The 72089-nt window shown below is 42.9% G+C and overlaps 1 pseudogene; it reads left to right on the top strand.

Annotated features, from left to right (window-relative positions):
- Positions 1-6448: 6448 nt before the first annotated feature.
- Positions 6449-38736, top strand: LOC117975753 (ribosome biogenesis protein BMS1 homolog; annotated as a pseudogene).
- Positions 38737-72089: the final 33353 nt, after the last annotated feature.

Consider the following 72089-nt stretch of genomic DNA (forward strand, 5'->3'; position numbering starts at 1 on the left):
AACGCAGCTCCACCCTCGCAAAGGCACACAGCGCCGGCGCCGGCGTGGCGGAGAGGCGGACAGCGGCGGAGAGGCGGACAGCGGCGGCGCGGCGGAGAGGCGGACAGCGGCGGAGGGGCGGACAGCGGCGGAGAGGCGGACAGCGGCGGCGCGGCGGAGGGGCGGACAGCGGCGGCGCGGCGGAGGGGCGGAGAGAGGCGGAGAGGCGGTCAGCGGCGGCGAAGCGGTCAGCGGCGGAGAGGCGGACAGCGGCGGCGCGGCGGAGGGGCGGACAGCGGCGGAGAGGCGGACAGCGGCGGCGCGGCGGAGAGGCGGACAGCGGCGGAGAGGCGGTCAGCGGCGGCGCGGCGGAGGGGCGGACAGCGGCGGCGCGGCGGAGGGGCGGAGAGCGGCGGAGGGGCGGAGAGCGGCGGAGAGGCGGACAGCGGCGGAGAGGCGGACAGCGGCGGAGAGGCGGACAGCGGCGGCGCGGCGGAGGGGCGGACAGCGGCGGAGAGGCGCACAGCGGCGGAGAGGCGCACAGCGGCGGAGAGGCGCACAGCGGCGGAGAGGCGCACAGCGGCGGAGAGGCGCACAGCGGCGGAGAGGCGCTGGCACGGAGAGGCGCAGGCCCAGGCTCCACTCCCCAGCTGTGAAAAGGTAAGAACTGAGGGTGGCTGAGACTCGGGGTTGTTCAGGGCGGGGTGGGCTCTGGACCCAGCAGGCCCGGCACCCAGGTCAGGGCTCCAGGGGAGGCCAGGTGGGCGAAGGCCAAGAAGGGGCCGGGGCTGGTCAGGAAGGGCTCCTGGTGACCAGAGCACTTTGCATGAGCCAGCGTGGGAGGAAGGTGGGCCGGATGAGCCAGGGAGGCGCCGGGAGGGGCCTTGGCAGAGGCGACCCCCTCCGTCAGCCCCCAGGCCACTGAACCCTGGGTAGCGAGAACCGACAGGGGAGACTGCAGACAGAGGAGTGGAGGCTCCCCGGCTTTGGGGGCTGTGAGTGGAAGCATCTAGGGGGTCCCTCAAGAGGCCCCCAAACGCTTCCCCATGGTGAAAAAAGGCGGCGCAGAGAGGGGCACGGCGCCGGCGCCGACGCAGAGGGGCGCACAGCGAGATTTCCTGTGATTTCTTTTATTGCCCCAAATGTACTTCATCTTGGTAGATTTCTATTGGCTTTAAAAATGTGTGTGTTTTGCTGTTGGGGAGTGGGGTGTTATACGGATGTCAGATTTTGCTGGTTGACTGTTCAGATCTTTTGTAAATCCTTGCTCCTTTTCTGCCTAGTTTCACTCTGTCACTTACACTAGAGTGCGGTGGCACGAACATGACTCACTGCAGCCTTGACTTCCTAGGGTCAAGTACTTCCCCTGGCTTAACCTCCTGAGTAGCTGGTACTATAGGTGTGTGCCGCCACACCTGGCTAAATTTAAAATTTTTCGGAGAGATGAGGCCTTGCTATGTTGCCCAGGCTCGAACTCCTGGCCTCAAGCTATCCTTTGTCTTTGCCTCCCAGAGTTCTGGGATTACAGGCATGAGCCACTGTGCCCGGCCTCCGCCTAGTTTTAACAGTTGCTGAGAGGAGGATGTTGAAGTAGATGTCTTCTTGGTGGGTCAATCCTTTTGTCATTAAGCAGTTGTTATGGTCACTTCCTTTTCACCCCATTGGTGAAGGAGGGGTCCCTGCCCTAAAGTGTAGGAGATGGCTGAACACGACACCTGGCGTGGATGGATGAGATTGACAGCAGTGTTTTAGTCACATATACCCACAGCTCAGAGGAGGACACTGCATGCCACACAGGGTCAGATAGGCACCGCACTCTGTAGTGGAGTGAGGGCTGCGGGCTGAGGAAGCAGGCAGGCTTGGTAGTAACAAGAGCACACAATGACCAATGGTTCCCGAGGGGGAATGCAATTGGCTTGTTTGAATAAATTCATGGGCTGGCAGACAGGTGAAGTGAAACTTCTTAGGCTGAGGTGCAACTGTTCTGGCTGATAAAAGAACTAGCCAGGTGGGGAGCCTTTCCTGTTGGGTGGCGGGGTAGGGGGTGTCTGGTAGAAACAGGAAAACCCACGGTTAGGCCTTTGGGGCCCTGTGAGGCTCAGAGATGTCAAGGCAGCATAGGAAATTTTAGATCTTAAAATTCAGCGAAGACCCTCTCCAGCTCTGGTAAATTATTTTGCTTGAAGTCTACTTCATGAGATATTAATATATTCACTCCTGCTTCATTAAAAAATTAATGATTTCACAGGATATCTTTCTCCATTCTTTTACTTTCAACCTACTTAGGTCCTTAAGTGAGTTTGAAGTTTCTTGTGAAAAGTATTTAGTTGGGCCATGTGTTTATTATAGGCTCTCCATCAATCTGTCTTTTGGTTTATTTAGACCATTTACATTTAAGGTGCTTATTGTTACATAATTGCTTATGTCTGATGTTTTTATTATTTGCTTTTTTGTTTCCTTTTTCTTTCCCTCCATCTTGATCTATTTCTGTATAATGTTGTTGCGTGTATCTCTTTGTATAGTCTTAAAGTGTTTGCTCTGGATGTTACAATATGTGTATTGTAATATAGTAGTCTACTGGTACCAGCATTTACCACTCCAAAGTGTGGAAACCTACCTTGCATTTATGTCTCTTTACCTTTTCCACTTGTATAAATCACTGGCTTGAGTATTGGGTGGTGGTATAGTTTTTGTTTCAGTCGTCAAATGTGATTTTAAGAACTGTGGTTTGTCTCGCGTATGTATCCACATTTCTGGTCTTTCCTTTGTCCCTCCTCCCGTAGTCCCATATTATCCCTTCTGCATAAGAACTTTCTATAGCCATTTTTTATTTTGATTTTTTTGTTTTAATTTTTTGTATTGTGGAAATGACAGAATATATTTCTGTAGCCACTTTTTAGCATGTCTAAATTGACCAGTGACAAATTCCTATATTCTCTTCCTCTGAGAATGTCTTTATTTCTCTCTTCATTTCTGAAGGGTAGTTTCATGGGATATAGAATTTGCAGCGAACAGTTTTTTTGTTTGGTTGGTTTTTTTGTTTGGTTGGTTTTTTTTAAGCACTTGAAAATGTTGTGCCACTTCCTTCTGGCCTCCATGGCATTTGAATTGGCGTGTCCCTACAGGCATTCTGCCATTTTTGGTCTTTGTTTTTAGTTTTGAAAGTTTAATCAGTGTTGCTTTCTTTTGGTATACTTTGAGGTTTGCTCAGCTTCTTGAATCTGTGAGTTTATATCTTTCACCAAATGTGGGAAGCCTCAGGAATTAGTTATTTGCATGCTTTCACAGCTCTGGTCTCCTGTGGGACTCAGATAACATAAATGCGTGGTCTTTTGTTATCGTCCCACAGGTCCGTGCAACTCTGTTCATTTGTTTTCAGGTTATTTTCTCTCTATTGTTTAGACTGGGTGAATTCTGTTGATCAGGTTTCAGCTTCTCTGATTCTCTCCTCTGTTGTCTCCACTTTTACTCAATGGAGCCCATCCAGTTAGATTTTTTTAAAATTTCTTTTACTGTATTTTATATTTCTGTAATTTCCATTTGATTCTTCTTCAGTTTCTTTGCTGACGTTTTCAGTTCTTTGATTGTTGCCATAGGATTTGTAGTTGCTTGTTGAAGCATTTTTATACTGACTGTTATAAGTGATGAGTCAGATGGTTCCAACATCTGCCTATGTAATTTTTTTTTATTTTTGCAGGCAGTCCTCCTGTTTAGGTTTAGTCTGTAGGTCTTGGTCTACTTTGTGGGCTGTGATTCCAATGGCAATTTAATTTCAGAGCCTTCATGGTGTTATTTTGGTCTGTTTGGCTTATATGTATCACTGGGATTCTCCCACCAGTCCCTTCTGTTGCCCACCTGAGCGAACAGGGGAGCTGCCCCAGGCTGGGCCACATGCTGCAGCTAGGTGGGTGGGGAATGGTGGTTGTCTTGGTGTGTGGAGCTGGTTTTCTTGTTGTGGGGAAGATCTCCTTTGATCTGCAGGGACTGAGTCTGCCTGGGTTGCCTTCTATTGCTACGTTGGGAGTTGGGAAACTCTGGGCCTGGGTCACCGTCCTATTGGATGAGGTCCAGGGAGACACCTGGCCACTATGCATTCCCTAGTCCTAGAGTCCCTCAGCAGCCTTTTTCTGTCCACCTTTCGGAATTCTCCATTGATCATCTCCTGTCTATTATTTCTACAATTTGGGTTACATTTCTTATAATGTGTTATCTTCTCTAGACCAGAAATCCTTAGTGGTGGTTTTGGGTTGTAACTGTGCTAAAGGGAGAATTGGCATATTTGTGATGTCGAATCTTTCTTTTCAGATGAGGACGTATCATTATTCAGTATATAATATTTACAACACCTACTTCCTTGGGTTGAAGAATGTGGTTAAGGCAAGGAAAGTACTTAACGCAGTGCCTGGTGTGGAGAGCACTTACGAGTGTTGGTAGTGATGCTATTCCTTTTGTCCTTTGGTAGCCTATTAAAGCTTTTCTTCTTTTTTAAAAAAATTAAGTTCCGGTGCACTTCTTGTTAGGTTTATTCCTATTTTATCCTTTTTTGCTTTTATTACAAATAGGAGCTTCCTATCTTTTATAATGTCTACCTGGTTCTTTGGCCCTTATGTGAAAATGTTTTAATAGCCTTCTAAATATTGCTCTCCCAAATGAGTTTTAACTTGCCTCTTTCTTTTGTTTTCCTTTTTTCGAGACAGGGTCTCACTCTGTCACCCAGGCTGGAGTTCAGTGATGCAATTATGGCTCACTGCAACCTCTGCCTCCCGGGCCCCCAAAGTGCTGGGTTTACAGGTGTGAGCCACTGCACCCAGCCTTACTTGTCTATTTCTTTTAAGAGTGGGAACTATAATTGAGCCCAGAGCTCCAAAAACAAATGAAGGAATGAATGAGTGAATAAGCTCTTCCCATGGGTTTGGTGTGGTTTGGAGCTCTACTCTTAATCTAAATGCTATGTTTTATATATTCTAAAATTTCCCCTAGGTGTGTTACATGATTGTGTTGTGTTGAACTTACACTGAGACTCCTTTTCACATGTACTGGTTATCAGCGTGGGACTTTTCCATTCACTCTTTGAATTATTCGTTTGGGGGACACAGATAGACCTCTGTGTCTTTCATAAAGAGTGTCCATTGGCCGGTTGCAGTGGCTCATGCCTGTAATCCCAGCACTTTGGGAGGCTGAGGAGGGCAGATCACGAGGTCAGGAGTTCGAGACCAGCCTGGCCAATATGGTGAAATCCCATCTCTACTAAAAATACAAAAATGAGCCAGGCCTGGTGGCAGGTGCCTATAATCCCAGCTACTCGGGAGACTGAGGCAGTAGAATTGCTTGAACCTGGGAGGCAGAGGTTGCAGTGAGCTGAGATCGTGCCACTGCACTCCAGCTTGAGTGACATAGTGAGACTCCATCTCCAAAAAAAAAAAAAAAAAAAACAAACAAAAAAAAAGAGTGTCCATTATCTATACTGGAAAAATTGAGATTGGGATTTTGACATGAAGTGCGGAAATGTGGATTGGGTCCATTTAGTTTACCTAAACAGATGATGAAATACTAACTGTTTTACGAAGCATTCCCTAGTGCAAAGTTTTGCCTGTGTGTCTAGTGACGGGAGCAGTGAGAATGAGGCTTGGAACACGGAGCGCACTGTGGGCCTGTCATGGGTGGGGCCAGCAGCACATGCATGCCTGGCTCACAGAGCAGCCTTTGGGTGTTCTTTTCCCAGAGGAGCTCTACGGTGACTTTGGAGACTTGGAAACAGGGGACGTGCACAAGGGAAAATCGGGCCCCGATACTCAGGTATGTCTTTGTCGTAGCTGGCTGTTCTTGGTCATTGTGTTCTGAGAGAGGCCCATATTGAGAAATGCAAATCTTACTTGTGATGTGTGAAGATTGCAGATGGGATGGATAGATTCCTTCCTAAAGGGTGGGGATGTGGAGACCAAAGAGAAGCTTTCTTGTTTACTTGTTAAGTTTTGGACGACAGTTACTACCGTTTCTTGCCATAGTCATTTGCTAAGTCCACTGTGATTTTTCACTCACAGAAGTCTTAGCTTCTCAGACTTACATTCAACCATTGCCATCATTCTCCTCTCTTTAAATTTAAGTGTCATTTAAAAGAATGAAGTCCCTGTTCTCCCTAATATTTCTTTAGAACAGGGTCTGGGAGCATCTGGGTGAGGGACATATCTGTTATTTTTATTCTAGTTTGTGTTCCCAGCCAGCTTAAGGAATAGCAGCTAATTGTAAGGCAGATGTAACAATTTCTTGTAGCAGTACCATGTTATTCAGAGACCAAGGTTATGTTGTGTTTTGTTTTGTTTTATTGATAATGATAACAGATTTTTGCTAAGATTTTTGTTTAAATAGAACTTTAAAAAATCTAATGTTTAAAGAAAAGACCTTCATAAACATACACAAAATTTTTTCTTCTGGAAATTTAAGAATGAAAATATAGAGAAACAAGGAAGAAATTGACCCTGATGAAGAAGAAAGTGCCAAGAAAAAGCATTTGGATAAGAAGAGAAAATTGAAGGAGATGTTTGATGTGGAATATGATGAAGGAGAAAGCACATATTTTGATGATCTTAAAGGAGAAATGCAGAAACAAGCACAGGTGAGAAACCTCAGTTCCTCTTAGCCCCTTGTCAAGACTATCACATAGCGCAGGAATCCCTGACTTTCTTTGGGTCCCTGCTTCCTATCCTGCTTCTGTGCCTTTCATTTGGACTCCTGGGTAGATGCATGTGAGTGTGTTTATTCATGCAGTGAGCTCATTGTTTCTACAGTCAGAAGGTCACCAGAAAAAGATCCATACCTATTTTGTAACAAGAATTTAGGAAACCGAAATGACTGAGACATGGTCTCTACTTTTGAGACTTTTACAATGTAGTGATCTAAGACAGTGTGTTCATTTCAGTGCAAGCCAATGCTGCCTATTCTGATCGCTGCTCCCTGATTTGAATGGCAGGTGATCAGTGGCCTGTGTGGCTTATGGACACACAAGAGCTCCCAGGGGAAGTGCTCTGAAAACATCCTGGTCAGAGTTCAGAAGGACATGTGGAGTATAAGGTCAGATGCGGAGATAAGGGAGATGGTGTGGCCCTCCTGCCTGGGGGTGCTGAGCAGGTTGCTGGAGGCAGTGATCTCACTCTGAAGGAGACAGACACAGAAACGTGTGTACAGTTGATGGTGAGCATCTGAGTTGCGTCTTGTTAGTGAGGCCAGGAGTGCTTGTGTAAGCTGGAACAGATTAGGTGTATGATTTGTGAAACGGAGTTTCATCCTAGGTCTTCATCTAGTCAAAGGACTGTTTCCTGATTAGGCATTAGCTTAGTGGTTGCTAGTCTGTGTTGACCTTTGAAAGGCATGACTAGGCTAACTCTGAAGTTTTTGCTTCACACCATTTACAATTTAAAATTACCTAGAGCCTTGTGTGCCATTGGAAAAGACTGAATGTTTCACTCTGAAATGGGAGTCCTTGGAGGGTTTTGAGCAGAGGAGAGACATTCAGGTAATCAGATCACTCTGCCAAGAGATCAGTCTGGTAGAGATCAGTCCGGTGGCACAAACCAGAGGGCTGGCAGTGGAGATGAGACAAAGAGTCAAACCCGGATAGAGTTTATTTGGAAGCTGGGTCAATAGGATTTCCTGGTGGACTGAATGTGGGGTGTGTGAGAGGAAATGAGGATGGCGGCTGGAAATTCCTGGAAGGATGGGTTGTTGCAGGTTAGATAGGAAACTGTCTGCAGATGCAGTTTTGGGAAGATGATGTTTGGTTCGGCTGGGTATCATGCAGACAAGCGGAGCGTCAAGTCTGGAGAGACAGGTCTGGCCAGGGACTTAGATGTACAGCCGTCAGCATGTAGATGCCACTTAACTCTGTGAGGTGGCCGGGGAGTGAGTGCAGAGTGACTGGGAGGAGCAAGACTGGCATGGGTGAGATGGGGCGATTGCGGCTGTGAGGCCTGAGCAGTGCCTAGGAGGGAGAGGGAGAAGCAGTGTGAGCATGCAGGCACGCAGGAGTCCAGTTGTACATGGAGGTGAAGCACTGTTCAGATCCCGCTGCAGTGTTAACTACGGTAAAGGCAGAGTTGACCACTGGAGGAGTCCTTCAGCGTGGAGGCCTTCAGCAATCTTGGCAAGCACCAATTTTCATGGATGTAGGAGAATGGGAGCAGAGGAACTGGAGGCTGCAACTGTGGAAAACTTTTATGGGGTTTTGCTGCAGAGAGAAGCAGAGAAATGAAGCAGTTTTTGGTGGAAGAAGTGGAATCAAAAGGTTTTGAGATAAGAGAGAGAACAGAGGGAAGAGCTGTTGGAATAAAATCCAGGAAGAGTGGATGGTGTCTAGTGAGCAAGTGATGTGTGGCCCGGAGTAAAGGCATGGACAAATCATCTGTGCCTGAGCTGCCCGTAGAACTTTCTGTGATCATGGAGATGCACGTCTGTGCTTCCCAGTATTGTAACACTGGCCGCAGGTTGATATGGACCACTTCCAGTGTGACTAGTGTGATTGAGGAACTGCATTTTTAATATTATGTAATTGTAATTAATTTTAATTTAAATAGCCACACATAGCTCCTCTATGGGCCCGGTCAGAGCTCTGATAAGGCTGGATATGGGAGGAAACCCTGGTAGAGGGTTGACCGTAGAGGTTCTTTTGGTTTTGGAGTGAATCAGGAAACAGCCATCAGCTGAATGAAGGTGAGGGTGGTGGTGGGTGTTTGAAGACAAGAGAAAAGTGTGAAAGAATTGTTTGGAGAGGAAGGAAAGAAGGTGTGGACTGGGGATGTTTCCAATGTTCGAGCACGCAGGGCTCCACAGTTATCTACATTTGCTGTCCCTTGGAGCAGGAGAGAAGAAAACAGTTGGGACATATTCTGAGCAGACTGTAGAGGTAAAATGTGTAGGTTTTTTTTGTTTTTTTGTTTTTTGAGATGGAATCTCGCTCTATTGCCCAGGCTGGAGTGCAGTGGCACGATCTTGACTCACTGCAACCTCCGTCTCCCAGGTTCAAGCGATTCTCTCACCTCTGCCTCCTGAGTAGTTGGGACTACAGGCACGCACCACCACGCCCAGCTGATTTTGGTATTTTTAGTAGAGACGGGGTTTCACCATGTTGGCGAGGCTGGTTTCAAACTCCTGACCTCATGTGATCTGCCCGCCTCGGCCTCCCAAAGTGCTGGGATTACAGGCATGAGCCACTGTACCCAGCCAAATGTGTAGTATTTTTAATAGGATAAAGCCTACATAATTTTGTCCACAGTTCCTTTACTTAGAAATTGCTCATTTGTTCATGTTAATCCTATGTTTATTACAGATAACAGCATACAGGTTCCCCACCCCCCACCCCATCATGTATAGCTGAATCGTGCAGAATTTGAAGATCAAGATGATGAAGCCAGAGTTCAGTATGAGGGTTTTCGACCTGGGATGTACGTCCGCATTGAGATTGAAAATGTTCCCTGTGAATTTGTGCAGAACATTGACCCCCATTACCCCATTATCCTGGGTGGCTTGGGCAACAGCGAGGGAAATGTTGGATACGTGCAGATGGGTCCCTTTGCTGCATATTTGGTGCCTGAGGCTCTGTGGATTTCCCCTCCATCAATCATCTTACCCTCTCATCCCCCTCAGATGCGTCTGAAGAAACATCGCTGGTATAAGAAAATCCTCAAGTCTCGAGATCCAATCATATTTTCTGTAGGGTGGAGGAGGTTTCAGACCATCCCACTGTATTATATCGAAGACCACAATGGAAGACAAAGACTTCTAAAGTATACCCCACAGCACATGCATTGCGGAGCAGCCTTTTGGGGTAAAATATGATTACAATAACTTGCCTATTGCCGAGATTAAACCTTACAGGCTGCGTTATTTTAGCTTTGTGCTTTTCCTTTCATAAAATTCCACTCCTAAGATTTTTCTCTTTTCTGGGAGCGGGGAGGTGGTTTGGAGTATATATGTAAATCTATATCCAAATCTAAATGTCCATATCCAGTATGTTAAACTAGAATCTAAAATTTGTGGTTTGCTATATTTCTTTTTTTTCCTTTAAGACCCTATCACTCCACAGGGAACTGGTTTCTTGGCAATACAGTCTGTCAGTGGCATAATGGTAACTATCTTGGATGATTTCTTTTACAGATTGGTTTGAGAAATATATCCTGAATGTGGGTTATTATGTACATGAGACTTTAAGTTGAAAATTACTCATTTTTATTAATATAAAGTAAATTTCCCTTTGCTTTTAATCTTCGTACATCCTTTTCAGTAGGGTGTGGGATTAGAGCAGGGGAGGTGGAAGAATTATAATGGTACATTTCCTATTTTTGTGCATCGTTTGCATTTATTTATCTAAGCAAGTATTTAGGCCGTGCTCACCATGTGCTAAGCACTATATGAGGTTATGAGGAGCCATCAGAGACCACCCAGACACAAGACTCCCTGCAGCTGTGCTGGGGTAGCAGTCTGTTCACTCCATTTTCATTTGACCAGTCAGGCAGGGCAGGGTTTACTGGTCCCATTTAACAGAGGAGAAAGCAGAATAATGAGCAGATGGAATCTTCCCTGGAGGTCCAAATTTTAATTTCCTAAACATTGCAACTGTATTTTTCTTTTCCATTTCGTTCCAAATAAATCATTATAGTAAAATTACATTCCTCTGAAATCACTCTCAGGAAAGTACTCAAGTAGCCTTTTTTTTTTTTTTCTTTTTCTTTTTTTTTTTTTTTTGAGACAGAGTCACACTCTGTCATCCAGGCTGGAGTGCAGTGGCACGATCTTGGCTCACTGCAACCTCTGCCTCCTGGGTTTAAGCGGTTCTCCTGACTCAGCCTCCTGAGTAGCTGGGATTACAGGCGTGCACCATCATGCCAAGCTAATTTTTGTATTTTTAGTAGAGACGGGATTTCGCCATGTTGGCCAGACTGGTTTCAAACTTCTGACCTCAGGTGATCCACCTGCCTTGGCCTCCCAAAGTGCTGGGATTACAGGTATGAGCCACTGTGCCCAGCCTCAAGTCACCCTTGTTAGTTTGGCTTACCAACTTTAAAGTTTTGGATTGCTTTTGTCAAACCACTGGGTTGCAAGTTCAGATGGTCTCTCTTGTTTTTCTTAGCTAATTGTAAGTAAAATTCACTTTGGTAATTTATTGTGTCACATAGAATTGAAGTTTTTCTCTTGCTAATATTATTCCTATTTTCAAATTTTGGGGCTCCTGTTAGCCTGATTTTCGGATAGCTGCCACAGGAGTTGTCCTTGATCTGGATAAATCCATAAAAATTGTGAAGAAATTAAAGCTAACTGGTTTTCCATATAAAATTTTCAAGAACGCTTCATTTATTAAGGTCTGTATATCTATATATTCTCATATTTATAAATCTCCATATTGTTTGAGAAAAGGAATGAAATACCTCTAAAATATGGGCCTCATTTTTAGAAAAGTGTTTGAAATCTTTTATAAACTTCATGTTTTGTTTGCTCCTTTATATTCTGTATTACTTAAATATGCTGAAAAAAGCAGTGGTAAACAGCTATTTAGGAATTGAGGATGTTACTCCTGACTTCCATGTGAGACTGCCACAGAAGTCATATTGAAAATATGTCATTTTATCCACTAGGTTTTGTTTCCTACTTTTTAAATTCGTGTTAAGAAAGGGAGAAAAATCACTAGTTTGTCTAACTCAGTAGAAAAATCGACAAAGCATTTGCAGACATCTTGGCAAGGGTACAGAGAAATGGATGTACTGTTTTTCAGTATTTGGGGAGGGTGGTTTGAGCAGCATTTATTGACAATTTCATTAGTGGGGATGTTTCTATTGAAAACACAGAGTTAGGAAGTCATAAAATGTTCTTGCAATATAAGGTAATAATACCACCAGCATTTATCTTACTGTTTTCATGTTCTAAGTGCATGCACCTGAGTAAAAGCATCTGGGCTGCAGTCCAGTCTGAGAGATGCCAGCAAAGGCTGCCTAGGCCAATTCAGTCCAGTAAATCACTCTTCGATCTTCTCTTCTACACAGACAGCAGTGATGAGCATGCCCATGAACTCACATGATTATTTTGGGGAAAATGAAAGAGTTGTATTCTTTTTGAGGTAGTAATTCCACTTTCAGGGGCAAATACATTTTGATTATTTTATCACCCTTCAGTGAGTTGTTTTTGTTCTTTAATCAAGGATGTATGTTCGAAGTAAGAAGTAAAGCATGAAGTATATGATTTTGTGTGTGTGTGTGTGTGTTTTATCTTGCTATACCTGTAGGGAATGTTTAATTCTGCCTTGGAAGTGGCCAAATTTGAAGGTGCTGTGATTCGAACTGTCAGTGGGATAAGGGGGCAGATCAAGAAAGCACTCTGAGCTCCAGAAGGAGCTTTCCGGGCCAGCTTTGAGGCTAAGCCGCTGATGAGCGGTGAGTGTCTTAAGTAGTGTTCAGGGCAGGGTGTTACCATTCATGCTTGACTTCTAGCCAGTGTGACGAGAGGCTGGAGTCAGGTCTCCAGAGAGTTGAGCAACTCCAGCCTTAGATCTCCCAGTCTTATGCGGTGTGCCCATTCGCTTGTGTCTGCAGCCCCCTGGCCACACCCAGTAACAGTTCTGTGATCTATGAGAATAGTTCCCTTAGCGACCTTTCCCTTCAAATACTTTGCAGCCAGGTAGAGAAGTTTGGAGTGAAGGTTTTGTTCTTTGTTTCTTCGCAATATGGATATGAATCTTCTTTTGAAAATGTTAAAGTAAATTACCTCTTTTCAGATATTGTCTTCATGTGAACTTGGTATCCTGTTTCCATCCCAGCCTTCTATAACCCAGTAACATCTTTGTTGAAACCAGTGGGTGAGAAAGACACCTGGTCAGGAATGCGGACCACGGGCCAACTCAGGCTCGCCCATGGTGTCAGACTAAAGGCAAACAAGGACTCTCTGTATAAGGTACTGGTCGTGTGTGTGTTAGTGGAGATGAAGCCTGTGCTCTACAGACAGGGAGTCACACAGACACTTTTCTATAATTTCTTATGTACTTTGAATGTTCAAGTATAAAGTCTAACGTTAAATTTGATTGAACAATTGTATATTTGTGGGATATTTTGGAATGGAACACCAAAAAATGGTAATAGTGGTTCTTTCTGGATTGAAGACAAACTTTTCCTTTTTAAAATAAATTTTATTTTATATATTTGAGGTTGACAACATGATCTTAAAGGATACATATAGATAGTAAACTGGTTACTATAGTGAAGCAAATTAACATAGCTACCATCTCACATAGTTAGATTTTTGTTTGTGTGACAGGAACAGCTAAAATCTACTTATTTAACAAAAATCCCAAAGACAATATATTTTTATTAACTATAGCCCTCATGATGTACACTAGATCTCTAACTTGTTCATCCTACATGTCTGCTACTTTGTATTATTTTAATGTACATCTCCCCATTTCCTATTGGTCATTTCCTATTTGGTCCATTTTTCAACTGGGTTGTTTTTCTGCTATTAAGTTGTAAGAGTTCTTTACTGATTTTTGGATATTAACACTTTATCAGATATGTGGTTTGCAAATATTTCTTCAAGTCTGTAGGTTCTCCTTTCATTTTGTTGGTTGTTCCTTTGCTGTGCAGAAGCTTTTTAGTTTGATGCAGTCCTCCTTGTTTATGTTTACATTTGTAGCCTGGCTTGTGGTGCGATTATTGCTAAGGCCAATGTCAAGAGGCTTTCCCCCTATGTTTTCTTCTAGGAGTTTTATGGTTTCAGGTCTTATTTGGGTCTTTGGTCTTGTATCTGTTTTGAGTTGATCTTTGTGTATGGTGTATGATCAGGGTCCAATTTTATTCTTTTGCATGTGAAAATCCTATTATTGAAGAGACTATCTTTTTTACCATTGTGTTGTCTTGTTTGCCCTTGTCAAAAATTAGTTGACAGTGTATGTTTGGATTTATTTCAAAGGTCTCTGTTCTGTTCCATTGGTCTATTTTTTTGTTTTTATGCCAGCACCATACTGTTTTGATTACTATAGCTTTGTAATACAATTTTAAATCAAGAGGTGTGATGCCTCCAACTTTTTCTTTCACAGTAATCTGTTGGCTGTTTGGGGTTTTTTGTGGTTCCATATGAGTTTCAGGATTGTTTTTTCTTTTCTTTTCTTTTCTTTTTTTTTTTTTGAGGTGAAGTCTCACTCTGTCGCCCAAGCTGGAGTGCAGTGGCATAATCTCAGCTCACTGAAACCTCTGCCTCCTGGATTCAAGCAATTCTTCTGCCTCAGCCTCCCAGGTAGCTGGGACTACAGGCACATGCCACTATGCCTGGCCAATTTTTGTAGTTTTAGTAGAGACAGGGTTTCACTATGTTGGCCGAGCTGGTCTCCAACTCCTGACCTCATGATCCGCCTGCTGCAGTCTCCCAAAGTGCTGGAATTACAGGCATGAGCCACTGTGCCTGGCCAGGATTGTTTTATTCTGTTCTGTGAAGAATGCCATCAGAACTTTGATGAGGATTGTGTTAAATCTGTATATTTGCTTTGGGTAGTGTGAACATTTTAACAATATTAATTCTTCTGATCCATAAACATAGGATGTCTTTTCATTTGTTCATGTCTAAATTTCTTTCATCAATGTTTTATGGTTTTCAAGTGTACACATCTCTCACCTTCTTGGTTAAATTTATTCCTAAGTTTTTGTTTTTCTTTGATGCTATCGTAAATGAGATTATTTTCTTGATTGCTTCGTCAGCTAGGTTATTTGTATATAGAAATGCAACTGATTTTTATATGTTGAGTTTATACCTTGCAGCTTAACTGAATTGATTTTGTAGTTCTCACAGTTTTTTTGTGGAATCTTTGGAGTTTTTACGTAAAGGATCTTCTCATCTGCAAATAGAGATAATTTTACTTCTTTAATTTAGTTGCCTTTTTTTCTCATCTGATTGCTCTTGCAAGTACTCTATTGAATAAAAGTGATGAGGCTGGCCATCCCTGTCTTGTACTCAATCTTAGTGGAAAAGCTTTAGTTGTGCCCCACTAACTATGATTAGACTGTGGGTTTTTCATAAATGGTCTTTATTATGTTGAGGAACTTTTCTTCTATACATAAACTATTAAGAGGTTTTATCAAGAAAGGTTGCTAAACTTTGTTAAATGCTTTTACTGCATCAATTGAGGTGACCATGTCATTTTATCTTTCATTTTGTTAATGTGATATATCACATTGATTGATTTACATATTTTAAACCAGACTTGCATGCCAGGGATAAATCCCACTTAAACACGATGTATAATGTTTTTGATGTGTTGTTGAATTCTATTTGCTAAAATTTTTTTAGGATATTTGCATCAGTGTTTAATTTATTGGAGAAGTTGACCTGTAGTTTTTGTTTGTTTGGGGTGTGTGTGTGTGTGTGTGTGTGTGTGTGTGTGTGTTTTGGTTTGGCTTAGGTATTAAGGTGATACTGGCCTGGTAAAATGTGTTTGGAATTATTTCCTCTCACTCTGTTTTTGCGAAGAGTTTAAGAAGTAAACTCCCAGGGGATGGGAGTGACTCTGGACATGGGAGTGACATGATAGTGACTCTGGACCCTGCCGTGGTGGGACACAGCAGCATCTCAGTCTCTGTGAGGCCAGGCGCAGCATCAGCAAGGACCCCAGAATGGTGGAGCACTACTGTGGCTTGGGCCCTCAGGGGCAGGGACCAGTGCAGCAACTACTTCTCTCCCTGGGGAGGCAGGTGCCTGGGCAACTCAGATTCTCCAGGGCTAGTCCAGTTCCAAGGAAGCAGGGTTCTACAGTTGTTTGTCCTGAAGGGCAAGGTACCCCAGTTCAGCCAATGCCATTTTCCTAGGATATGGGGGTGCCATGTTAGCTCATCCCTGGCAGGTGTGGCTGCTCAGTTCAGCCAAGACACTGATTCGCTGTGAAGCAGGGCAGTGCTTCAGCTCTCGTGCAGTGGGGGGTATGACTGCTCAGACTGGCCAAGGCACTGATTCCCTGGAAAGCAGGGCACCAAGTCAGCTCAGGCTCCAAGGGGCAGGGCGCAATGGCAGCTGGGAGGGGAGGGGCACAGCAGCATGGCCCCGCAGGTGGGGTGTATGCTGTGATGTGGACATCATTTGTTCCCACCAGCCATTTGAAATTTCATCCATTTGAAATTTGATTCCAAATGTGGTGGTGTGGGAGGTGGGGCCTAGTGGGAGGTATTTGGGTCACAGGGCAGATCGTTTATGAATAGATTAATGCCTTTTCATGGGACTGGATTAGTTACCAGGAGTGAATTGTTATCAGAGTGAGTTCCGCTTCCTAGACTCTCCTGTTTCCTCTCTTGCCATGTGAGCCCCTTGCGTACACCTGTTTCGCCTTCCACTTTCCCTATGAGATGAAGCAGCCCAAGACCCTCGCCACTTGTGCTGCCCGATCTCGGACTTTTCAGACACAAGCAGGGTGAGCCAAATAAACCTTTTTTATAAAATAAGTTACCCCGAGTCTCAAGTATTCTGTTACAGCCACACTAAATGGCCTAAGACAGTGTAACAGCGGCTCGGAGGTGGTGGGCCACTAGGTGGGTGTGATATACAGCAACAGAGCCTGAGGTTGGAAGAAGGGTGCGGTGGCTGCTCACCCTGGGTGGGACATGCTCCGGAAGTGGTCCAGGTCCAGGAGGGCACGTTGCAGCAGCAGCTGGTCCATGGGGGTGGGGCACAATGTCAGTTCCTTCTCTGAGGGGAGTGCTGGGGCTACTGGGCCCCTCTTGCTTCCTTATCCCTGCAGGGAGACATCCCCTCTGCTTCAGGCTGATCCCTCTGGGGGAGTGGGTGGTGGGGGGCCAGATGTTTCCTTCCCTCCTTTATGTGACCGTCCTGGTTTTCTGTGCTCTACTGGATTTCTGCTACTCCTTGATGCACTCTGGGGCTCTCTTTTAGTGACTTTCATCAAAATATAGTTGTTTGCTGCTTTGGCTGTCTTTGTCAGGGGATGAGTGCAAGGGGCTATTGATCAGCCCCTTGCTGGCATCACTCCCTCTTAAACTTTTCACTGGGTACTCTTTTGAACTATTTTTTCCCCCACCATATACATGTATTTTTTAAACGTTAATGTGCTAATTTCTACTGAAGCAATGTGGATTTTTCTGAAAGTTTTAATGTTTTAATAAGCTTTTTATTGAAATGTTAATGTACACATAGAAGAGTGCCCAAATCATAAGTGTGCATCTAGATGAACTGTAGCACACCAGGCTGCCACGCCCTGGACCAAGCAGTAGCCTTGACCTGTGGCCTCTCCCAGGCACTGCTGCCCCAACCCACAAAATAGCTACTTTCCCAGTTCCTGATGTAGATTTGTTCTGCCTGGTTTTGATTTCTCTAAAATACAGCACATTCTATTTAGCTTGGCTTCTTTGGTTCAGTATTACAGAACACATCCATGTTCTTGTCTATGGCAGAAATTGATTTATCGTCATTGTTGAGTTCCATTATATGACTGTGTCACCATTTTTCCATTGAAGAGTAAAATGATTTCCTATTTTTGGCTGTTATCCCACGGCCCTGAACACTAGGTCTGGATATGGGACTTGCAGGTATGCAGGGGCACACACACTTCTGCTGGAGGATCCCTGGGTGGGGTGGAGACTCCAGGGCACCTGTGCTCTGCTTCAGTGTGGAGGCGTCTGTGTCGTGTTCTGGGAGCACAGTGGCTTGGCCTCCACCACCAGCAGCAGCTTAAAGAGTTCCTGCTGTTCCACATGCTTGCCAACAATTGGCCTCTTCAGTTTTGTTTTTGTTTTTTTTTTTTTTTAGGTTTTTAGTGCCTGCCTGGACTTGTGTTTTCATTTAGATTTTGGTTTCTTAGAACTTTCGTTATTCTCTTCACAGCTTAACAATGCATTTGAAAAGATTTGTTTTCATGTGGAGTATTCAGTTTTGTAATAAGAGGGTTGTTCAAGGCATCAGTCTGCCACTCTGCTAGAAATAGAAGTCTCCCAGGCATTTCTTTTTAAAGTAGTTAATGAAATTTTGAACCATCTTACATGAATTTTTATTAAAATACACTTCAGGGTGTGGTGCCCATTATCCATTCTACTCTTTTGTAACAAGTAGATTTCTCTGCATTCTTGAATTTGAAAACAATTGGGGTTCCTAAACAGAGAATATGGAATATTATTGGGGATGATGTCTTTAATAATACATTTCAAGATAGGAGAAACTTTTTCTATATAGTTGACTTTAATAAAAGCCTAGGGCAAAACTTTCAATATATTAACAGTATTTATGAGGCAGTTAAGAATTTGGGTCATCTCTGTCTCCACTAAAAATACAAAAAATTAGCCAGGTGTGGTGGTGGGTGCCTGGGCTACTTGGGAGGCTGAGGCAGGAGAATGGTATGAACCCGGGAGGCAGAGGTTGCAGTGAGCCGAGATCATGCCACTGCACTTTAGCCTGGGTGACAGAGCGAGACTCCGTATCAAAAAAAAAAAAAAAAAAAAAAAAAATTTTGGGTCATCTCAATTAAACATAGAATTTAAGATTACGTTGAAAAATCAGTACAGAGTATTTTGCCTTCATCTGTTGTTTGAGTCTCCCTTCTTTTAGCCATCCTTCCATCAGAAATAGAATACCAAGTTAAACTTCTTAATTAGAATCAGGAATCAGGACTCTTTGGCTGCTGATTGAAGGAAGAACTGTCCTTAAATCCAGAGTGGGCCGGGCATGGTGGCTCATGCCTGTAATCCTAGCACTTTGGGAGGCCAAGGCAGGTGGATCACCTGAGGTCAGGAGTTCAAGACCAGCATGACCAACATGGTGAAACCCCATCTCTACTGAAAATACAAAAATTAGCCGGGCGTGGTGGTGTGTGCCTGTAGTCCCAGATACATGGGAGGCTAAGACAGGAGAATTGCTTGAACCTGGGAGGTGGAGGTTGTGTGAGCCAAGATCGCGCCACTGCACTCTAGCCTGGGTGACAGGATGAGACTCCATCTCAAAAAAAAAAAAAAAATCCAGAGTGTTTGGTAGTCAAGACAAAAAGCTAGATTATTTTTGTTAGTCTGGGAAATAAGCACCTTAGTGGCCCAAAGACAAGGCCTGAAATTTCCATGAATAGAAACTGGGATCTATTCATCTGTTCTGTTGAGACCTCATAGTTCCATACCATAGAAATAGGCACAGTGGGTTTCGGGGGGAGAGTTGTAAGTATAAGCTCTCTGTTCCTCTATATTGCCCATCTATAGACCTTCTTTGGAGAAATGTCTTTTCAAGTCCTTTGAATCAGATTTTTTGTTGTTGTTGAATTGTAGAAGTTCTTTTTATATTCTGGATATTAAATCCTTATCAGATAAACCATTCACAAATATTTTCTCTCATTCTTTGGGGTGTCTTTTCACTCTGATAGTGTCCTTTGATGCGCAAAGGTTTTTTAATTTTGATGAAGTCCAATTTATTTTTTCTTTTGTTGCCTGTGCTTTTAGTGTCATAGCCAAGAAATTACCAAATTATTGTTTAGTTTTTTAAAAGTATTTATGTGGTTATTTGGCTGATACCTGTCTCTACTGATTGACGGCACTTCTTGAGCGTGGCTTTTAAACATGCAAATTTGATGTCACTTTCCGAGGCTCCTTCCATGGCTTCCCTTTGCTTCTAGGCCGCAGCCCTTGTCTGGCCTCGCTGCTGCTCTGGCCCCTGCCCTCCTCTTGGGCCTCTCTTCTGCTGCCTCCAGCTCTGGCCACAGTGGCCTTTCATTCCTCAGTGCACTTGCCTGGGGTCCTCAACACTTGCAGTTCCCTCTGCCGGGAATGCGGCAGCTCCTACGTCCCCTTCCCGGCCTCCACCTCCTCGCTGCTCCTTCTGACGCTGGTCCTGAGACCACTGGTCGGTGCGGCCTTCCCTGGACCCTCTCCAAACTCCCCAGTACAGCTCCACACTTTTCTCCAAAAAACCAGTGGCACTCAATTGTGCCGTCCAGGGACCCCTGGGATTTTCACGACCCTGTCAGCGGCTGAGTGAGGTTGAGTCAAGAATGTTTCTTGACAATAAGGAGATGTTATTGATCTCTTTTCACTGGAAGTGGGAGCGTCTTGCGGGGGGATAGCAGGCTGAGGATGCAGCTGTGTTAGGACGTGACAGCTCGCACAACTGAAGCACCGCCACTTTCCCACAGGTTTTTTTTTTTTTTTTTTTTTGCTTTGGAAAACATTTCTCACAAAATATGCGACTTATGTTACCATGTAATGGGCTTGCTTCTGTTATTTTAAAACAAACTAATAAATCTCTTAAATGTTTCTCGGCTTTATTTTTTGTTGTTATGGTTCGTTTTCTTCTGTTTCCCCCAGCTTTATGAAAGTTTAATTGACAAACTTGCCTATCTTTACTGCTCACAGCGTGCTGCTTTGCTGTATGTGTGCCCTGTGGAATGCTTTGTGGTGCTGCTGCACACCTCCATCACCTACTGCGGTGAGGGCCCCTGGGATCTGCGCTCCCGGCTGTGCACCCTCGCCCCCCACCGCTGTGCCTGAGCCCCCCCCGCCCCCCGCCACCTCCCGCCCCGGGACCCGCGCCCGCTCCTGGAACCGCACCCATGGCCAGCGCCCTGTCCCCAACCCCGCTTTAGTTTCCACCCACGCGAAGAAACTCAGCCTCGGTCCTGTTTAGGCACGGAAAGGGCTGGAGAACCGCGTCCTTCCGAGGCGCCCCCAGCGCGGCTCCCCACAGCGTGCAGGACCCCGGACTGTCGCGCCGCGCCCGGGGACGCACAGGAGGTGGGACCCAGGAGCGAAGCCCCTGCAGCGTCCCAGACTGGACGTGGCCCTGCATCCCCAGCTGCTGGGCTGGCCGGGACATGCATGAGATCGCGCGCTTTACAAACTGTTGTTCTTTCTGGGAAAGTTAAAGAACGCGCTGCAGCCGCTTCACCTGCTGCTGAAAGGAGCCAGGCAGGGCTGGTCACTCCGCGCCACGCCCCGCGCGCCAACACCGGAAGGTGAATGTTCAGAACATTTTTATCATTTAAAGCCAGTATACCGGCTGGGCGCGGTGGCTCACACCTGTAATCCCAGCTACTTGGGAGGCCCAGGCAGGAAGATCCGATTGAGCCCAGGAGTTCCAGAGCACCCTGGGCAACATGGCAAGACCCTATCAATAAAAAAAAAAAAAAAAAAAAAAAAGCCGGGCGTGGTGGTGCGCACCTGTGGTCCCAGCAACTCGGGAGGCTGAGGCGGGAGGATGACCTGAATTCAGTAGGTCTCCAGCCTGGGCGACAGAGCGAGACCCTGTTTACTAATAAATAAAGCCAGTGTACCTAAAATACCATCATAACATGGAATCAGTATAAAAATGATTATTGAACTACCTGACATTCCTGTTTTGTGCTAAGTCTTTGAAATTTGGTGTAGTGTTTTGTTTTCTTTTCTTTTCTCTTTTGAGACAGAGTTTCGCTCTTGTTGCCCGGGCTGGAGTGCAATGGCACGATCTCAGCTCACTGAAACCTCAGCCTCCCAGGTTCAAGCGATTCTCCTGCCTCAGCCTCTGGAGTAGCTGGGATTACAGGCGCCCGCCACCACGCCCGGCTAATTTTTTTGTATTTTTAGTAGAGACAGGGTTTCGTCATGTTGGCCAGGCTGGTCTCGAACTCCTGACCTCAGGTGTTCTGCCTACCTCAACCTCCCAAAGTGCTAGGACCACAGGCATGAGCCACTGTGCCCGGCCCGGTGTGTACTCTTATAACACCTCTCAATTCAGGTCTAAATTTTGTGGGAAATAATCTATATTTAGATTTCACAGTATTCACAGTTGAAAAAATAGATGTATATCCCCTTGTTTCAAATGTAACTGAACCTAGTCACTTGTTTGAAATTCAAATTAATTAAAATTAAAAATTTTCAGTTCTCGGCAGCAATTGCACATTTCAAGGGCTCAATGGCCCCATGTGGCAGTGGTCCCGTAGAGGACGGCACAGCTCTAGACATGGTGTAGGAAGTTGGAGAAGCCTTCCTTAGGGTAGCAAGTGACGGTTGAGCCATGACCAGAAGTTGGTTAACTTGGCAAAGGCTGGGAGTTGGGGAAGCAGTAGAGTGTGTCAAGCACAGGAATGTTATGTGGAAAGGCCTGTGACACAGGGCAGCATGACGCCTGCAAGCCAGCGTAGCTGGAGCCAGGACAGCGGCAGAGTCCTAGGAGCTGGGGAGGAAAATAGGCAGGGGATGAGGCCGCCTTAAGATGCTGTCTTCATCCCAAGACACCAGGAAGCCTTGGGAGAACATTTAACCGGGACAGCATGGTCAGATTTTCATTTTTCAAAAAGCCCCTTTGCTACTGGGTGGAGATAGTTTGCAGGGAGTTCAGGGGGAGGAGGCACAGAGAGGGAGAAGTGGTGGGTGCTAGAGCTCTGAGAGGTAACATTGGAGGGGTAGTGGGTCTGGGGGTTGTGAGGAACAAGGGGTTTTCGGGGAGTACCCCAGGGCCCCCAGGTGTCTGGCTGGGATGCCAGGTGGAGTGATGGGCACCTGTGGGACAGCCAGGTAGAGACATCTGAGGCAGGCGGCAGCTGGGGAACTGTCTGGAACTCCGGTTGATGTGCTACCTGGGCTTAAGACGTACTCCCAAGAGTTACCAACACCTATACTTGGGAGTGGGTACATTATCCAGGGAGGAGCCAAGATTGAACACAGGTGGGTTTTTGTTCAGCATTTTAAAAATTTTTAATTTTTTTTTTTTTTTGTAGAGACAAGGTCTCACTATGTTGCCCAGGCTGGCCTCAAGAGATCCTCCTGCCTTGGCCTCCCAAAGGGCTGGGATTACAGGCGTGAGCCTCCGGTCCCAGTCTGTTCAGCACTTTTTCCACTAGCTTAGTATCTCCACACACCTCAAAGAGATCACCTCCACCACCTCAAAGAGATCACCAAGTCCAACTCATACATGCAAACCAGTGCTCAGGAAGTCCACATGATCCTGCTGTGGTTCATTTGACCAAAACCGAGTGGTGGAGCTAAGCAAGGCTGTTTCACAGAAGCCAGATATATAAGTGGCCTCAATACGGAGGGCAGTCGCCATCTCCCAGTGTCTCTGACTGCTGCACGCACACTTGGCAACCTGTGCTCAGGTCAGGGATGGTCTGGGTGGGGGCTCCAGTTTCTGCCACTCACCCGTGATGTGACTCTGGGCAATGTACAAAATCTCTTGGGTTTTAAGTTTCTTATCTGTAAGATGGGGATAATAAACCAATCTTGCAGCATGTGAGGATTTAATGAGACTACAGTTCCCATGAAGGGGATGGGGTGCCAACCTTCCCACACAGTCAAAAATCCACATGTAGGCCAGGTGTGGTGGCTCACGCTTGTAATCCCAGCACTTGGGGAAGCTGAGGTGGGTAGATCATGAGGTCAGGAGTTTGAGACCAGCCTGATCAACATGGTGAAACCCTGGCTCTACTAAAAATACAATAATTAGGCGTGGTGGTGCGCACCTGTAATCCCAGCTACTCAGGAGGCTGAGGCAGGAGAATTGCTTGGACCCAGGAGGTGGAGGTTGCAGTGAGCTGAGATCTCACCACTGCACTCCAGCCTGCAGGACAGAGCAAGACTCTGTCTCAAAAAAAAAAAAAAAAAATCCACATATAACTTTCAACTCACCACAACTTTTGTTAATAGCCTACTATTGGCCAGAAGCCTTACCAATAACATAAACACTCAACACATATTTTGTATCTGATTTGTATTGTATACTGTATTCTTACAATGAAGTAAGCTACAGAAAAGAAAAAGTACTAATAAAATCATAAGGAAGAGAATGTATTCACTATCACTAAATGAAAGTGGATCATCATAAAGGTTTTCATCCATATCGTCTTCACATTGAGTAGGCTGAAGAAGAGAAGAGGTTGGTCCTGTCATCTCAGGGATGGCAGAGGCAGAAAAGGTCGGGGAGATGGGAAGGAAGTCAGGAGATGCACACACACTGAGAAATTCATTGTTATTTCTGTCTGACATTTTTGTTTTTTCATTTCTCTAAATATATTTCTTTATGTTACCAATCCTTCTTCCACCATTTGCTTTAGTTTTGGTGTCCGTACCATAGAAAGGTCCATGTGGTAGAAGAAGTCACAAGTAGTCTTGAATAATCAGAACCCCTCTGCCAGATTGTCGAATGTCAACTTATTTTCTGGCACTGCATCTACATCCTCTTCCTCATCATCTGGCACTGATTCGAAAACACTCATCTCCATCAAGTGGTCTTCTGTTAATTCCTCTGGTGTGATGTCTGTTCACTCTTGAATTTCTCCAAGATCCATATCCTGAAAGCCTACATTCCCCACCTTTTTTGCCACAGGCACACTCTCTTTCATGATTTCCTTGATTGGCCCTGTTGTAAATCTGGACCAGTTTTCTCCAGTAGGAAGGCTGGGCACTGAGAGCCTTCGAACCTTCTGCTTCACCTTTTGACATATAGGACCCAATTTTAATGCATTTAAATGTTGCCTCCACTCCAAAATGAACATGGGACGTATGTAATGTGTGAAATAGGTGTGTCTCACCCCCTTCATGAATATTAATAGAGCCTTCTATAATCTGTTGAATATGTACATTTAGCCAACCCTTTCAGCATAACTTCCTGTCTCATCTTTCCCTGGAAGCACCTGCTTTTGGTCTTTGCTGGAGGCTACACTTCCCAGCCTGTCAAGATGGCCAGCCTGCAGGCTGCAACCTTTCTAAGAAATAAAGCTTTTGGGCTGGCCCAATGGCTCACGCCTGTAATCCCAGCACTTTGAGAGGCTGAGTTGGGTGGATCACTTGAGACCAGGAGTTTGAGCCCAGCCTGGCCAACATGGCGAAACCCCATCTCTACCTAGAAAAAAATACAAAAATTAACCAGATGTAGTGGCATGTGCCTGTCTTCCCAGCTAATCGGGTGGCTGAGGCAGAAGAATTGCTTGAACCTGAGAGGCAAAGGTTGCAGTGAACTGAGATAGCACCACTGCACTCCAGCCTGGATGATAGAGCTAGACTCTGTCAGACAAAAAAAAAAAAAAAAAAAAGAAAGAAAGAAAATAAGGCTCTTGGCCTGGCACAGCAGCTCATGCCTGTAATCTCAGCACTTTAGAAGGTTGAGGTGGGAGGATTGCTTGAGTTCAAGAGTTCGAGACCAGCTGGGCAAGATAGTGGGACCCCTGTCTCTACAAAAACAAGTTTGAAAATTAGCCAGGCATGGTGGCACACACCTGTAGTTCCAGCTACTTGGGAGGCTGAGGTGGGAGATTGCCTGAGCCCAGGAGGTTGAGGCTGCAGTTAGTCATGATTGTGCCACTGTACTTTAGCCTCTCCAAATTTGTAGATCTCATAATTTTAAGTCACCATCCTCCACCAGTCTCATTTTAGGTTGTCATATAATGACATCAGTTTTTCTTGAATCATATTAGAGTCTATAGATATGCTTTTCTTGTAGATATCCTTCACCCACATAAAAGCTGCGTTTTCTCTATTTCTCTGTCCTTCCTTCCTTCATCTTCTTTTTTTTTTCACCCTGACAGAGCCTCGCTTCCAGGCTGGAGTGCAGTTGTGTGATCTTGGCTTACTGCAGCCTCCACCTCCTGGGCTCAAGTGATCCTCCTGCCTCGGTCTCCCAAAGTGCTGGGATTAAAGGCATGAGCTACTACATCCAGCCAAAAGCTACATTTTCAAGACTAGATAAAAAGGTATTTGGCAAAAAGAGCAAAGTTTCATGTCTGCTAGCATGGCTGCAGTGATGACAATGCGAATTTCCTTTTCTTATTTTACAATGGTTCTTAGGCTGGATTAATTTATCTTGAAATGGTGGGCAACCACAGCTGCACACCTCAGTCTACAGTACATATCAATCAATCCATCTTTTTCTTGTACTGTCAAGACTTTTCTCTGCTTCTTGGCAGCACTTCCAGCATCACTAGTGGCATTTTGTACATGTCTCGTTGTCTTCTTCAGGTTTATGGTATTGCACTAAACATGAAAAATACATGAGAACCACAAGAGATTACTTTTCACTGTGATACACAATCTACAGGAGAGACAAGTGCTCACATGGAGATGGCTAGTGTCACATGGCATTTTAAGTGGACACTGGACACCTGAGCTCACTGCAATAGTAGCGGGAGGGGTGACAGAATTATTACAGTAGTACAGTGGGCTCCCATTAATTTATGCAATTATGACTTAATACTGCATCTTTACATTTGTTTACATTTCTCTTGACTGGCACCATGTACTGTGTTTGTGTGCATAACTTTTGATAAATTTTAACTTTATAATTGATATATGTATGTTTTATGGTGGTAAATGATAAAAATATGCTAGTATTTTATGCATTCATGACATACCTTTTTCTTAACTTTTTCAATATTTCTAGGCTACAAGGTTCATCTGCAAGTTTCTTCAAATGGTTGCAATGCTTACTGCAACCTCCATCTCCTAGGCTCCAGTGATCCTCCTGCCTCAGCCTCCCAAAGTGCTGGGATTACAAGCATGAGCAGTAGCTCATTTTTGTCCAAAAGCTGCATTTCCAAGACCAGGTAAAAAGGTATTTGGCCAAAAGAGCAAGGTTTCACATCTGCTGGCATGGCTGATGTGAAATTTTCCAATACATTTTTCCAATATATTTATTGAAAAAAAAAGTGGACCAGGTGTGGTGGTTCATGCCTGTGATCCCAGCAATTTGGGAGGCCAAGGTTGGGAGGGTTACTTGAGTCCTGGAGTTCAAGACCAGTCTGAGCAACATAGCAAGACCCCGTGTGTTTTTTTTTTTTTTTTTTTTTTTTTTTTTTGAGACGGAGTTTCGCTCTTGTTGCTCAGACTGGAGTACAGTGACATGATCTCGGCTCACTGCAACCTCCACCTCCCGGGTTCAAGTGATTCTCCTGCCTCAGCCTTCTGAGTAGCTGGGACCACAGGTGCGTGCCACCACACCCAGATTATTTTTTTTTTTTGTATTTTTAGTAGAGATGAGGTTTCACTATGTTGGCCAAGATGTTCTCAATCTCCTGACCTCGTGATCTGCCCATCTTGGCCTCCCAAAGTGCTGGGATTACAGGCATGAGCCATTACGCCTGGCCAACCCCATGTCTATTTAAGAAGATTTAATTTTAAAAAAAAAATTTTAAGAAAAAATCTGTATGTAGGTGGACCCATGTAGTTCAGACTTGTGTTGTTCAAGGGTCACAACTGTACCTGTGGTGACTGATATGAAACAGATGACCAAAAAATGAAAGTTTTATTTCCCCATCTGGTCCCATTTAAAAGAGGTGTTTAGGTCTGAGAATTTTCACACGTACAAGGTTCCACAGTCAGGATGCCGCGGAACGGCACCCCTCTTGCTGGAGTCCAGCCCTCCCCACCCAACCCTGCTGACTGCTGATTTGCCTGCTATCCCTGTCACACCGTTGTCTTGGGAAGGTCGTGTGAGTGGAGATATGCAGCATGGGCTCTTTGTAACTGGCTGCTTTCACTAAGCATCATGTTTTTGAGATCCACCCCAATGCTCTGTGTGTCAGTGACGTGTTCCTTTCAATTGTGGAATGGTGTTAGCCTACACAGGGAGACACAGGTAGTTACCTCTTCAGCCATGGGAGGACGTGTGGTTGTGTCCAGATTTAGGCGATTATGCATAGAGTTGCCATAAACATTTCTGCAGAGGTTTTCATGTGAACACAAATTTTCCTTACTCCAGGAAAAATCGTTATGGGACTGCTGGGCCGTGTGGTTTAACAGAACTGTCAAACTGCTTTCCAGTGGCACCTCACTATGGTTTTGATTTGCATTTCCCTAATGATTAGTGTTGATGGTCTCTCATAGGCTTTCTGTCTTCCACATAGAGCGTCCTCTTCAGTGAGGGTCCAAGTCTTTTACCCACTTTTGTTTGGATGGTTTTCTAACTGTTGATTTTAAGAGTTCTTTATATATGTCGGACTACTTTCTTTGTTGGATATGTGGTTTGTAGATATTCTCTCCCAGCCTATAGCTGTCTTTTCAGTGTCTTTTAATAGTGTCTTTTGCAAAGCTATCTTTTTTTATTTTGATCAAATCTAATTGATGGATTTTTGCTTTTACATGCATTTGGCATCATGTCTAAGAACAATTTCCCTAACCTCAATTAATGAAGATTTCTTCCTATGTTTTCTTCCAAAACTTTAAACATTCTCTCTCTCTATCTCTCTCAGCAAATAAGGAGGAAAGATTCATGACAATTGCAGTCCTGGTTTCTGTAGCTGGTCACATGGTCCTATAACTACCTTCTTGCACTCCCCAGTCTGTATTCCCTTTGCCTTCAGGAAGCCTCCGCTGGTTGTGGTTTTTAACCTGGTGGGGGAACCTTCATTCCTGAAGGTTCTGGACCATTATTAATCCTGCCTAGATTGGGCTGTTGTGCTTTTCCATTGATCTTAATCACAGCGCATGCCACGAGGGCCCTCCTGTACCCCAGACATGCTCTTCCTCAGTCCATTGTGAAGCAGCAGGGCAGTTTCTCCTTGGTGATCTGGACCAGCCACCCCCACCCAGCGTAGTTAACTCCTTCTTTACCTGTTGATCCGGAGGCATGAGGAGCTTGGTGCCACCAGATGGCAGCCTAAACTTCCAGCGCAATGGATCATCCCTCTGTCTCTTGGTGGCAGCATTCCTCCCTCTGGAACTAAGACCTCTAGGCCAGCAGAGCATAAGGTGGTGGGGACAAGGAGCAAAACTTTTGCTAGTGGGTCACTAGGGGTGATGGGGTTTCACCCTGTTGGCCATGCTGGTCTCAAACTCCTGATCTCAAATGATCCACTCGCCTCGGCCTCCCAAAATTCTGGGATTACGAGCGTGAGCTACTGCACCCAGCCTAGTGCTAATCACTTTTTAAAAAGCCATTCTAATATGTAGTGATGTCTCATTGTGGTTTTAATTTCAACTTTCCTAATGGCTAATGTTGCTGACCATCCTTTCATGTACAAAGAATATTTGCTTTGGTCAAATATCTGTTCGTGTCATTTGCGCATTTTTAATTTGATTACTTATTTATTTTATGTTGAGTTCTGAGAGTTCTTTATTCTTGACACAAGTTCTTTGTCAGATATGTGATTTGCAAATATTTTCTCTCATTCTGTAACTTATCTTTCCATCATCCCAAATGCGTCTTTTGCAGAGCAAAAAAAAATTTAATTTTGATGAGGTCCAATTTATCCATTTTTTCTTTTATAAATTGTATTTTGATGTCAAGTCTAAGGGCTCTGCCTAGTCCCTGGTCCTGAAGATTTTCTTCTATTTTTTTTTCCTGAAAGTATTACAGTTTGACATTTAAGCCCATGATCCTTGTGTTATGTTTTGTATAAAATGTGAAGGTCAGGCCAAGCCTCATCTCCTTGCCTATGGATGTCTGATTGTTCCTGCAGCACTCATTGAAAGGGCTATCACTCCTCTACTAAACTGCTGTTGCATCTTTCTCAAAAATTAATTAAGCATATTTCTGGGGTGGGATCTCTGTCTTGCACCAGTAATTAATGTGTCTCTCCCTCCACCAGCACCATACTGAGTTGATTACTTTGTAGAGTAAGCTTTAATAATTGGTACAGTGATTTCTTCTATTTAATTATTCTTTTTCAGAATTGTTTCAGCTAAACTAGGTCCACTTCCTTTTAATATAAAGTTTACAATAAGTTTGCATATGTATACAAAAAACAATGCCAAGATTTAGAATTGTATTAAACCTGCAATTTGAAGGAAGCTGACATCTATGTTGAGACTTCCCATCCCTGAATATGGCATGACTCTCCATTTATGTACATATTTGATTTCTTTCAGCAGAATTTTGTAATTTGCACTATATTCTCCTGTATATGTTTTATTAGATTTATTCCTACATATTAATACTTCAAGTATTTTGAGCAGTTGTAAATGGTATTGCAGTTTTTATTTTGGTTTCCACTCGTTTATTGTTACCATAGAGAGATGCAATTTGTGTATGTGTGTTATTCTTGTGTATTGCAGCCTTGATATTCTCAATCTTTATATCAAGGATTTTTTTTTTATTCCATGGGACTGTTTATGTAGATGATTATGCCACGTGCAAGTAGTAATAGTTTTCTTTCTTTCTTTTAAATCTGCATACTTTTTATTTCTTTTTCTGGTCTTATTACACTGGTTAGAACTTCTAGTACTATCTTGAATTAAAATGGTGAAAGGGAACATTCTTGCCTTCTTCCTGCTCTTAAGGGGAAAGCATTCATTCTTTCACCATTAAGTGTGATGTTAACTGTAGATTTTTGTAAATGCTCTTTATGAAGTTGGAGGAAATTACCCTCTATTCCAAGTTTGCTAAGAGTTTATATCATGAATGGGTTTTGAATTTTGTCAAAACCTTTTCCTATGTCAATTGATAAGATCATTATGATTTTTCTTCTTCAGTTTAAAAGACAGAATATGTGGATTGGCTTTTCAAATATTTAAGCAGTCTTGCATAACTTGAGTGAAATTCCTCTTGATTGTGGTCTACTACTCTTTTTATGCATTACTAAATTTGATTTGCTAACACTGTCTTGAGGATTTTTCCATCTAAGCTTATGAGCAAAATCAGCCTGCAAGGTTCTTTCCTCTGTCCCTGCCTCCTTCCTCCCTCCCTTCCTTCCTTTGTGCTGTCTTTGTTTTGTTTTGATATCAAAATAATGATATCATAGTCCTTTCCCTTCTATTTTCTGGAAGAGACTGTGTAAAACTGGTGTTGATTCTTCTTTAAATATTTGGTAAATTCTCCAGTGAAACAACTGGGTCTGGATATATTGTGTTCAGGAGCTTTTTAGTTACAAATCCAATTTATATAATGATTATAGGACTATTCAGGCTTTTATATATTTCATCTTTTCTGAGTTGTGGTAATTTGTGGTTTTCAAGGAATTGATCCATTTTTTCCTAGGCTGTCAAATGTACGAGCATAAAATTTTTATAGCGTTTTTCATAGATGCAGCCTCTTTTGTGATATTTCTTGTTTCATTCCTGATATTGCTGATTTGTGTGTTATCTCCTTTTATCTTTGTTGATCATGCTAGAGGATTATCAGTTTTATTAATTTTTTGAAGAACCTGTTTTTTATTTCCTTAATGTTCTGCATTGCTTTCCTGTTTTTAATTTCATCAATTTCTGCTCTTCGCTTTCCATCCTATTTGCCTTAACTTTATTTTACTATTCCTCTTTTAGTTTTTTGACTACTGGTTTGAGAACTTTCCATATTACTAATATAAGGATTTAGTGCTATAAATTTCTCTCTCAGCTCTGCTATAGCTGAATCCCTCAATTGTTTTTTAAGACAGGGTCTCATTCTGTCACCGAAGCTGGAGTGCAGTAGCACAATCTCCACTTGCTGCAGCCTCAACCTTCTGGGCTCAAGCAATCCTCCCTATCTCAGCCTCCCAAGTAACTGGGACTACAGGTGCATGCCACCACACCTGGCTAATTTTTTGCAGAGATAGGGATTTCACCGTGTTGCCCAGGCTAGTCTTGAACTCCTGGGCTCAAAAAGCGATCCACCTGCCACAGCCTCCCAAAGTGCTGGGATTACAGGAGTAAGCCATTGCACCCAGCCGCATCCACAAATTTTGATATGCCATATTTTCATTGTTACTTGCTTTTTAAAAATTCCCTTTGAGACGTCTTCTTGTCCACATTGTATATAAATGTTTACTGCTTAATTTCCAGGTGTTTGCAGATTTTTCTCTTGTCTTTCTGCAATTTATTTCCAGTTTGATTCCATTGTGGTCAGAGGACACTCTGTATGATTTCAGTTTTTAAAAATTTGTTAAGGTTTGTTTTAAGATCTAGAGTCTGTTCTATAAGAGCTTGAAAATAATGCATAGTTTGCTGTTGATGGATAGAGTTTTCCATAAATGTTAATTTTACCCTATTGGCTAATAATATTGTTTAGTTATCCTATATTCTTGCTGATTTTTTTTTCTGGTAATTTTACAAATTCTGAAAGTGAGATGTCGACATATCCCAACAATAATTATGGATTTTTCTATTTCTTTTTTAAGCTCTATCAGGTTTTGCTTCATGTGTTTTGAAGCTGTGTTGTTTGGTGCACATATATTTAGGATCAAGATATACTCTTGCTCTTTTGTTATTATGTAATATTCCTCTTTTGTCCTAGAAATTCTTTTTGCCATGAACTCTATCTGATATTATTATAGCAACTCCTGCTTTTTTAAAAGTTCCTGTTTGTTTGCATGAAATTTTTTTTCTGTTCTTTCACTTCGAATCTATTAAATACCTATGCCATGGTATTAGAACTGAATATCTTATGGACATCATATAATGGGTCATATTTTTGCATTTACTCTGCTATTTCTGTGTTTTTCCCAGATTTAACCAAACTGCAAAGTCTGAGGGCATGGTTCCTAAAATTTCCCTCATTCCTGACACCAACAGCAAGTTTTAGAGGTTTCCAAAGCACCCCAAGTTTCAATCATTTGCTGGAAGAACTCATAGAAGTCATTGAAAACTGCTATATACACATGGTTACTGTTTACTGCAGGGAAAGGATACAAATCAGAACCAGCACAGAGGGCAGGGCTAGGAGGGTCTGTGAAGCCTCTGTTGTCCTCAGGTGCATTACTCTCCCAGCATCCACGTGTGACAATACCATGAAGCACTGCCAACCTAGGAACCTCACCCAAGCCTTGGTGTCCAGAGTGTTTCCTGGAACTGCATTGTGCAGCCATAATTGACTGATCTGTTGGAGACTGGTTGGAACTCTGTCTTCACCTCTCCCTTTCCCAGAATCTGGGGCTGACAGCACATTCCTGGGAGGGCCCACCATGAGCCAGCTGGTAGCATAAACTTCAGGTATAGTCTGAGGGGCCCACCATGAATAGCAAAGACCCTCCTGTCACATGGTCTTCAGGACTACTTGCCAGGAGCCAGGACAAAGGCTAGACCTCTTCTTTGGGCTAGGCCAAATTCTTTACCACACAGAAATCATATTTAGGATTCAAATGTGCCATTTTTATTTGCTTTCTGCATGTTTCTTATGTTTCCTTTATCCTGTTTCATTTCACTTGTCATGGATTACTTAAACAGTTTTTAGCATTTCATTTTGAATTATTTATACTTTTGGGTGCTTTGCTTTGTATCGTTTTCTAAGTGGCTGCTCTAGGATTGATTATAATATACACATGTAACTTATCACAGCCTGCTGGCATCAATGTTTCACCACTTCATGAGAAATATCAAAAGCTTACTTTTATTTACTTCCCCTTTTCCTCCCCCACTTAAACATGTAATTATCATAAATATTTCCTGTTCAGATGTAGAGCACCGCAGCAGATGATGTTAATATTTTTTGCTTCAACCATAAAATACGATTTAAGAAACTCATCATAGTCTATTATACTTACCAGATGATTACCCCTTCTGTTGTTGCTATTTCTGATTTCCTTATTTCCTTTTTATTAGTAGAGCTTCCTTCAGCCATTTATTAAGGGTAGGTTTTCTGGTAACAAATTATCCTAGTTGTCCTTCCTCTTAGGATATCTTTATTTCCCCCTCATCCCTGAAGGATACATTCACTGAATAGGGTTCTGGGCAGAGAGTTTTTCTCAGCACCTGGCGATGGTGTGTCGCCCCCTCTGCCTCATGGTTTTAGAGAAGCCCACCATCCTCAGAACCAGTGTCCCTTAATGCATCGTTTTTCTCTGGTGGTTTAAAAGATTTTTTTCTTCATCTTTCCTTTCCTGAAGTTCCATTATGATGTGTTTATCCTATTTGGGGTTTGCTCAGATTCTTGAATCTGCAGGTTTACTTCTTTCACCAAATTTGGGACGTCTTCAACCACTGTGCCTTTGAATACTTTTTCACCACACATTCCTTCCTCTCCTCCTGGGACTCTGGTGACAGGAACGCTGGGCCTTTTGTCACTGTCCCACCCATCCCCGAGGAGGCGTTCATTTCTCAGCCTCCTATCTCTCCATCGTTCCTATGGGCCAGCTCTATTAATTTTCCTTGAATCAACAGACTCTGTTCTCTGTCGTCTCCACTCTGCTATTGTACCCAACTGCACATTTTTTCATTTAGTTATTGTATTTTTCAGTTGTATGATTTTCATTTTGTTCTTGTTTCAAGAAAATTCGCCGTTGTTTTCTGAAGCACTTTTATGATGGCTGCTTTAAAGTTCTAACATCTGATTTATCTTGGTTAATCTTATTTTGCTATTTAAGTTGTTTTTTGTTTTGCTCTGTTATGTTTTTGAGACAGAGTCTTACTCTGATGCTCAGACTGGTGTGCAGTAGCATGATCTTGGCTCACTGCAGCCTCAAACTGCCGGGCTCAAGCGGTCTTCCTGCTTCAGCTTCCTAAGTAGCTGGCACCACACGTGTGTGCCACCACAGGTGTGTGCCACCACAGCTGGCTAATTTTTAAATTGTTTGTAGAGACAGGGTCATGCTGTGTTGCCCAGGCAGATCTCAAACTCCTGGGCTCAAGCCATCCTCCTGATTGACCTTCCAAAGTGCTGGGATTACAGGTGGGAGCCCCCTCACCAGGCTTCAAGTTGCTTTTTATGTTTCCTGATATGACAAATAATTTCAAATATGTTCTGGAGATTTCGGTTATTATGTAAGGAAACTTTTTATCCTATTTGAACATTCCAGTTCAGTCCATGGTACCCTTATTTGGTTTACCATATAGGCCCCAGCCTGCTTTAGGGGAAATGTAGAGTCAATGACAATTTAGTTTTCAAAGCCCTCCCAGTGCTATTCTGGTCTCATTTGTTCTTCTGGATCTGCTGGGGTTCTGGTTCAATCCCTGCGCATGTTGCTGGGGTTGCCCTGTGCGGTGGGGGTAGGTTAAGGAAACGCCGGGTTCTGGGTGTGCTCTCTGCGCTGTGGTCAGCAGAGCCTTTGTGGCCTGGGTGTGATGCTGAGGGCCAGGCCTGAGCGGAGCTGCTATGACATGGATCAGTAGGAATCTCCTCACTGGGTCTTCAGTGAGATGCCCTTCTCAGTCCTTTCACCAGAGAAAATAGGCTTGTTTTCTTTTCTTTTTTCCCCCTGCAGGTTTTGGCAGTTACAGGTTGCAGGGTTCTCTGGGCCCATCCAGGAGATGAGAGAGAAAAAGAAAACTCAGGGCCTGGTACAGCATCACCCCCAAAGTCCCAAGGTTCCTGGACAGCCTTTCTTCCTCTCCACTTCCTAGAGTCCTCTTATGTCTGTTAAATTTTTTCCAGGGTGTCTAGTTGTATTTAGAGGGCAGATGCTACCTCCTCATAGAATGCCGGGGTCCACTCTCCAGGCATTTGGAATGAGTTGCCACGAGGTCCTCGGGAGGGTGTGACAGTTCACATGCCCACCAGCAGCGTTTCCACGTCTCCATTTCCTCTGCCCCTGACAGCATCTAATGTTATGATTTTTGTTTGTAAATTTGGCTTTTGGTTCCTTTATGAGGGGATTAATTAATACAGGCTGCTGGCTCCTTCCCACGAATCCAAACCTTGGAGATGCCATCAAAGGGATGACAGTTGATGGAGCCCAGAACCTAAGAGGACCCCTGAGAGCCTTGCGGAGGCTGGGCAAACGTGGTGGAGTCTGGGACAGGAGGGGAACCACAGTCTGAGTGGAGGAGGCCACACAGCACAACCTGGGCCAGACTGCAGCTCTCTGCTCCGGGGCCCACCTGGGGCTGTCATCTGTCGGCCCTGCTTTCCTGTAGAAGATCCCATCTGTACCAGCCCCAGGAATCTAGGCAAGGCCAGAGCACCTCAGGAGCCTCCTGGTCTGAAGGCCACAACACCTGGGCAGGCTGGCTGGTCGCCCCTGGGCAGCCTTCCTCCCCAGCCCAAGGACAGCCAATTACAGCACAGGGCAGCCCTGGACAGACAGCACCAGCTAGGAGGACAGGGGCATTCCCTGCAGACCAGAGCAGCCCCCGGGGATGAGCAAAGAGGGCCCCAGTCATCCTGCCAGAGGCTCTGCCCCGAGGAGCCCCTGCCTGCCTCCCTGAAACCCACCAGGAAGGTGTCAACTGGGGCCTAAGACGAAGGCAGCTGACCATACCCACGGAACAGAGAGCGGCCTGAGGAAATGAGACAGCGAGGGGAGTGAACTCCGGGAGGGAAAAACCCCAAGGTTTTTCCTTGGAGGAGGGAGCAGATGAGCGGATAAGACCGGTAAATCCGTCACATACCCTCAGGACGCAGGGAGAGCGCGGCTGGAATCGGCAGTTATGCAGAAGATGCAGCCGGGAATACTGGACTGGAACACGCGGGCGCTTAAGTGATGAACTTGGTGGGAAGGTTGGAGACCAGAAAATGAACGAGTGAGACAGGTCAGGCTCTGAGCTCTTCTAGAAGGATCTGAAGGTGTTGAGGAGGCAGAGGTGAGGGAGGAAAAATATTCAGTGCTTGGAAGAGGAAAAATGAATAGATAAGAGGAAATATCTGAAAAATGATTAGGAAATTTCCCCAATTAAGAAAAGATGCACATCCTCAAACTGAAAGGGCCTGCAGAGCGTTAATTACATTTTAAAGTTAAAATCTTATGTGTAATTTCAAAGAAAAGCATCTACATTTTGAGTCAAAATTGCTAAAAACTTCCAAAGAGAAAAAGCAGGTAACCCGCACAGGAACGGGAGTGGTGCTGACATTAGAATCGCGGCACAGACAACGGATGCAAGAAGAAAGGGAGTGACAGCTTCAGACGCGAGAGGAAAGGACCCTGGAACCCAGGGCTGCGTCCTGCTCACCGCCATGAAATATGGGCACGCAGGAAGCCATCCTCAGTCCTATCAGCCCCCTTGAGAGTCAACCCCAAAAACACTCTTGGAGAAATATTTCAGCAAGAAAAAGGAACCGGGGAGGATGCTGCCAGGTCTAGGGAGGAGTTGTGCTTCCCCAGCGTGGATGGTTCACAGCCATCTAAGTAAGCAATGACCTCCGCGTGTGCCGCACAGTCCAGCTTCCTCAGAGGCGGTGGTGGCCTGGTGGAGGAATGTGGGCTGGCTGGGCGGCCACAGAGAATTACTGTTTCCATTAAAAGGAAATGTCTTCTGGCCGGGAGCCCTGGCTCACACTGTAATCCCAGCATTTTGAGAGGCTCAGGCGGGTGGATCGCTTGAGGTCAGGAGTCTGAGACCAGCCTGGCCAACCTGGTAAAACCCTGTCTCTGCTAAAAATACAAAACTTAGCTGGGCGTGGTGGTGGGCACCTGTAATCTCAGCACTTTGGAAGGCTGAGGCGGGCGGATCACTTGAGGCTAGGAGTTCGAGACCAGACTGACCAACATGGGGAAACCCCATGTCTACTAAAAATACAAAAATTAGCCTGGCATGGGGGCACATGCCTGTAGTCCCAGCTACTCGGGAGGCTGAGGCAGGAGAATCGCTTGAACCCGGGAGGTGGATGTTGCAGTGAGCCAAGATCACACCACTGCACTCCAGCCTGGGCAACAGAGCAAGACCCTGCCTAAAAAAAAAAAAAAGTGTCACATGGAGATGTGTGTCCATTTGGGACTGTTTTCCAGCCTTTCCACACTCTCCCCCTCCCCATCTGTCCCTCCATCTCCACCAAGCTGTGTTTTGATGTTGTGTTTGCATGATTTGGTGTATCTGGCATTTTAACATTTCATCCTTGCCACTATTTATTATTTTCTGTTTCTTCATAGTAGCCACTAAATTGATTTCAGGTGATATCTCATTGTGGTTTTGATTTGCATTTATCTAATAATTAGTGATATTTAGTGTCTTTTCATATGCTCATTGGCCATCAGTACATCATCTTTGGGAAAATGTCTGTTCAAGTCATTTGCCTGTTTTTAAATCAGGTAATTTGTTGATTTGTTGTTGAACCATGGAGACATAATTTTAAACCACAACACCTATCTTGCAGATTGCGGTGAGAACTAAAAGATTTATGTATGCAGATCATATTACCTGTCACGTAGTAGGCACTCAAAAATTATTACTTGTCTTCCTAGGGTTGTTATGTTAAATAATGTTATGTTAATAACATATGTAAAACTGCTTCTTAAATTATAAAGTGCTATGCAAATGTGAGTTAATACTACAAAGCTGTATGCAAAATATTTTAATATTTTTCTGAGGTTCTCCATACTTAAATATATAAATCTTTCCATCTCTAGACTTTATTCTGTTTTTTAGCTGTAATCCTTTTTTTCCATTTTACTTCAAGTTTTATCAAAAAAAAAAATAGCAGCCAAAATAGAACAAGTAAAGATGGAGAAACAATAAATAATTTCACTAAAGCAAAGTCAGAGTAAGATCTATTTAAAAATAAAACGTGAAGAAAAGTTGCAATGGATTACACTATTGAAAAATCCTAAGACAACCAGAACTGCCGTTCCTTCAGAGAATGTGAGTGATGTTGAAAGATTAATAACATTTGGATAACATTAATTACAGTGATGTTATAAACTCTGGTATTCCAGTTGCCATAACAACCCGCTATATGTTGGTTTTCTAATGACATTTCGAACAAGTGCTGAGGCGAACTGCATCACTTCAGAACTTTGATTGCTGTCACTCAGTGATTTTAAAATTGAATTGTTTTGTTCTTAAAGAGTCAGAATATGTCACTGTCTTCAGAAATATTCTCAAAATTATGGGGAGGAAGTGATACACATTCCTATACAATTATAGAGCACTCAAAAAAAAGAAATGTATTTTGTTTTTAATACAAAATTAACAGGTTTTTTTAATAGGGAATAGAAAAAAACAGGAGAAAGATTATGCTTCATGCTTCTCAGAAGACTTTGTTCCCTTGCAGAATTATTTGACAATAAAATTCTTTCTAGAAAAACTCACTTTTCTTGCTTATATTTCTCTCGTCTCCATTCTCTCCTTTCTTTTCACCTCCCTGTTTCTTTCTTCCAATGAATTCTTTTAGAAGCCATGGATTCTGGTCAAGGTAGATGCAACACTTTGGAGTTAGTGAGAAGAGGTCATTCCTCCATCCAGCTTTCTGCTTTCTGATCTCTCTTCCCTCTGCTGACCAACCCGTTGCCCAATGGATATAATAAAAGAAAGACTACTTGCCACTGGCTTATATTATATTGGATTTTAATATTCCCAAGAGAATGTGTTAAATATATATATTGTGCCACTGACCAGAAGTAAAGCATGATTGTAACAGACATGCTTCTAAGTATTTGCTCAGCCCACAGCCTACTCTGCTCCTGCTGCCCAAGGGACATCCCACCCACCCATCCACAAATATGAATCGTTTGATTAAATAGGAGCACCAGAACCAACTCATCCATATGCAATGAGCTGGACAAATACATTCTCTCTTTTTCTCCTCTTTTCCCTCTTTCCTCTCCCTCTCTACAAATTCAGCTAAGGTGAATGCTAACCATTTGCAATGGTGTTTAAAGCAGAACAGTGGTGTTCTGTGGCAGAACTCTGTGCTACAGGACTCTGAAGGGAGATTATGCCCACTGCCTCCCCACCCACCCCTCTTGCCCACCCCCACCACAGTTCCAGCAGCATCTCAGTCTATACAGTGCATCTCAGGTATTGGAGGTGGCATCATTCCAGGTAAAACATATTCTATGCTCTATAAACCCTGAGCCCAATGCAATGCCATCTTAAGTAGGCCCAGGTCTGTCCCTTGTCCAGATGTGCCATCAGCACCCTTTCAACACTCTCTCTCCTCCCCCTTTCTCTATACTTAAAGCTCCCTCTACCCCACCCAGATATCCAAAGGCATTGATCCTACCCTCCCAAAGCTCCCACTGTGGCCAGCTCCTCCGAGGCCTCTCAGGGAAGAGTGAAGTGAGCTAATCAACCCAGCCTAGACTTCTGTTGACCCAGAACCAATTCAAGATGAAGGCCATGCCTTAGACAGCAGCTGCCAGGGAAATACATGACTTATACAATGACATCAGCTGAAATTCACAAAGGTCACTGCATTTAACTCATTCCTCACCCAAGGTGATGCAAGCATGCTAACCCTTTTCCTCCCAGTCTTCTCTGGATGATCTTCTCCACTTGATTTTACTGGGATGTACATGAACAAGCTAGAGGAACAGCCTGTGCCTGTTATCCTCTCCTCCCCACTGCTGAGGTCACTCTCCACCCTTCTCATCCTACTCTCTTGCTGGGGACACTGAACTGTATGAGTTTCATCAATGGACTCCCTTGCCCTTTGACCTCCAGTTGGGTTCTGCCAAGTAGAGGTCCTTAATAGGAGATAAGAGGGAGGGAGAAGGAGTGGAGGCTGGGGTATTTATGCCTCTGGCTTGATCCCTGAAGTATTGTCTTGCAGTCATCTCTATGTGATTCTCTCCACCCAGGTTCCAGTAACTGATCCCTCCTCATATCATTTCTGGTGAGGAGTCATAACTGAACTCAGTGGTGCTACACTGTCCTTTATGGACTCCATAAACACTGCTCATCGTTTGTAAACAGTCCCTTCACTAAACCTCCCTCCAATTGTTCTAGTGCAAATGGCCCAACACATTCCTCCTGGGATCCTGAAATGATTCCTTAAATGATGTGGTCTATCCTATCTCCCCTTCCTGCCTACAATGGCCTTGGGCTCTGTCCTAACTCTGCTGCCTTTAAGATTGGTCTACCCTAAACTATATCCACATAACCCCACGATTGTCCCTTCATGCCTAACCCACAAAGAGAGGTGATAGGAGTTAGGCTGAGGAGTGGGGATAGGGAAAGACAAGGCTTAGCATGGTCCCTGATGACCTCGTAGCTTCCAGGCAGATGAAGGCAGGGTGGAGGCAGGCTGCTCTGAGCCCAGCTGGTCGGTGCTCAATCAGAAAGGATATGGGTTGAGCTCAGAAAGCCTGAGAGCAGTGGCACTCTGGAGCAGATCAGAAGCCAAGACTCTAAGAACAACATGCAAATCTGTGTAGGGAATATCAGAGGCTCCTACCCAGGTCTCAGCAAGTGCAGACAGGCTGGTTGTCAGGAGGATTAGGGTTAGGGTTAGGGTTAGGGAGGAGTGAATCAAATATGAAGCAAAGCAATGATCAATTAGCTCAATCTGCAGATAGGAATAGATTCCTACAGATAGAAATTTAAGTCAGAGTTGCAAGGGGATTTAGAAATCACACACTTCAATCACTTCACTTTTAGATGAGGACTATCAGACTGTAGAAACAGGGGTGATGAGTGCAGAACAAAGACAAACACCCAAAACTTCTCACTTCTAGATTAAGGATTTACCTGTGAAACCCATGCCTCTAAAAAGGTCGATTCTACTTTTTAAATATTTTTAAACAGAGTAGCTTTGGATGAAAACATGATGTTATGGCCTTGAAATTTTTATATCAAGCATATTTTCAACTGGTCACTAGAAAAAAAATAGATGTAGTAAAAAGAATCTACACAGGATCAAACTGATAATAACTAAAATTATATATGTTAACTTTGATATTGACAAAAAACTGACTGAAGAATCTCATTGTGTTGGTAAGTCTCAAAACTACAAAAGTGAACTCTTAAAATTGCACTTTATACAAATAACACAAAATAAAACTGACAAAGGTGAAAGCTTTACACAGAAAAATTTGTAATTGACTTTAAAAATTGACAAAAGAATCGAATCTTCTTGTCAAAAATTATACCTGCGAAATCTAGCCCAGGAAAGTTAGGTTTGGTAGAAAATGACTACAAAAGAAACCTCAAAATTGCTGATTGGAAAAGTTGGAAAGATTTAATACGGACATAAAATGGGATCACTGAATAAAGTCTAAATTATTTCAGTAAAATAAAAATACTGAAAATTATTTAATGGCACAGGAAGAAATTTGATCAAAGAATTACATTAATTCAAGACAGTTGCTTCTAGAAAATAATTTATTGATAATATTTCCGGAAATGTTGGAATAATTCTGATGAAAATGTTTGTTTTCATTCAATAAAAAATGTCCTCAGGGTCAAAACAACTGAGAGAGAAGTACCTGATATGGGACTTCTCAGGTAGCCCCCACTCTTGGGGCTTCCAGTTTTACATTTACCAAGTTTAAAGAAATCTAAGATCTCTTTCCAGGATCCTAATAACTTGCCTAGATCAAAATAACATGTACTTCAGTGAATGATTTCAGCTGGTTGATAAAATCAAAGTTTACCAGAAGGCATGAAAGTTCAGAGATCCCCTTACCATTTCAAAGGGGGTTTGTACTTTAAAATCAATCTACACGTCACCTCACACCCATTATGATGGCCACTATTTAAAAAGAAAACAGAAAATAGCAAGGGTTAGCACCAATGTGGAGAAATTAGAGCCCTTGTGCACTGTTGGTGGAATGTAAAATGATCCTGCCATTATGGAAAACAATATGGAGGTTCCTCAAAAAATTAAAGCTAGGATTACTGTATAATCTAGTGATATGGTTTGCCTCTGTGTCCCCACCCAAATCTCATGTGGAATTGTAATCCCCACGTGTTGAAGGTGGGGCCTGGCAGGAGGTGATTGGATCACGGGGGTGGTTTCTAATGGTTTTGCATCATCCCTCTAGTATTGTCTCATGACAGAGTTCTCATGAGATCTGGTTTTTAAAAGTGTGTAGCACATCCTCCTTCACTCTGTCTCTCTCTCCTGCCACCATGTGAAGATATGCCTGCTTCCCCTTCACCTTCTGCTGTGATTGTAAGTTTCCTGAGGCCTCCCAGTCATGTTTCCTGTACAGCCTGCAGAAACTGTGAGTCGATTAACACTTTTCTTCATAAATTACCCAGTCTCAGGTAGTTCTTTATAGGATTGTGAGAATGGACTAATACATCCAGCAATCCCATTTCTGGGCATATATCCAAAAAAGAATTGAAAGCAGTATCTTGAAGAGATATTTGTACATGTGTGTTCATAGCAGCACTATTCACAATAGCCAAGAGCTGAAACCAACCCAAATGCTCATTAAAAGATGAATGGATAAACAAAAGAGTGTGTTTCTTTAAATGTGATTTTATGCTGGGATCATAGAGAACCCTGGATTTTATGCAAATGAGTGGGAAAAAAATTAACCCAACACAAAAAAGTAGGTTTATACTGATCATACAGGACAACACCTTTCAAGATTGTAAAAAGTTAACTTTTCTCTCTTCACATCACCTGTAATGATGACACCCCATAAAGATTTTTCTCTATGTATCCTTAGTTTTGCACAATCCCCTGGCCCCAGTGCTGCATCCCCATATCCCAGTTGAGAAGAATATGCCAATATTTAAGGACACACAATAGGGTCAGCACATCAAGCTTCAGGACTTACACCCTCCATAAAAGAGAAAATTCTCCTTTCTCATGCCATTCTTTCAAAGCCAGGGTTCCCGAAGAAAGGATTTCTGGTGTCATTACACAAAGGAGATCCTGGAAATTAAGGTTTGCCATGGGTTATGTCCAGTACTGGAATAAACATAGAATTATTGAGGTACCTTCCTCTGTCTTCTTTGCAAACTCCTCGTTGCAGCTCCTTCCTTGCAAACCCCTCTGTCTTCCTTGCGAACCCCTCATTGTAGCTCAGAACTCTGCTTTGGCATTGCCTCCTGGTAAAGCCCCTGCTGCGTCCACCCTTCCAACCACACTTCCTCACTCTCCTCCGCACCACTTTGGTGCTGCAGGAGTTACACTTCCTGTTGCAAAGATCAAGTATTCTCGGGTGACCTCTGGTGTTGTGGGTGATTGTAAAGATACTTAAGGCAATAAGAAAGCACAGGTATGACACTAGGCAGGTTGTAGTCCAGCCTCCCAGAGCCCTGGGATGTCAGTAAGTGCTCCCCTTTGAGTCAGTAATGGTAATGCCCCCTTGAGAAGAGGGACCTTTGGCCCCTGACTCCTGACGGTGCCATACTCACAATTCCACTTCTCTCCTTCACCTCTTTGTGCTTCCGCTTCTCACTAGTTCGGCTGTTACCTCCACTTTTGTTTCTTTCTAATTCTACTCTGGTTCTGTAGTTGAGTTTCTCACAGTGGAAACTACCTGTGCTCTCACTGGTTGGGTCAGTGAGTTGCCTCCACTATTGGGCAGAATTCTGCTATTAGACCTCCCAGAGCCCATTGGTAAACCTAAGATTGTAAAAATGTAAAACTTTTCTATCCTCAACGTCATCTGTAATAATGAAACCCCAAAAATATTTACTCTATGTATCCTGTAGTTTTGCACAATTTTGTGGTTACCTTTGGCCAAGTTACAGATTCTTGATCAGTTCGATCATGGTTACTTACCAGGGTCACATGACAGAAAGTCAACAACTTATGGAAAAAGAACAGTCTTTGCTGCTTTGCTCAGAAGGTAATATGTACAAACTTGCATTATTGCATATATCACAATACAGCTTGTTTCTGCATAGCCCAGTCCCCTAGAAGACTATAACCGTGAGGCCAGTGGTATTTCCTATATTTGCATGTTCAGCATGCAGCATAGTGCCTGATACATGGTAGATTCTCAATAAAGCTCTGTTGAAGTTAATAGAAAAGAAAGTAAAACCAAAATACCTGAATTCTAATTTTGCTATTTCTTTGCTATCTGAACTAAGATAAGTTAATCTTTCTGAACCTCCCTTTCTTCTTATGTAAAAAGACATAATTGTGGTAAATATTAAGATGTGGGCATACCTAGCACAGTTTTGTGTGTGTGTGTGTATATGTGTGTGTGTTTACATATATATATATTTAAACATATATATATATATTTAAACGGTCTCTTTGTTATACCACTGCCATGTATTGTAATTACATTCAAGTAGATCTTCTCTTCCAAACAGAGAGTAAGTTTTAAGGACAGGGTCTGTGTCTTATTAACCTTTGCACCTCCATTCCACCACCCAAATTTCTGCTTTTGGTGGGTATTTAAGATAATTAATGGCATGAAGCGCCAACGGATTTATAAACTGAATGTGCTTAAAATCTCCATATATTAACATTTTTAACAATTTTTTAAAAGCAGGAAATATTAAGCATGACAAATTATGGTCAACCCGAGTTTTAATAACTCTGGGTGCCTAGCAATCTTTTAAGAGTCAAACGAAAGCAATCTTGCCTAGGTTGCAGTTTTCCAGTGTTTGTCTCCACTTACTGTATTTACTGGAAAGCTGCTGAAGCGTTCCTTCTAATCTTGAGGTTTTCAAGCGTCTATCTCTGGGACAAGCAAAGCTCTGCATTGGGCACCACAGTCTAGCACACGTTTTCAGGCACCACTAGAGGGCAGGCTAATGCTAACTTCGGGGACTACTAAGCAAGGGCTTTAGTCTCGAAAAAATGGGTAAACGTACCACTTGTTTCTTGGGTCTGTTTCTAAATGGAAAAGTACATGTGGGCATGTCCAGATTTGTATTTCGTGTTCCCTTGATTCGTTATTTAATCCTTCGGCTCACCTTTCCTTTTGTTTTCTCTTTCCTCCTTCAAGTTCTTTCTCCTCTGGAGTGTAACAAACCTGTTTTCCCCCCCGTCAAAGGCTTAACCCACAAAAATAAATCAAGATGAAGGAACAGAAGGAAACACTGCATAATTTAGTTAGTGAAAGTTGGACAGCTGAGGTTTCCTTTGGGTTTATTCTGAAATAAAGGATTTTTTAAAGGTTCAACTTGCCTAATTTTTCATACTTTGGGCAGCTTGCCAAGATGGGAAGGGAAGGGGATTTGCAGAAAGAAGAAAACAGAGAGAGAGAGAGAGTGTGAGTGTGTGTGTGTGCGCGCGCACATAGCGGGGCGCGTTTCTGGGCGTAGGGGATGTTTATAAGGATGGAGGAAGGAAATGAAAAGCAGATGTTGGGAGTTGGATGGTCACAGAAAGAACACTGGCCTGCAAGTATTACTGGGCCACCATAAGCAGTGCTGGGACACAGCTCCACTGGACAGCCACCCCTTTCTGTAACCTGAGAGCCGCCACCCTACTCGCACCTCAGGCTCCTCATCAAGCATGTGAGAAATTTGTACTAGATGACCTTCTGGTTCAAATATGAGCCTGTGTTGAGCGAGAGAAAACATGGGGGTTAGAAACGCAGGATGAATATTTATGGAGAATCTGAGAATGACAAACAGAAAGCAAGCAAGCCAACAAATACACTATGAAGCTGGAAGAGTCTTCCAGCTGACCCAAGTGTAGAAACAGTTGCCCCATTTAGAATATTTGGAACATTTTCCCTCCCATTATCAGGGCTCTAACACCGGGCTGCCCTCTGTTCTACCCTCTGGAAAGTCCAAGGGAAAAAGGTACCAAAGCAGACAAGCAAGGATAGAAACGGTGGTGGCATTGCAGGCTGGTCTGCATTGCGGCTATAGAACAAAAATTTCCAACCCAAAATGATAAGCTAATAAAATTCTAAACACAAACTTCCTCTAGCCAGTTAAAACAATGGTTCAAAGAAATACACACCCCTTGGGATCGTACTGCTATTCTTCCATAGTTAGTGTAAGTTCAGTGTAGGTTTTTCATGACTTTTGGAGGCCACTAACTTTCCATTTCACCTGCACAGTTTCAATTACTCTAATCATATAGCTCTTTAATAATCATCCTGGCTATGAGTTGGAAGCTTTAACTGCTCTCTGACAATAAGTAGTAGCTAATTAATTGCTACTTATGAACTTTCTATTTTTTTATCTTAATACTTCTGAGAGTTCTTTCCAGATAATCACTGGAGAATAAGGAGTTTTTACCCCCATGTGGCTATTCCTCTAAAACTAGCTATATTTAACTAGCTCCAAAAAAGATGCGAAAGATTGTTACTTTGCGTGCAACAAATACACAGGAAGAATTCAAAGAATTGTATTTTAAATTTGTTACATCTGCAATTTCAAGTAACCACCACTAGGGGGTGGTGCTAAATACTTAAATGGTAATTCTGTCTGAGTTCAAAAATGCAGATGTCTAGGTCTTGGAGAATCAGGATCTTCCGAGTAAGAGATTAGGAAATCTTCCCCTTTTTTATTATTATACTTTAAGTTCTGGGGTACATGTGCAGAACGTGCAGGCTTGTTACATAGGCATACACATGCCTTGGTGGTTTGCTGCACCCATCAACCCGTCATCTACATTAGGTATTTCTCCTAATGCTATCCCTCCCCTAGCCACCCACCCCACAACAGGCCCCAGTGTGTGATGTTCCCCTCCCTATGTCCATGTGTCCTCATTGTTCAACTCCCACTTATGAGTGAGAACATGTGGTGTTTGATTTTCTGTTCTTGTGTTAGTTTGCTGAGAATGATGGTTGCCAGCTTCATCCACGTCCCTGCAAAGGACATGAACTCATCCTTTTTTATAGCTGTATGGTATTCCATGGTGTATATGTGCCACACTTTCTTTATCCAGTCTATCACTGATGGGCATTTGGGTTGGTTCCAAGTCTTTGCTATTGTGAACAGTGCTGTAATTAACATATGTATGCATGTGTCTTTATAGTAGAATGATTTATAGTCCTTTGGGTATATACCCAGAATTGGATTGCTGGGTCAAATGGTATTTCTGGTTCTAGATCCTTGAGGAATCACCATACTGTCTTCCACAATGATTGAACTAATTTACACTCCCACCAACAGTGTAAAAGCATTCCTATTTCTCCACAACCTCTCCAGCATCTGTTGTTTCCCGACTTTTTAATAATTTCCATTCTAACTGGCATGAGATGGTATCTCATTGTGGTTTTGATTTATATTTCTCTAATGATGAGTGATGATGCGTTTTTTTTCATGTTTGTTGGCTGCATAAATGTCTTCTTTTGAGAAGTGTCTGTTCATATCCTTGGCTCACTTTTTGATGGGGCTTTTTTTCATGTAAATTTGTTTAAGTTCTTTGTAGATTCTGGATCTTAGCCCTTTGTCACATGGATAGATTACAAAAGTTTTCTCCCACTCTGTAGGTTGCCTGATCAGTCTGATGATAGTTTCTTTGGCTGTGCAGGAGCTCTTTAGTTTAATTAGATCCCATTTGTCAATTTTGGCTTTTGTTGCCATTGCTTTTGGTGTTTTAGTCATGAAGTCCTTGCCCATGCCTATGTCCTGAATGGTATTGCCTAGGTTTTCTTCCAGGGTTTTTATGGTTTTAGGTCTTACGTTTAAGTCTTTAATCCATCTTGAGTTAATTTTTGTATAAGATGTAAGGAAGGGGTCCAGTTTCAGTTTTCTGCATATGGCTAGCCAGTTTTCCCAACACCATTTATTAAATAGGGAGTCCTTTCCCCATTTCTTGTTTCTGTCAGGTTTGTCAAAGATCCGATGGTTGTAGATGTGTGGTGTTATTTCTCAGGCCTCTGTTCTGTTCCATTGGCCTACATCTCTGTTTTGGTACCAGTATCATGCTGTTTTGGTTACTGTAGCCTTGTAGTATAGTTTGAAGTCAGGTAGCATGATGCCTCCAGCTTTGTTCTTTTTGCTTAGGATTGTCTTGGCTATGCGGGCTCTTTTTTGGTTCCATATGAAATTTAAAGTAGTTTTTTTCCAATTCTGTGAAGAAAGTCAATGGTAGCTTGATGTAGATAGCATTGAATCTATAAATTACTTTGGGCAGTATGGCCATTTTCATGATATTGATTCTTCCTATCCATGAGCATGGAATGTTTTTCCATTTGTTTGTGCCCTCTCTTATTTCCTTGAGCAGTGATTTGTAGTTCTACTTGAAGAAGTCCTTCACATCCCTTGTGAGTTGGATTCCTAGGTATTTTATTCTCTTTGTGGCAGTTGTGAATGGGAGTTTACTCATGATTTGGCTCTCTGTTTGTCTATTATTGGTGTATAGGAAAGCTTGTGATTTTTGCACATTGATTTTGTATCCTGAGACTTGCTGAAGTTGCTTAAGGAGATTTTGGGCTGAGACGATGGGGTTTTCTAAATATACAATCATGTCATCTGCAAACAGAGACAATTTGACTTCCTTTCTTCCTATTTGAATACCCTTTATTTCTTTCTCTTGCCTGATTGCCCTGGCCAGAACTTCCAATACTATGTTGAATAGGAGTGGTGAGAGAGGGCATCCTTGTCTTGTGCCAGTTTTCAAAGGGAATGCTTCCGGTTTTTGCCCATTCAGTATGATATTGGCTATGAGTTTGTCATAAATAGCTCTTATTATTTTGAGATATGTTCCATCAATACCTAGTTTAAAGAGATTTTAAGGGGTGGTGAATTTTATCGAAGGACTTTTCTGCATCTATTGAGATAATCATGTGGTTTTTTTCATTGGTTCTGTTTATGTGATGGATTATGTTTATTAATTTGCATATGTTGAACTAGCCTTGCATCCCAGAGATGAAGCCAACTTGATCGTGGTGGATAAGCTTTTTGACGTGCTGCTGGATTTGGTTTACCACTATTTTATTGAGGATTTTTATATCAATGTTCATCAGGGATATTGGTTTGAAATTTTTTTGCTGTTGTTTTGTCTCTGCCAGGTGTTGGTATCAGGATGATGCTGGCCTCATAAAATGAGTTAAGGAGGATTCCTTCTTTTTCTATTGTTTGGAATAGTTTCAGAAGGAATGGTACCAGCTCCTCCTTGTACCTCTGGTAGAATTCAGCTGTGAATCCGTCTGGTCCTGGACTTTTTTTGGTTGGTAGATGATTAATTACTGCCTCAATTTCAGAACTTGTTATTAGTCTATTCATGGAATTGACTTCTCCCTGGTTTAGACTTAGGAGGGTGTATGTATCCAGGAATTTATCCATTTCTTCTAGATTTTCTAGTTTCTTTGCATAGAGGTGTTTAGAGTATTCTCTGATGGTAGTTTGTATTTCTGTGGGATCATGGTGATATCCCCTTTATCATTTTTTATTGCATCTATTTGATTCTTCTCTCTTTTCTTCTTTATTAGTCTGGCTAGCAGTCCATCAATTTTGTTGATCTTTTCAAAAAACCAGCTCCTGGATTCACTGATTTTTTGAAGGGTTTTTTGTGTCTCTATCTCCTTCAGTTCTGCTAGTTCTCTCCATTATGATGTTAAGGTATCAATTTTAGATCTTTCCTCCTTTCTCTTGCGGGCATTTAGTGCTATAAATTTCCCTCTAAACATGGTTTCAGCTGTGTCCCAGAGATTCTGGTACATTGTGTCTTTGTTCTCACTGGTTTCAAAGAACTTATTTATTTCTGCCTTCATTTTGTTATTTACCCAGTAGTCATTCAGTAGCAGGTTGTTCAGTTTCCATGTAGTTGTGCGGTTTTGAGTGAGTTTCTTAATCCTGAGTTCTAATTTGATTGCACTGTGATCTGAGAGACTGTTTGTTATGATTTCCATTCTTTTCCATTTGCTGAGAAGTGTTTTACTTCCAATTATGTGGTCAATTTTAGAATAAGTGTGATGAGGTGCTGAGAAGAATGTATATTCTATCAATTTGGGGTGGAGAGTTCTGTAGATGTCTATTAGGTCTGCTTGGTCCAGAGCTGAGTTCAAGTCCTGAATATCCTTGTTAATTTTCTGTCTCATTGATCTGTCTAATGTTGACAGTGGGGTGTTAAAGTCTCCCACTATTATTGTGTGGGAGTCTAAGTCTCTTTGTAGGTCTCCAAGAACTTGCTTTATGAGTCTGTGTGCTCCTGTATTGGGTGCATATATATTTAGGATAGGCAGCTCTTCTTGTTGCATTGATCTCTTTACCATTATGTAATGCCCTTCTGTGTCTCTTTTTATCTTTACTGGTTTAAAGTCTGTTTTATCAGAGACTAGGATGGCAACCTCTGCTTTTTTTGCTTTCCATTGGCTTGGTGAATATTCCTCCATCCCTTTATTTTGAGCCTATGTGTATCTTTGCAAGTGAGGTGGGTCTCCTGAATATAGCACACCAATGGGTCTTGACTCTTTATCCCATTTGCCAGTCTGTGTCTTTCAATTGGGGCATTTAGCCCATTTACATTTAAGGTTAATATTGTTATGTGTGAATTTGATCCTGTCATTATGATGCTAGCTGGTTATTTTGCCCGTTAGTTGATGCAGTTTCTTCATAGCGTTGATGGTCTTTACAATTTGGCATGTTTTTGCAGTGGCTGGTACTGGTTGTTCCTTTCCATGTTTAGTGCTTCCTTCAGGTGCTCTTGTAAGGCAGGCCTGGTGGTGACAAAACCTCTCAGCATTTGCTTGTCTGTAAAGAATTTTATTTCTCCTTCACTTATGAAGCTTAGTTTGGCTGGATATTAAATTCTGAGTGCAAAATTCTTTTCTTTAAGAATGTTGAATATTGGCCCTTATTCTCTTCTGGCTTGTACGGTTTCTGCAGAGAGATCTGCTGTTAGTCTGATGGGCTTCCCTTTGTGGGTAACTTGACCTTTCTCTCTGGCTGCCCTTAACATTTTTTCCTTCATTTCAACCTTGGTGAACCTGACGATTATGTGTCTTGGGGTTGCTCTTCTCAATGAATATCTTTGTGGTGTTCTCTGTATTTCCTGAATTTGAATGTTGGCCTGCCTTGCTAGGCTAGGGAAGTTCTCCTGGATCATACCCTGCAGAGTGTTTTCCAACTTGGTTCCATTCTCCCCAACACTTTCAGATACACCAATCAAACACAGGTTTGGTCTTTTCACATAGTCCCATATTTCTTGGAGGCTTCATTCATTCCTTTTCATTCTTTTTCTCTAATCTTGTCTTCACACTTTATTTCATTAATTTGATCTTCAATCTCTGATTTCCTTTTTTCTGCTTGATTGATTTGGCTATTGATACTTGTATATGCTTCACAAAGTTCTCGTGCTGTGTTTTTCAGCTCCATCAGGTCATTTATGTTCTTCTCTAAAGTGGTTATTCTAGTTAGCAATTCATCTAACATTTTTTCAAGGTTCTTAGCTTCCTTGCCTTGGGTTAGAACATGCTCCTTTAGCTCAGAGGAGTTTGTTATTACCCACCTTCTGAAGCCTACTTCTGTCAATTTGTCAAACTCATTCTCTGTACAGTTTTGTTCCCTTGCTGGTGAGGAGTTGTGATCCTTTGGAGGAGAAGAGGCATTCTGGTTTTTGGAATTTTCAGCCTTTTTACACTGGTTTCACCCCGTCTTCATGGATTTATCTCCCTTTGGTGTTTGATGTTGGTGACCTTCAGATGGGGTTTCTAAGTGGACATCCTTTTTGTTGATGTTGATACTATTCCTTCCTGTTTGTTAGTTTTCCTTCTAACAGTCAGGTCCCTCTGCTGCAGGTCTGCTGGAGTTTGCTGGAGTTCCACTCCAGACCCTGTTTGCCTGGGTATCACCAGTGGAGGCTACAGAGCAGCAAAGATTGCTGCCTATTCCTTCCTCTGGAAACTTCATCCCAGAGGGGCACCCACTAGATGCCAGCCAGAGCTTTCCTGTATGAGGTGTCTGTTGGCCCCTGCTGGGAAGTGTCTCCCAGTCTGGAGACATGGGGGTCAGGGACACACTTGAGGAGGCAGTCTGGCCATTGGCAGAGCTCAAACATTGTGCTGGGAGATCTAGCGCTCTCTTCAGAGTCAAGTCTTGTTTGTTTTTAAGATAATATATAGATTAGTAATGCATATCTTGCAACCCTTTTAAAGATTTCAATAGATGATATAGGATCTTTACTTCTTTATTTCAGTTCAATCCAACTCGGGTGACAATTACTGATGCCTCTCAGGCCCAGGGGCTTGCTGGCCCATACAGAGGGCTTGTGGCTTTGCAGACTCTGAACCTTGATTCTTTCTGATTTAATCTTTCTACTTCCTTCAATCCAAGGGTCACTTCCTCTTATCAGTTGCACAAGAGACACCATCCCACTTGTGTGTCCTGGCAACAGCTTGTCAAGGTGCTCTAAGTCCAAAGAAGAATGCCAATTCTGCTTTCCCTTAAATAAATCTCTCTGGGAAATCTTCCTTTTTAAATAAGTCTCCTGAGTGAATTTGAGGCAGGCTAAGTTAGACAACAGCAATTCAATTCATTTTAACTGGTGTGAGTTCCCTCAACCCCATCCACAAAAGAAAATCTTCCTTTAGAAAATTGTCATCTTTAACTAAAATGACAATATGAATATCCACAGAGTGTATCCACGCCCAACCACTTTTCAGCACCTCTACTGACCACTGTCATCCCTTGTCACAGACACTGAAATCACCTCCTAATCAGTTCCCTTTCTTCCATTTCCCTGGAATCAATCTCCACATAGTAGCTGGAGTGATCTTTTAGAAAGATAAATTCTGTCATCTCACTTTCCTGCTCAGAACCTTCTATTTACTATACATTACCCTCAGAATAAAATCCAAATGTCTTACTGTGGCCTGGAAGGCCCTCCATGAACAGGCCTCGGACCGCCATATCATTGCCTCCCCTAGCACCTTCCACCTTCACACAAAGCTCAGATCCTTGAGCAAGCTATTTCCTCAGCCCGTCCCCAAGATCTGCAGGGCTGACTCCCTCCTCTGCTCAAATGTCACCGCCTCAAAGAAGCTTTTCCTTTGCCTCACCACCTACCATCAGTCCTGCCAGTGGTGGCTGGGGGCCAGGGGCCAGGAGTCAGGGAGGGTTATTAGAGACAGATTTTGTAGATCCTTTTACAATCACAAAGCAGGAGCATAGTATGTGTTTGTTGAATGAATAAATGGATAAACTTAAGCTAAATCTAAGTATAAAGTGGGAATATATTAATATGTGTAGGTGCAAACTGTGACCCCCTCTTTATTATTATAACTATGCAATGGCTTTTTAACTAAGCTTTCCACACACATTCAACTTTAACACAGCTACCCTTGTCTTGCCTCTTAGGAGTGATTTTCCATAGGGACTTGAGGGAGATGGACCCTTCCAAAATAGGCATTTCAGAATTTTCAGGCACCAAGGGATATATAAAGTTGAAGCTGCACACTCAATATATGTCATTATAATATTTTAATTAATTAATAGTGACTTTAATATGAATAAAGACTTAAAGCAGATTTCAACACATTCTTCTGGTACTGTCTATCCCTAGGGCATTAACATGATCCTCTTCCTTGGAGCTGAAGGTTTTTGGTGTGTGGCCCTCCAGAGCCCTCTCCACCCTCCTCTGCTCTGCTGACCCAGTGGCCTGGGAGGCTGACCTTCATGAATTATTGTATCATATGGGTTTCCTTGGTCTCTGTTTCATTTTAGGGTTCGGCCAATGGAAAGTATCAGCAGAAATTAAGAGGATGAAAGAAAGAGTGTGTTATTTATTCTCCAGCTCACCCCCTGTAGATTGGCAGTGGCTGCTTTCCTCTACCAAAGGGCCCAGTTAAGTCAGACAGCCTCTGCTAAACTACAAGTCTCTCTAGGGTCCAGTAAGTGCTCCCTTCCCTTGCCTCCTTAGGCCTAAGGATGGTCATGGCTCTCTGCAGCTACTGGCTCCAGAATGCCCCCCTAATCCTGCTTGCACCTTTGTAAATAGCCCCTTCATTAATCTTTCTTCAATCACTCCTTTGGAGTAAGCAATTAGTCTACTACATGGACTCAGATGACTACGCTATTTTTATTTTTATTTTTTGAGACAGTCTTGCTCTGTCACCCAGGCTGGAGTGCAGTGGTGTGATCTCAGCTCACTGCAGCCTCTGACTCCTGGGTTCAAGCAATTCTCCTGCCTCAGCCTCCCAAGTAGCTGGGATTATAGGCGAGTGCTACCACACCCGGCTAATTTTTGTATTTTTAGTAGAGACGGGGTTTCACCATGTTGGCCAGGCTGGTCTCAAACTCTGGACCTAATGATCTGCCCACCTTGGCCCCCCAAAGTGCTGGGATTACAGACATGAGCCATAGTGCCCAGCCCAGATGACTACACTTTATGAGGGTGATGTTGCTGTTCTAGTCTCTTTCTAATGACAAATGGATCTTAAGTTGCTCAGGTGACTACATTTCAGTCCTTTTCTCTCATTGTCTCCACACTGTCTTCTCTTTTCATTCCCCTCCTGTCCCGAGCTGTTCTCAGCAATAACTTCACTAATGTTTACCCATGCCTGTGCAAAAGCCAGCACTCCCAGAAAGTCCTAGCATTCTCCAACTCTCTACAAAAAGGGTCTTGGCTTTTGTTTTCTTTCAGAATATTTATATTTTAAGCATGGAGAGCTTTAAAAAAGAATCAGCTACTAAATATTCTTTAAAATGACTATCCCACACCTGTCACCCTGTTTATTCTCTTTTTTTCATAATTACACATTTGTTTTATTCCACATTATACATACAACAGTCTCAGAACAATAATGCCAATACCACCACCGCTCATGTAATTACTGAAAACAGCTAAATCATTTTTGTATATACTTTCTTCATCTTCCCCACTTTTAAAAAATAGATCTATAGCACAATTGCACTGTATCAACAATGTTAATGCATATATAATCCTTGCATACAATATGCTTTTATAATTCTCATCTAATCTTAGTTCTTTTTTTTTTTTATTGATCATTCTTGGGTGTTTCTCACATAGGGGGATTTGGCAGGGTCATAGGACAATAGAGGAGGGAAGGTCAGCAGATAAACAAGTGAACAAAGGTCTCTGGTTTTCCTAGGCAGTGGACCCTGCGGCCTACCGCAGTGTTTGTGTCCCTGGGTACTTGAGATTAGGGAGTGGTGATGACTCTTAACGAGCATGCTGCCTTCAAGCATCTGTTTAACAAAGCACATCTTGCACCGCCCTTAATCCATTTAACCCTGAGTGGACACAGCACATGTTTCAGAGACCACCGGGTTGGGGGTAAGGTCACAGATCAACAGCATTCCAAGGCAGAAGAACCTTTCCCAGTACAGAACAAAATGGAGTCTCCCATGTCCACCTCCCTTTACACAGACACAGCAACAATCTGATTTCTCCATCCTTTCCCCACATTTCCCCCCTTTCCATTCGACAGAACTGCCATCATCATCATGGCCCGCTCTCAATGAGCCGCTGGGCACACCTCCCAGACGGGGCGGCGGCTGGGCAGAGGGGCTCCTCACCTCCCAGAAGGGGCGGCTGGGCAGAGGCGCCCCCCACCTCCCGGACGGGGCAGCTGGCCGGGCAGGGGCTGGCCCCCACCTCCCTCCCGGACGGGGTGGCTGGCTGGGCGGGGGCTGCCCCCCACCTCCCGGATGGGGCGGCTGCCAGGCAGAGACACCTCTCACTTCCCAGATGGGGTGGCTGCCGGGCGGAGGGGCTCCTCACTTCTCAGACGGGGTGGCTGCCGGGCGGAGGGGCTCCTCACTTCTCAGACAGGGCAGCTGCCGGGTGGAGGGGCTCCTCACTTCTCAGACAGGGCAGCCGGGCAGAGACGCTCCTCACCTCCCAGACAGGGTCGCGGCCGGGCAGAGGTGCTCCTCACATCCCAGATGGGGCAGCGGGGCAGAGGCGCTCCCCACATCTCAGACGATGGGCGGCCGGGCAGAGATGCTCCTGACTTCCTTGACAGGATGGCGGCCGGGAAGAGGCACTCCTCACTTCCCAGACTGGGCAGCCAGGCAGAGGGGCTCCTCACATCCCAGACGATGGGCGGCCAGGCAGAGATGCTCCTCACTTCCCAGACAGGGTGGCGGCCAGGCAGAGGCTGCAATCTTGGCACTTTGGGAGGCCAAGGCAGGTGGCTGGGAGGTGGAGGTTGTAGCTAGCCAAGATCACGCCACTGCACTCCAGCCTGGGCAACATTGAGCACTGAGTGAACAAGACTCCGTCTGCAATCCCGGCACCTCGGGAGGCGGAGGCTGGCAGATCACTCGCGGTTAGGAGCTGGAGACCAGCCCGGCCAACACAGCGGAACCCTGTCTCCACCAAAAAAAATATGAAAACCAGTCAGGCATGGTGGCACGCACCCGCAATCGCAGGCACTCGGCAGGCTGAGGCAGGAGAATCAGGCAGGGAGGTTGCAGTGAGCCGAGACGGCAGCAGTACAGTCCAGCCTCGGCTCGGCATCAGAGGGAGACCGTGGAAAGAGAGGGAGAGGGAGACCATGGGGAGAGGGAGAGGGAGAGGGAGAGCCACCCTGTTTATTCTCAACACCCTATAAATGATACTGCTTTAGGCAAGACTGGTTGTGTGAGCATTTAACCAACAAATATCAGCAACTGGGAAGCCCATAAATAACAGCAGAGAGGACAAATAGGATGACTCAGTAAGCCCTCTGAGTCGGACTGGCAGAGACTGGCCTGCCTTCATAATTATGGGGCATTAAACCCGTCATCTGTGAAGTCACCTCCAAGTCTCATCTCACCAATATCATGCATCTAGTTTCCTTTGAAGATGTGCAATCTTCCTCCTTGTAGCTACTAAGAAATTAAAGTGCTTGGGCTGAGAGGGCTCCTGTAAGCTAATAGTCTATGTCTTCAGCAATTAACCCCTTTCTGAGATCGGCTGGTGTTCATGCTTTTAGCTGGTCCTAGTCCTGGCTTGGGCACCCTTGAGCATGAGTCCTCAGATAAGTCACTTCATCTCACTGAACTTCTTTCATCTGAGATGAGATAATAAAACTTGCCTAGCTACAGAGTTGTCATGAAGATTAAAGTCAATTTGGCCAACTACATGACATTTTGGAAAAGGCAAACTATACAGACAGGAAATACACCAATGATTGCCAGGGACTCGAGGATGAACAGGTGGAACACATCATATTTTTAGGGCAGTGAAACTATGCTCTATGATATTCTAATGGTGGATACATGACATTTTACGTCTTTCAAGGCCCACAGACTGCACAACACAAAGATGAGCCCTGATGTAAACTGTGGACTTCATTTAATAATAATGTATCCATACTGATTGATGAATTGTAACAAATATACCTCAGTAATGCCAGATATTAATAGTAAAAGAAACTGCAGGGAGAAGAAAATATAGGTAAGTGGGAATCCTCTTCACTTTCAGGCCAATTTTTATGTAAACCTAAAACTGTTCTAAAAATAATTTTTTGTGACATTACCAGGCCAAAATGAATGAATTAATTTAATTTAAAAAGTAAAATACAAATAATTTTTTAAATCAGTTTGGATAAGATATGTGAAAGTATTTGACAAACTCTAAAGAGCTAAATAAACATAAGGCATAACACCCAAATGATCTTAAAGAACTTAATTGTGAAACTTCATTTGGGGATCTGACAAGTAGAGCCCCAGGTGATGTCTTAATTACTTGTCTCCATGCCTTCGAAGTTGGTTGAGATAGAAGGGTGGGTAGGACTTCTATGACCAGTTTGCCTTCACTGCTGACTGAAAAGATTTCTACCAAATCCAAATCATGGTACAAATATTCTACCCTTCACACAACTACTACCTCTTTGAAATTGCTCAGGAAAGTTTAATACACATACACACTACCTTTCAGCATGTTTCCTTTTGATTCTCTGTGGCTCTCACCCTGTCCAATATTTAGCAGTCATGTTTGATTAAGGTCACATTTTTCAGAGGTGAAAAAGCGATGAGAAGATTTCAGGATTAAGTTCAGGATTAAGTTCAGTTAGGTTAGGAAGGAAAATCTTTCCCCCTTGCAAGCCAGAGAATGCCTGACATAGACAAAGCTTCTTACAGTGTTTCGTTGTTGGGACTGGGGGCTGAAAGGGTGGCTCTTGCTGGAGCCTGGAAAACATTATCTCTGATGCCCGCTATATCCATGTCAGTTAGGGAGGATAAATTGTAGGGCAAGAAAGAGGACCAGTGGGGTCAAAAATTAGCATAGATCATGCAGAAATGACAGACAGGGATTCAAACTCAAGACAGAGGAAGCTGTTGTTCAGGCCTTGCCAAGTGAGATTAGCTAGCTAATTTCAGCCAACTTATTCTGGGATAGTGGTGGTCAATTGCATTTCCTCTCCTGGATAATGCATGTATTTTTGACAAGAACCTTCAAAGCTTCTGAAAAAGACCTTCAGTGTTCATCACACAATGATCATTGGAACTCTGTTCTAGGAGCTATTAATAGACTTGCCATGAAAAAAGAAGTTCTATGGTCAAATAACTAGGAAATGCTTAACATGATGGAGCCCTTTGTGAAAATTTATGACACACATTCACACGTTGCAGGCTCTGGGCAGCCTGCAGCTAAGAAAACTATTTAGTTTTGTTTAACTCCAACATGTCCCAGGTTTATGTGCACTTTGAGCACATTTTACTGTATGCTTACTAACATTTCCTGGAATGCCAGCATAGGAAAAAATTGGTTTTAAAAAAGGAAGCAGGCTGAACACGGTGGCTCATGCCTGTAATCCCAGCACTTTGGGAAGCCAGGATAGGCAGATCCCTTAAGGTCAGGAGTACGAGCCAGCCTGGCCAACATGGTGAAACCCTGTCTCTACTAAAAATACAAAAATTAGCCGGGCGTGGTGGTGCATGCCTGTAGTCCCAGCTATTTGGGAGGCTGAGGCATGAGAATCACTTGAACCCAGGAGGCAGAGGTTGCGGTGAGCCGAGATCACGCAACTGCACTCCAGTCTGGGCAACAGAGTGAGACTCCATCTCAAAAAAAAAAAAAAAAAAGGAAGCAACTAATGGTGGAAGTAAAGCCACCCTGACATGATAACAAAAGTGTCATTTTGGGGAAATGACCTCATATCAGCAGTTTCCCCACTCATCCAGAGGTGAGTATGGTGTACTCTCCATGTAGTGACAATAAATATATTTATTAAATAAATAAATCCTGTGTCCATGATTTCCCCACAACTCCATGTTAGATCCTGTTATCGTCCATTAGGTATTAAAGTGCTCTCAGCCAAGGAGCACTCAGGGGTTAGCTCTAGATTCTGAGGTAATACTACCAGAAACTAGAAAACGAGGAGAAACAGGTGTCTGAAAAGAGAATCAGAACAGAGAACAGAATCTGATGCGAGGAACTGAAGAAAAGCAAGCTGCAAAACTGACATCTCTTGCACTGCCTCCACTCACTATCTGACTACGTAGACAGAAACATCTAGGTTTTAGGTTGGTGCAAAAGTAATTGCGGTTTTTGCCATTAAAAGTGTATTTAAGAATTAACATCCCTAATGAAAGGTACTAGAAGTTTAAGCCACTCTAAATACTAATAAGATACATAGTGTTTGCACATAGAAGGATGGAAAAACAGGCAATGAGAAAGACTTCTTTGCTGCATATAACTGTCAATGAATGTGGAAGCTTAGTTGTTTGGAATCTAATAGTTGAGACCAGTTTTCAAAACCACTCCCAATTTCAGGGCGCAGAATGTCTTAGTAACACCCACAAGTTTCGTCTAACGAATATGACTAAAGCCAGAAAGCAGCCCTGAGGTTTTTCCGCAGAGAGTCCACCCTGCCTGGGTCATACATGCCCCTATGCAAAGTGGGCCCAGCAGCTGTCCCCTCCTGGTGCTCACCCTGTGGGGGAGCAGAGCCAGGGTGGAAACCTGCTATGGGCAGAATGAGGCTGTGCTGGGCTGGAATGAGCCACTCCTTTAGAGAATCTAAATGAGGATAAAGAATTTCTGAACCAGCTAGGGGCCAAAACCCATCCAAGAATAGAAGTGGAAGGGACTCAAGCTTTTTAAGTTTCTTCCACAGCAATCCAGATTCCAACATTGTTTCTAAGGAGGCTTTTGTTTCCCTGGAGAACTCTAGTTTCAAAGTGGACTTTCTTGCACAAAGAGCACTTCAATAAAATTGGTTGCGTGAGTGAGTGTTAAATGTGAATTCAAAGAAGAATATTAGGCTGGGTCTCAGGCATACGTTACTATTACACTATGTATCTTATTAGTATTCAGAGTGGCTTAAACTTCAAGTACCTTTCATTTGGGATGTTAATTCTAAAACATACTTTTATGGCAAAAACTGCAATTACTTTTGCACCAACCTAATACCTAGTTTCTGTCTACATCTCAGAAGCCAGAGGTGCCTCATGAGAACACTGAGGTACCCAGACAAGGACCACATCCAGACAGGAAGAACACACAGCACAGTGGCTGTGAGCATGGGTTTTCCATGAGATAGACCTCAGTTAGAATCTCAGCCTCAACACTTACTAGCCATGCAATCAGGGGAAATCTTGCTGTATGATCCTGCTGAGCCTTGGTTTCCTTAACTGTAGAGAGACTAAGAATCTCTAACTTACTTGGGGATTCAATGCAATAATATGTATCACAGACCAGGCACAGTGGCTCACGCCTGTAATCCCAGCACTTTGGGAGGCTGAGGTGAGTGGATCGCTTGAGCCCAGGAGTTTGACCACCCTAGCAACATGGTGAAACCCCATCTCTACCAAAAATACACACACACACACACACACACACACACACCAGCCAGGCATGGTGGCACTTGCCTGTAGTCCCAGCTACTCGGGGGGCTGAGGTGGGAGGATCACCTGAACTTTGAAATTTGAGGCTGCTGTGAGCCAAGATGGCACCACTACACTCCAGTCTGGGAGACAGGAGTGAGAGCCTGTCTCAAATAATTATAATAATACATGTAATATTTAGCATTTTACCTGGCATATCATAAGTACTTGATATATTGTAGTCATTATAAAGGTCAAATTTCTCTCTAGGACTGGGTTAGAAAATATGAGGAAAATAGATAAGTTCATAGAACTAATTAGAAAAGAGAGAAAGTTAAACTCTCCTATGACTTGATAAAATGTCTGTAGAAAAAGACAATTTCAGCAGGGTTGCATCAGATAAATTGAATCCATCCCCTGCCACATTTGTCCCTGGGCCTTTATATCCTCAGCATGACATTGAACTGATAGGACCAGAAGGTACTGGGAGAAATGTAAAGATGGGATGTGACTGAATTTGGGGTGGGTGCTTTGCTTCGTAGGAATTCTTTGGTTTTTGGAGAAGAAGGCCAAACTGTGATTTTGTCATGAAGCTGTCATGAAACTGGCATTTTATGATCATTTTAAAACTTCCATTATAGTTTTAAATAAGTTCCTGGCAGTCTTCAACTTTTACAAAGTCTTCCTGGAAACAGGGTCAGAAAACAAAAAGGGTGAAGCCAAATCCCTTTCCCCTGACATTTGCTGTGCTAGAAAGACAGACCGGGGTCCCTCTCAAAGCTGGCTGCCCCTCACTTCCCAGTTCCCCTGGTTCCTGTGTGCCATTCAGACACCCCACCGCAGTGCTTTCAGCCCACAGGATAGAAAGAAAAAGCTCATGGCTATTGTTATAAAACACAGTTATAAGATCAATGGAATGGTTTTGAATGCATTTGCTTGCTAATGGGAATTTTTGCAAGAGGGAAATAAAAGAGAAATTAGTTCAAATTTCCCTAGACAGATGTCTTAAAGAAATCTGAGCCTTCCAAAATGCTACCAAAAAGCTTTTCTAAATTCTGCAAACGAAGCAAAATTGTTGTTAGTTAAATGCGTAATGTTTATTATCACCAGCATATTAGTTTTAGAGCAAATTTACACCACAGTGGAGTTGTATTTTCATGTACTATGAGTACATTTTGTCAATCATTAGGGTCCCTGCTAAAATCAAAGTAACAATATAGTAAGCCCATTTTAAAGAAGCTAGAAAACAGTTTTACTATTTTTTTTATTGGTTTGAAAACTTGTGCTGTTGTGTTTTTTCTTTAATGATATCATTAAGTATCCGGCCAAATATCCCTGTCCAAGGAATTCAGTCTTTAATTATTACATTATTTCCATGGGAATAAACACTGTCACTGAGTGTTACAACTTAGTTTCTAAAAGTACATGGTGGCCAGAAGCCTGCTAGCCTCAGAGGTATTTCCACAAGTTTAGCAGTGTCCAAACTAACTGAGTTACATCAGCTATTTGTTGAAAGAGTCCCACCAAAATCTGATAAAAGGCCCATAAAGGAATCAGAATGTTTGCTTATTTGTCTGTTTAAATAGTGTCAGAGTAATAGATCAATACAAAATAGGGGCTGCCTATATTGTTCAGAGGAATAGTATATTAAAAAATGCTATTCTTGATCAAAGTAGACCCCCAACATGATAACACATAAGAGAATCTGGAATTCTAAAACTACAAGAAATGGGGAGAGATAGGAAGTAAGCACAAAATAAGGAGAAACCTTCAATAAAGCTTTAGTTTAGCTGATCATTGAATGACAATATTTACTATAGTGTTTTCTGTCTTTGCTAGTTTAACCACATGTTCTGTTTTTCAATTCAAGATCAGGGCATTTTTATATTCACTTTAGGGAAATCATATGTCAAGAAACATTTACTTGTATAACCCCAAACATTCAGATTTCATGGTAAAAATTAATGTATATGACATACATTTAGACAACAGCTACTGGTTGCCCCCTCCAAAAAAAGTCAAGGTGCCACAAAGACTGAGCTCTTGATGTGAGGAAAACAGTCATTATAAGCGGTCCTGTGGTCCCTGAGAAAAAGGATTCCTTCACTCTCTGAAGAGGAATTTATTTATACAGCATGAACAACTATCAGCTGAATTTTAATTCCGTCCTTTCTCAGAAATAAGTTTGGGCTCTGCTTTTAAAAACAAGCCCAGGAAATAACAGTTTGCAGGGGCCTGAAATCAGAAGCCTGCAGACTGCTGGCAGGAATGTTCAATATTCATATTCCTTCTACAATCGACCTCATGTACCAGAAGGCTTTTCCTCAACTTCAAATCTCAGTGTTCCCTCAAACAAGTCGCAGCATGTGTTTGCCTCACGCGTGACACTAACTCTTACTTTTGGACTGAAACAAAAGCCAAAGGTGAATCCTGGTGACCGTCAAGACTCCAGGAATGACCCAGCATTGATTATGGGCTCCTTGGAGAAATTCAGACAAATATGAGAAAACAAATAGGGGTGGAGTCAGAATTTAGGGTGGTGGGGCACTGAGAAACTTTTTTTCTCATTTGCATATTTTCCTTTATTGTTGTAACACATGCTTCATTCACAGGGTATGTGACAATCCAGAAGGACACCACTCTCCAGGATGACCTGTGTCTGAGTGTAGAGTTTCAGAGACCAGGCCATTCACTTGACACAGTTACCAAGAATGGTCTTTTGGAGTTTTTCAGAGTGGTTGGAGTTTCTCAGAGATACGTCCTCATTGTTTGATTTTCTTACATAATATGTACTCCCTTGGTAATCACATCTGCATTTTTAATTATTAACTATATTCAAATCCTCTGGCCCCTCCACTGAGCACCAATGATATATAGCCAACTCTTGTGGACATCCCCACTGCTGGTCCTACAGCCCATCACATTCAGCAATGCTTGCATCATCCCCCTCTCTTTCCCAAACCACTCCCCTTCCTGTCTGCTGCCTAAGCAAATAGCACTTCCATCCAGCAAAGCTCCTCAGCCAGACACCTGACTTTCTCTCCCTCACAACCACCCATGACCAAGCCTGTCAATTTCACCTCCTATTAATAATTTCCCCTGAACCAGTCCACTCCCCTCCATCTCTATCACCACCATCCTGGAGGAGGAGACCACTACCATCTCAAACCTATGTTACACACAGTCTTCCTAACTGAAATGCTGAGCCTCTTCTAAAGCACTAGGACTTTCAAAGGCTCAGTCCTAACTTTCTCACCCTCCTGCTCAAAACCTACTCCCACTGCCATTGGTCTAAACAAAACTCTTTTATGTGGCATGAAAGGCATTTCTTGATCTATCTCTTTTATCTCGAAAATTTCATCCCTTGCACTCCATAATCTAGTCATGCTACAATCTAGTCATTGTATTTTGATTATCTGTTTTGTTTTAATTTTGTTTTTCGTGTTTTTTTTTCAGAGACAGTGTCTTGCTATGTTACCCAGGCTGGAGTGCAGTGACTATTCTCAATCCTGATCATAGTGCACCATGGCCTCAAATTCCTGGGCTAAAGCCATCCACCCACCTCAGCTCCAAGGACTACAGGCTCACACCACAACACCTGGCACTCTGTTTACTTCTCTTTTTCCCCTACTAGGTTATAAACTCCTCCAAGGCAAGGATTTAGTCCTGCTCACAGTTGTAACATAACACCTAGCTCAGTGCCTGCACATAGCAGATGTTCAATCATTAAACTAAAATTTATTTCTCCCATAATTTTTTCTTAAGTTTTGGTGGTTCCAATTGAAAAAAAGACAACATGAATGAACATTAACAAATAAATAAAAAAGCTCAGATGCGTGAGACCTGCCTGCATCCTTATAATAAAAGCTGTATTTTCTTCAAGTAATTTTTTCCTGTTTTATGTGAGGAATTAAATATATCAATATGTCATAGTGTTAGAAAAGGAGAACTTTGGCCTTCAGGTAATACAACACCTCAAAAGTTTTATGTCATTTGTATTAGAAAATGTCACGTTCCTAGGCTGCTTAGATACTCAGGATTCACTAGCTATTTCTCATTGCAAGTGCCAGAAAAGTGCCAGAAATCCAACTCAATCAACTTAGACACTCCACCCTCACAAAAACTGATAATCGGTTCATGTAATCCAAGAAAAGATTGAATAACCAATACACAGAAAGGACAGTCATGCATTTAGGTCTCAGAAAGGACTCAAAACCAAGATTCAAAAGCTATCAGACTCACTGTGACTCTTCTCTCAAAAAAAAAAAAAAAAAAACCTGCATACTCTCACTGGTTCTCTCCACTCCATATGATGAGAAAAAAAAAAAAACACACAACACAGTATTATTTTCTAGGGCTGCTATAACAACACACTAAAAATGAGTTGTCTTAAAACAACAGAAATCTATTGTCTTACAATTCTGGAGGTTAGAAGTCCAAGCTCAAGGAGTTGGCAGGGCACGCCCACTCAGAGGACTCGGGGAGAATCCTTTCTGGCCTCTCCCAGCTTCCCATGTTTGCGGGCAATCCTCTTCCTTCTGTGTGTGTCTGTCTCTGAGTCTAAATTTCCCTTTTTTATTATATAAGGACACCAGTCCTATTGATTAGGGCCTACTCTAATGACCTCATTGTAACTTGATTACATGTATAAACACCCTATTTCCAAATAAGGTCACATTCTGAGGTACTGGGGGCTAGGACTTCAACATACCTTTTTTCAGGAGACATAATTCAACTACAACAACGAATAATAACAGTTTCCAATATTTGCATCTAAAGTCTCCCCTACCAGAGGAAAAGTCTAGAAGTCCTTGACCTGGTTTGTATGGTGTCCCCAACCCCTGGGCCAAACAACAAGAGATGGGGGCAGCAGAGTTCTATAAGAACATGATTGTTTCTGTGGTAGTCATATAGATGGGGAAAGTGGTACTATGGAACAGCTATGCTCACATCTGCTTCCCTTCTAGTGACAAGGAGATGGGTTAATGTTAGAGGGTAAAAAAAAGATACAGACACTCAGCAGAGTGACAGGTAAACATTCACAAGGAGAGGAGTGTTAGGAAAAATATCAGGAAAGGAGTGTGTGCCATGACATATCAAATGTCTTCTTTAACACTGTAAGTGGGAAACAAAGCAAAGCGTTTGTTCAATTTACTGCTGCTACAAATGAGAGATGCATTATTTTTCTTTTTCAGGGGTTATGGTCAACCCAATTTTCTCCCTACATTCCATTACATATATTTTGCTCCTAACTTATTTTATATTCCGGAGGTGAAAGCATATAAGAACAAATCAGTAAAAACTGTGGTGATATTTTGGCACCAGAAATAAAGTTCTTTTTTAACATTATGAACTATGGCTAAACCAGGACAAAGGTGACTCAAAATTTCCTTAACTTAAGCTGGGTATGGTAGCACCTGCCTGTATTTTCAGCTACTCAGGAGGCTGAGGCAAGAGGAGAGGATGGCTTGAAGCCAGGAGTTCTAGGCCAGAGTGCACTGTGATCACACCTGTGAAGAGCCACTGCACTCCGAGGCAACAAAGCAAGGCCCTGCCTTTAAAAAAAAAAAAAAAAGTTAAAAAAAATTCCTTTACTTAAAGGTTTGCATGACTATTTAGACATACATTGAAGCCAAGTGTGGTGGCTCACATCTGTAATCCCAGCATTTTGGGAGGTGGGGCAGCGAGGATTGCTTGAGGCCAAAAGTTCATGACCAGCCTGGGCAACATAGCAAAATCCTGTCTCTACAAAAATTTTTAAAATTAGCTGGGCCTGGTGGCATGTGCCTGTAGTCCTAGCTGCTTGGGAGGTTAAGGCAGCAGGATCGCTTGAGCCCAGGAGTTTGAGGCTGCAGTGAGCTATGATTATGCAGCCTGAGTGACAGAGCAAGACCTTGTCTTTAGAAAATATAAAAGTAAAAATAAAATTAAAATAAAAACATACATTGCAATTGTTCTAATTGTCAAATTTATTTGCTCCAAAATAAAACTGGGCAGGTCTATTTTGGATACCATTTAAACTCCACCATTAAAGAAACTGTATTTTAAAGTATTTTTTAATTATAGAAAAATAATATTTGTTAATTTATAGACATTTTGGAAAAATCTATGAAAGACTTTAAAAAATAAAAGTCACCTATAATCCCATCACTAATTACCGTTAACATTTCAATATCTTTACTTAGTTGTTTTCTCTATTTACATAAGTACATTTTTTAAAACTTTACAGAGTTAGATTTATATTATACAGTTTTTGTTTTTTGTTTTTTTAAGACAGGGTATCACTCTGTCACCCAGGCTGGAGTGCAGTGGCATGAACATGGCTCTCACTGCACCTCTGCCTCCTGGGCTCAAGGGATCCTTCCACCTCAGCCTCTAGAGTAACTGGGACCACAGGCATGAGCCATCACACCCAGCTAATTTTTGTATTATTTTGGTAAAGTTCTGCCATGTTGCCCAGGCTGGTCTCCAACTTTTGGGCTCAAGCAATCCTCCTGCCTAGACTCCCAAATTGCTGGGATTATAGGCATGAGCCGCTGCACCCAGCCAGATACATATTAAACAGTCTTATGTCCTCATTTTTTCATTTTATATTTTGGAAATACCATGTTTAATCACAGCATAATATTCTATGGTATGCCATAATTCACATAAACACTATTTTATTGTTGGACATGTAGGTTGCTTATTTTTTTATTATAAGGATGTTCCAAATATATATATGCACAGTTTTATTGTAAGCATAGCTAATCACCCCTAAAAGAGATGCAAAGCTTTCTGCCATCACTAAGCACATTTCAATTTATTCTATACAATCTGCCTCTAAAATGAGATAAAATATCAATCATCACAAGAAATATACCAAAATGCATACATACAATTAACAAAGATATCTAATTCCTAATTACAAATTGTCTCATATATTGAAAAGCACAGTATTCAAGTTCCTTGAGGGCAGGCACAGTGGCTCACACCTAGAATGCCAGAACTGTGGGAGACCAACGTGGGAGGATCGCTTGAGGCTGTTACAGTAAGTAGCTAGTCAGACATGGGTGGAGCAGGGCAGGGCAGGAGAGGGGAGGAGTGGGCAGGAGAGGGAAGGAATGGGCAGGAGAGGGTTCCCCCATCCCCAGCCCAGGAGTCTTGGGCGGGCGAGGGGGTTGTTAACTGTCTCTCTAAAGTAATAATTGGTCCCAGCCGGTGCTAGGGAAAGGCAGGCTCACAATAAATAGAAAACACCTGAAACTGATCAACTTCTGGATAAGCTTTCAGGAGTGGGGAGAAGTAACCCAAGATCCTGGAAGTATGCTGATGTATAAAACCCCAAATCAAAACGTCAAACCACACATTTGTCTTTCAGGTCACCCACTTGGCCCTTTTCCAAGTATATTTTCCTCCCTTTCATTCCTGCTCTAAAGTTTTTTAACAAACTTTCACTTCTGCTCTAAAACTTGCCTCAGTATCTCCTTCTGCCTTCTGCCCCTCAGTCGAATTCTTTCTTCTGAGGAAACGAGAATTGAGGTTGCTGCAGACCTGTGGGATTTGCTGCAGTAACAAAGCCAGGAGTTTGAGACTAGCCCAGAAAACGTGGTGAGATCTTGCCTCTAAAGAAAAGGGGGGAAAAAGTTTCTTGACTCTCTTCAGATCTTTTGGAAATCTTATCCCTTGCTAATAAATATTTGTAGAGTCAGAAAGAGGAGATGGCATTAATTTCTGCATTGATGTTTATATTTTGGTGGTATATGGCTGGGTCAAAGGGCTACATATCCCACCTCTGCTCCAGAGCTGCTTATCCAAGTTCTCTGGGATGTAGCTGGTATACCTAGGAATTATGTCCCTAGAAAGACGCAACCCTGCAGCAGCTAGAATTAGTGCAATTTAGTGAGAAGAGCACAGGACTTTCTCTACACCTGGGTTCAAATTTCAATGCCAGCACTTCTGGGAGCAAGTCTTTGGGCAACTCAGTGTGAGTCAATCTACTATTTCTAAAATAGGGAAGGAGACAGGTGAACATTCATTGAATACAGAGGCTTTACACAAGTGATCTCGTTTAACTCTCACTAAAAAATGACTGATCCTTTTAAAAATAAGACAACAGGCTCAGACTGGGTAAGTAATTATTTGGACTGATAAGGAGTCAAGGCAGGATTTAATTCCAGATCTGTCTAGCCCTAAAGCTCACATTCCCTGCCCCACTTGACATGTTGCTTCCTGGACTCACTTGGATTGTGGAGAAATTAGTTGGATTTGAATGTCTCCTCTAGCGTAGTCAGCATAGTTTTCATTCCTGTAGCAGTTTTTGTATTATAGTTTGTTGGGATAGAGGGTTGGGACCAGGGCCAGGAATAGGTTAAGGCAAGCGAAACACTAACCTCAGGCAGAAAATATAAGGGGCGGGGCACAAAAACTCAGTCGTCAAGATAAATAATATTTTAATATAATATTTTTAAAATCTAAATTAATGCAAAAATCCATAAAGAACAAAATAACATTTTAAATGAAAACAAGAACTGATAGTGCCATGTTAAGCCATATTGGAGCCTACAACAGAAAAACATACAACCCTATTCACATGTTTTTTATGTATTTTTGATGTTTAATTATGATAAATGCTATGTAATAATACCTTGGCCAGGCACGGTGGCTCACGCCTGTAATCCCAGCACTTTGGGAGGCCGAGGCAGGTGGATCATGAGGTCAGGAGATCGAGAACATTCTGGCTAACACGGTGAAACCCCGTCTCTACTAAAAATACCAAAAAAATTAGCCGGGCGCAGTGGCAGGCTCCTGTAGTCCCAGCTACTCAGGAGGCTGAGGCAGGAAAATGGCGTGAACCTGGGAGGCAGAGCTTGCAAGTTTGCGCCACTGCTCTCCAGCCTGGGCGACAGAGTGAGACTCCGTCTCAAAAAAAATAAAATAAAAATAATACCTTAAGCAGATATGAATTTTTTTCAGAACACTAGTTTTAAAATATTGAAACAATTGAAAAGCAGATATATTAAAACTCATATTTTAAGTATTTGATTTATACCAAAATCAGAATTTATTATAAATTTATTTTGCTGGTTTTAATGGAAGCAAACTCATAGGTGATATTTTTATCTAAGTCAATAGCCTTTTTTTTTTTCCAAGACAGTTTCACACTTATTGCCCAGGCTGGAGTGCCATGGCGCCATCTCGGCTCACTGCAACCTCCACCTCCTGGGTTCAAGCGATTCTCCAGCCTCAGCCTCCCGAGTAGCTGGGATTACAGGTGCCCGCCACCATGCCCAGCTAATTTTTTTGTATTTTTAGTAGAGATGGGGTTTCATCATGTTAGCCAGGCTGGTCATGAACTCCTGACCTCAGGTGATCCACCTGCCTCGGCCTCCCAAAGTGCTGGGATTACAGGTATGAGCCACCGCGCCTGGCCGCCAATAACTGGTTTTAAAAATACGTAAAATCATGTATCCAGTTATATAGCATGTAGTACACATCCTTCCTTTTGCAACATGGCTCAGCACAGCACTGGCTGGAACTATGACTTGCGGGTACCAGCCTCAAAGATTTTCAGGACTCTGTAAATGGAAACAGAACATCTGATCATATCTGACTCCTCAGGTCTCCTGTCACAGCTCCTTTGGGTAGCAGTCTCTCTTTTCATAGAAGAATATCACTGTCAGGCTGACTTTTAGGGTCATGTTCCTAAAGGCCAATAAAGACAAGTGTGTTCTCATGACAACAGGCAGAAATCAACCTCACACATCTGCTGATGCTCCAGAACATCTATGTGGACTTCCAAGCACTAAATATCTGAGAGTTACTGTCTTTTAAATACCCCCAAATGAAGGTTTTGAATAACTTTTCTGGAGCACATATGTTCATTTAACATTTATTGAAGACTACATCCCTACTAAATAAAACAGCCTATATCTGGGTTTGCAGATTCTATTATCCAGCCTTATGTTGTTTCCAATTAGTAGTGTATGTCACTATATCTTTTGTCATTTAAAAAGCATGTATTATGCATCTTTTATTACAGTAAGGGCTATATAATAATGCCTTATGCTTTTACGATTTTTCACTTGCATTCAATGCTTATGAAGGTTCTATGAGGTAGGTAGATATGATATTTTATAGAAATTAATGTATTAACTTTTTCTTTGAAGCTGCAGATTATCTAGTGATCAGCCCTCTCACTTTTTACTCACTGTCCTCTGATTCCAGTTCTAATGCTCTTTCCACACTGCCAAGTTGCCTCTTCTAACAGACACACAGCCTAATAACATAGGATTTCAGATAGACAAGTGTAGACAAAACAGGACTGTATGGTGGAATATAGGATGTCTAAAGTGATCAAATGAATATGAAATTATGATATAACCTGCCAAGGAAAAGATGAATTTTCCAGAAGGGAGAGTGAAGAGGAGTCATAGGGTGACTCAGTCCCAGACACAGCCACAGAGCTGGGGAGGCCTGGGCCTGCCGGAGAGGTGGTGCCATGTGTGGTTACCATATGGCTGGGGGCAGAGGCATGGTCAGCAGCACAGGCAGAGCTCAGAGCATGACAGCCTCACCAGAGACAAAAAGTTGAGTCACAAACCTGCCCTAATTAGAATCAAGAAACAGACCAGGCCGGGAGCAGTAGCTCATGCTTGTAATCCCAGCACTTGGGAGGCTGAGGTCGGTGGATCACAAGGTCAGGAGTTCAAGACCAGCCTGGCAATACAATGAAACCCTGTCTCTACTAAAAATACAAAAATTAGCTGGGCGTGGTGGTGGCTGCCTACTTGGAGGCAATCCCAGCTACTTGGGAGGCTGAGGCAGGAGAATCACTTGAACTAGGGAGACAGAGGTTGCTGTGAGCCGAGATCGTGCCACTGAACTCCAGCCTGGGCGAGAGAGCTAGACTCCATCTCAAAAAGAAAAGAAAGAAAAAGAAAAAAGAAACAGACCAATTCTCAGAATGAGTGCCAATGAGAAGACCTAAGAAAACAAGAGACAGGCCAGGTACGGTGGCTCACCCCTATAAACCCAACACTTTGGGAGGCCGAGCAGGTGGATCATGAGGTCAGGAGACTGAGGCCATCCTGGCCAACATGGTGAAACCCCGTCTCTACTAAAAATACA

This window comes from Pan paniscus, chromosome 15 (genome assembly GCF_029289425.2).
Source record: "Pan paniscus chromosome 15, NHGRI_mPanPan1-v2.0_pri, whole genome shotgun sequence".
NCBI classification, from domain to species: domain Eukaryota; kingdom Metazoa; phylum Chordata; class Mammalia; order Primates; family Hominidae; genus Pan; species Pan paniscus.